A 69,859-nucleotide genomic window follows, 5' to 3' on the forward strand; every position below is an offset into this window, starting at 1 on the left:
CTTAAATAAGGTACAACATTAGCTACTCACCAGTCAGCCTGTAGCTAGGGAGGACATGAAGGTACCAGTCATGGCCACAACAATCTTGTTTCTTGCCTCCTTCAGTAACATGAGGTAAATTCCATCTTAATATTCAACAGGAGGACAACACTTTCTACTCCTTGTCCTCTAAACACCCTAATATATTCATGCACTCAGCACTGATCTCCTGGTCCTCCATATCCATTTCCTTGGTAAATACTGAAGCAAAGTACTCATTAAGTCTCTCACTCACATTCTCCGCTTCCGAGAAAATGTTCCCCGCTTCATCCTTAAGTGGTGTAACCTAGTTATCCTATTGCTCTTGATGTATGTATAGAATGCCTTGGGATTCACCTTAATCCTATTTAACAAGGACTTTTCATGGCCCCTCCTGATTTTCCTAATTCCCTTCTTTAGTTCTTTGCTGGCTTCTTTATAATCCTCAAGTGCTCCGAGTGCTCTGAGTGAAGAAGTTTCCTCTCATCTTCCCCTTAAACTTTTCACTTTCCGTCCTTAACCGTTGACCTCTAGATCAACATCCATAAGAAAATGAATCTCAGGTTTGTATTTAGTATTCTTCTGTGTTTTTTCTCAGCTCAAGCTGGCAAAACCTGAGGTGTGGACATAAGCAAGCACGCTTATTTGTCAATTGATAGGGACTTTCAGACTATTCCAGTGGTGTTTAGAGTTGTGGATGTACATAGACATTGCTGTGTAGCCCTAACTGTTCAATACTGTTGTGTAGTGAATTTGGGATGATACCATTTGTAGTTATTACTATCAGACAGTGTAAACCCTGTTCATGTGCCAAAGTCTTTCAATTTCCTCTTTTAATACAGAATATTTCTGGCGCTTTTCACTTAATTCATTTCTGTCTGCTATGTGTGCTTGGAGTGACTATATCTATTAAATAAGTTGTTTTTGCTTGTTTATCCTGTAATATTATATCCGGATGGTTATTATAGATTGTCCTACCTGTAATAACAGATCAGTCATAATATAATTTGTGGGACCCTGACTCTAAAACTGGTTTAGGCTTACATTTATAGTGAGGTCTGGTTTCTTTTACGAGTTTGTACTTTAAAGCAAGAATTTGGCGATTGATGTTTGCCACCCAGTTGTGCCTGTGTACGTAATCAGGTTGAGTTAAACTGCTGCAGGATCCTGCAATGTATTAGATTGATTTCGGTTTCCCGTGACATTTTCTGAATTTGTCAATTTGAATTTGTTGGTCTTTTATTCTGTATTTCTGATATTTTTTTTTTGCATTAACCACCTGGTCCTCTATTGCCAAAAGGAACCCTTCTCCTGATTATTATTTATTTTCTCAGCTCAAGTTGGTGAAGCGTGAGGTATGGGCATTGCCAAGCATGCTCCTTTCTCAATTTCTAGGAGCTTCTGGGTTATTCTTGTGGTGTTTGGTATTGTGAAGATTTGCTTAGATATCACTGTGTATCCGAAATTGTGTAATTTTATTGTGTAATGCCTTTGGAATGTCAGCAATTGAAAATATTGTTATTGGAACAATATTCGTATTCTTAAGGTCTTTCAATTTTCTCTTTGAAGTCAGCCTGTTTCTGGTGTTTTTCACATTGATTTCTGTCTGTTATGTGGGTTTGGAATGGCTAGATCTGTTAAATAAGTTGCTCTTGCTTGTTTTCCAGAAGGCGTTCAATAAGGTGCTGCATAAAAGACTTATCCATAAGATAAGGATGCATAGAGTTGGAGGTGATGTATTGGCACGGATAGAGGGTTGGTGACTAATAGAAAGCTGAGAGTTGGATTACATGGGCGTCACTCTGGTTGGCAATCAGTGATGAGCAGGGTGCAGCAGGGGGTCAGTGCTGGGCCCGCAACCACTCACAACATATATTAACGATCTAGAAGAAGGAACCGAGTTTAGTGCATCTAAGTTTGCTGATGATACTAAATAGAGTGGAAAAGCGAATTGTGCAGAGGATATGGAGAGTCTGCAGAGAGATATAGATAGGTTAAGTGAATGGGTAGGGGTCTGGCAGATGGAGTACAATGTGGGTAAATGTGAGGTCATCCACTTTGGAAGGAAAATTGAAAGAGCAGATTATTATTTAAATGGTAAAAGACTGCAGCATGCTGCTGTGCAGAGGGATGGGAGGGCTTGTTCATGAATCACAAAAGGCTGGTTTGCAGGGGCATTTGCCTATCAGGAAGGCAAATGGAATGTTGCCCTTCATTGCCACAGGGACTGAATTTAAGAGCAGGGAGGTTATGCTGCAACTGTACAGGGTACTGGTGGGGCTGCACCTGGAGTACTGTGTGCATGAAATTCTGGTCTCCTTACTTGAGGAAGGATTTACTGGCTTTGAAGGCGGTGCAGAGGAGGTTCACCAGGTTGATTCCAGAGATGAGGGGGTTAGACTATGAGGAGAGATTGAGTTGCCTGGGACTGTACTTGCTGGAATTCAGAATGAGACGAGGTCTCATAAAAACATATAAAGTTATTAAGGGGCTGGATAAGATCACTGCAGGAAAGTTGTTTCCACTGGTAGGTGAGACTAGAACTAGGGGACATAGCCTCAAGATTCGGGGGAGCAGATTTAGGATGGAGATGAGGAGGATCTGTTTTTCCCAGAGAGTGGTGAATCTGTGGAATTCTCTGCCCAATGAAGCAGTGGACGAATTCAATAAATATATCTAAGGCAAGGTTGGATAGATTTTTGCACAGTCGGGGAATTAAGGGTTATGGGGAAAAGGCAAGAAGGTGGAGACGAGTCCATGGTCAGATCAGCCGTGATCTTACTGAATGGCGGAGCAGGCTCGATGGGCCGGATGGTCTCCTCCTGATCCTATTTCTTATGTTCTTATCCTGTATACTTATATTATTATTATTATTATTTCTTATTTTTGTATTTGCACAGTCTGCTGTCTTTGCTCACTGATCATACGCATAGTTGGTGAGGTCTGCTATGAGTGCTGTGCTATTGAGAATGCTCACAGGAAAATGAATCTCAGGGGTGTAAATGGTGCATTATGTACTTTGATAGCGAATTTACTTTGAACTCCACCATAGCGCTCTGTGCTCTACACAGTCGTGTATCTATTCTAAAATACTGTCGGGTTCCACCACAGTCCCAAGCTGCACGTTCCACCGAAAACTCCCTTTGCAAAACAACCCACTTTAAACTGCTCCACTTCACTTTGAATACAGGCCCCCTGGCATTAGATTCTTAAACCCTGGGGAAAAGATGCCAGCTGTCTAACCCATTCATAATAGACAATAGACAATAGACAATAGGTGCAGAAGTAGACCATTCGGCCCCTTGAGTCTGCACCGCCATTCTGAGATCATGGCTGATCATTCACTATCAATACCCAGTCCCTGCCTTGTCCCCATACCCCTTGATTCCCCTATCCATCAGATATCTATCCAGCTCCTTCTTGAAAGCATCCAGAGAATTGGCCTCCACCGTCTTCCGAGGCAGTGCATTCCACACCTCCACAACTCTCTGGGAGAAGAAGCTCTTCCTCAACTCTGTTTTAAATAACTGACCTCTTATTCTCAATCCATGCCCTCTGGTACTGGACTCTCCCAACATCTGGAACATATTTCCTGCCTCAATCCTATCAAATCCTTTAATTAAACATTTCAATCAGATCCCCTCTCAATCTCCTCAATTCCAGCATGTACAAGCCCAATCTCTCCAATCTCTCTGCGTAAGACAGCCCTGCCATCCCAGGAATCAACCTAGTGAATCTACGCTGCACTTCCTCAATTGCCAGAATGTCCTTCCTTAAACCTGGAGACCAAAACTGTACACAATATTCCAGGTGTGGTCTCACCAGGGCCCTGTACAAATGCAAAAGGACATCCTTGCTCTTGTATTCAATTCCCCTTGTAACAAAGGCCAACATTCCATTTGCCCTCTTCACTGCCTGTTGCACTTGCTCATTCACCTTCATTGACTGGTGAACTAGGACTCCTAGGTCTCTTTGCATTTCTCCCTTACCTAACTCTACACCGTTCAGACAATACTCTGCCCTCTTGTTCCTGCTTCCAAAGTGGATAACTTCACATTTATTCACATTGAATGACATCTGCCAAGTATCTGTCCACTCACTCAGCCTATCCAAGTCTCCTTGTATTCTCCTAACATCCTCTTCGCATGTCACACTGCCACCCAGTTTAGTATCGTCAGCAAACTTGCTGATATAGTTTTCAATGCCCTCATCTAAATCATTGACATAAATCGTAAAGAGCTGTGGTCCCCCGCTAGTCACCTCCAGCCAGTCTGAGAAACACCCATTCACTGCTACCCTTTGCTTTCTATCTGCCAACCAGTTTTCTATCCATGTTGAAACCCTGCCCCCAATGCCATGAGCTCTGATTTTACTCACCAATCTCCTATGTGGCACCTTATCGAATGCCTTCTGAAAATCTAGGTACACAACATCCACTGGCTTACCCTCGTCTAACATCCTTGTTACACCCTCAAAAAACTCCAACAGATTAGTCTTATACATTTCTCCCCTCAGTCTCCGGCGATCCAGAGAAAATTTAAACTCCACTTGGTTCATTTCACCAGGAACTTCTCAGCCAATTCTGGTGTTGTCTAAAGAACATTCTTGACTGGCGTAGAAGGTATTTCTTCCTTCCTTTTCATTGTTTATTAAAAATATTTTGATTTAAATAAACCATTTATTTATGAGATGTATATATAATGTATTTATGGTACTTTGTTTTATATATTATACAGTATTTAAAACATACAGTATAGTACATAATGACATATCTTTCCTCTCTTGGGCAGAGGGGATTTGAACCTCTTCCTCAGAGTGTAGCGGCAGTAGAGCCCAGGGAGAGAGTAACATCTAGTGTTGAGAAGGGATTTTGCTAACCAATGGATAACAACACAGAGTGGATGCATGATTCCAGTGTGGAAGGGTCGGGGATTCGCCTTGGCTAAAGACAGGCCTAAACGTTTCAGAACTCGGCGTTTCCACAGTCCCGAACCCAGCCGGCGGGTTCCGACCAAAGTGCGGGAGGCAGCGAGTAACGTGCGTGGAGAGACCTTCAGTCCAATTAATAAGCTGCAGATAAGATTACCAAAATGCTGATAAGGCACATGTTCGCCATGAACTGGGAATGAATCACCAACCCTCGGTACAAACTCCAACTGAGTCAGCCGATGGGAGACGGGGCAGTTGTGCATGGTGGCAGCGACACAGGCGAGCCGTGGGGGGAACTCTTCTAGCCGGGTTCGGTGAACTCCGGGATCATTCCCAGCAGAAACGGGCGGGCGCAAGGGGCTGCAATATCCGTGGGATACTGACCAAGAGAGTGACCCTCTCCTGATGAAGGGTTTCGGCCCGAAACCTCGTTACTACCTCCTCCCAGAGATGCTGTCTGGCCTGCTGACTTCTGCCAGCATTTTGTGTTTTTATTGTTTCTTCCTTTATTACAAATCATGAATAAAGTAGATTTTCCAATTAAAAAAAATGAACCGGACCTTTCAGTACCCCTCTAGCCCCTGCACGCCTCCCCACCAACATAACGGGCTGGGAAAAAGACAGGAATCTCGAGACTAGTAGAGGGGGTGGCAGACCACGCGAGTACGGGTGGTGTGAGCACCCTGTGGCGGAGACCACTCCCGTAAAAGTGTCGGCAGTTCTAAGAGAGTCCGCTAGATAGTCCCAGCCTGGGTCTAAGCGGCAGAGATAAGGCGATGGTTGTGTCTCTCGGCTCTCTGGACCTTGGCCCCGTGAGTTGGAAAATTACAAGCGAATGTAAGTTCCTCGGTGCGGTTATAAAAGGTCTGCTGCCGTCCTCTCTCCCCAACACCCGCTGGCAAGGGAGAGGTAGGGGTGCACAGAGACGGAGAGGGTCGCAGGTACGGGGATGGAATGTAGGGGAAATGCGCCGCCGGTGAGGGGTTCTCAAATACCAGAAGCTTTGATTGGGGTCACGAACATTAGCACTGCTTGTTAGCACGATATACCCGCGACGCAAGTTGGGACAAGCTCCCCCCGGGGTGACTCACGTCCCGCGAACACTAGCACTGTTTGTTAGCACGATATACCCGCGACGCAAGTCGGGACAAGCTCCCTCCCCCCCCCCCCCCCCCCCCGGGGTGACTCATGTCCCGCGAACACAAGAGGGAAAATAATATTTTGCTGCTATCTTTTTATTTTTGTTGCCTGTTTCGGAATGACTTCAGATCCTCTGCCCATCAGATTCAGCGCTCTCCCCCACCTCAGCCTGGGGCTACTGTTATCTGTGGTTGAAGCGCTGGTGGGAGGGTGTTAGACCAGTGGGAGGGTTCGGGAATTGTCCCAGCCTTTATAAACGGCTGAGTCGGAACTGGTCCAATCCAGGCGGAGTGTGCGAGAGAAAGAGGTGATCAGCACATTAATTTGTGATTTCCAAAGAACTTCTGGTAAATTAGTACCCTGCCCGCGTTAACGGCAGTTGTTTCTGAATCGAACTGCTTGTATAGGATATTGCTCTTAATTTGTTCTCTCCGCATCTTACAGATACAGCAAGCATGAAACTGCTCGTCGTCGTTCTGGCCTCGGCCCTAATCGTAGGTGAGTTTTCCCCCACGCCCCGCTCCTTGCCCCGTCTGCGGTGTGGTGGCTCGCGTTATCCTAACGGAACGGGGAGAGCCCGCACGAACTCTCGCCGCGCCCGATCTAGGAATGGTGTATGGATCCGAAAGGGGTGGTGGTGGGGGGGAGGTGAGGTCACTGACGGGGAGGGATACAGAGTTACCCCGGAGGTGGTTGGCAGAGGCGTAGGGGACAGAGGGGCGACATACAGACGGGGAGAGATATAGGGTTCCGAGGGGGAGCGGTGGAGGGGAAAAAGAGGAGGAAATGTGTAGCTGCTGCAGGGCGGTTCGGTAAGAAGAGGAGGACGTAATTGTTGGGGGTGTGGGGACCGAAGGAAGATACAGTGACGGGAAGAAAGTTACAGAAACGACGATAGGTGTATGGATTGGAGGAGGCTATAGAGACGGAGGGTTGTAAGGGGTGGATGTGGGTTGCAGAGTCGAGGAGGGGAACCCTTGAGCAAAAACAGGGGGAGAGTGTAGAGTTGGTGAGATTGTACAGACAGCGAGGGATAGGAAGGGAGGGTGGGGGAGGTTGTACAGACAGCGGGGGATAGGAAGGGAGGTGGGGGAGGTTGTACAGATAGCGGGGGATAGGAAGGGAGGGTGGGGGAGGTTGTACAGATAGCGGGGGATAGGAAGGGAGGGTGGGGGAGGTTGTACAGATAGCGGGGGATAGGAAGGGAGGGTGGGGGAGGTTGTACAGATAGCGGGGGATAGGTGGGGGGGGGTGTGAATTCCATTCCCTGTTGCCACATTCCTGTTTTTCTTTGATAACATCTCAGTGGCGTCTCTGGAATCTCAGAGTCGGTTGAGAGATTCCAGGAGATAAGGTGGAAGATTGTGAGAGGGGGAAGGGCGGAAGGCTGAAGGAGGAGGGGGTGATGGTCTTGTTTCAATACTGGGACCGGTGCCTGGATTAGCGGCCTCCCAGGTCGCAAATTGTCAATCTAAATAGCAAAGATATTCAAAGTCCTAACACAGCCCGGAAACTGCAGATTCGCACAGAATGGAAAGTGGTAACACAGAATTTGGACGGTTTGACTGTTCCAATTCCCTGTCTCTGTAACCCTCTACACCCCTCCCCGTCCCAGTGATCCCCTACACCCCTCCCCATCCCTATAATCCCCTACACCCCTCCCCATCCCTATAATCCCCTACTCCCCTCCCCGTTTCTGTTACACCCTGCACCCCTCCCTGTCTCTGTGATCCCCTGCACCCCTCCCCATTTCTGTTACACCCTGCACCCCTCCCTGTCTCTGTGATCCCCTACACCCCTCCCCATCCCAGTGATCCTCTACACCCCTCCCCATCCCAGTAACCCCGACACCCCCTCCCTGTTACCTCTACACCCCTCCCCATCCCTATAATCCTCTACACCCTCCCCATCTCTGTGATCCCCTACACCCCTCCCCATCTCTATAATCCCTACACCCCTCCCCGTCTCTGTGGTCCCTACACCCCTCCCCATCCCAGTGATCCTCTACACCCCTCCCCATCCCTGTGACCTCCTACACCACTCCCCATCTCTGTGATCCCTTACACCCCTCCCCATCTCTACAATCCCCTACACCTCTCCCCATCTCTATAATCCCTACACCCCTCCCCATCTCTACAATCCCCTACACCTCTCCCCATCTCTATAATCCCTACACCCCTCCCCATCCCTGTGATCCCTTACACCCCTCCCCATCTCTACAATCCCCTACACCCCTCCCCATCTCTACGATCCCCTACACCCCTCCCCATCTCTGTGATCCCTTACACCCCTCCCCATCCCTGACCCCCTACACCCCTCCCCATCCCAGTGATCCTCTACACCCCTCCCCATCCCAGTAACCCCGACACCCCTCCCCATCCCAGTGATCCTCTACACCCCTCCCCATCCCAGTAACCCCGACACCCCCTCCCTGTTACCTCTACACCCCTCCCCATCCCTATAATCCTCTACACCCTCCCCATCTCTGTGATCCCCTACACCCCTCCCCATCTCTATAATCCCTACACCCCTCCCCATCCCTGTGACCTCCTACACCCCTCCCCATCTCTGTGATCCCTTACACCCCTCCCCATCTCTGTGACCCCTACACCCCTCCCCATCCCTGTGACCTCCTACACCCCTCCCCATCTCTGTGATCCCTTACACCCCTCCCCATCTCTGTGATCCTCTACACCCCTCCCCATCCCAGTGATCCTCTACACCCCTCCCCATCCCTGTGACCTCCTACACCCCTCCCCATCTCTACAATCCCCTACACCCCTCCCCATCTCTATAATCCCCTACACCCCTCCCCATCTCTACAATCCCCTACACCCCTCCCCATCCCTGTGACCTCCTACACCCCTCCCCATCTCTATAATCCCTTACACCCCTCCCCATCTCTATAATCCCTTACACCCCTCCCCATCCCTGTGACCTCCTAAACCCCTCCCCATCCCTGACCCCCTACACCCCTCCCCATCTCTACAATCCCCTACACCCCTCCCCATCTCTACGATCCCCTACACCCCTCCCCATCTCTGTGATCCCTTACACCCCTCCCCATCTCTACAATCCCTACACCCCTCCCCATCTCTACAATCCCCTACACCCCTCCCCATCTCTGTGATCCCTTACACCCCTCCCCATCTCTACAATCCCTACACCCCTCCCCATCTCTACAATCCCCTACACCCCTCCCCATCTCTGTGATCCCTTACACCCCTCCCCATCCCTGACCCCCTACACCCCTCCCCATCTCTACAATCCCCTATACCCCTCCCCATCTCTACGATCCCCTACACCTCTCCCCATCTCTGTGATCCCTTACACCCCTCCCCATCCCTGTGACCTCCTACACCCCTCCCCATCTCTGTGACCCCCTACACCCCTCCCCATCTCTGTGACCCCTACACCCCTCCCCATCTCTGTGACCCCCTACACCCCTCCCCATCCCTGTGACCCCCTACACCCCTCCCCATCTCTACAATCCCCTACACCTCTCCCCATCTCTGTGATCCCTTACACCCCTCCCCATCTCTGTGACCACATACACCCCTCCCCATCCCTGTGATCCCCTACACCCCTCCCCAAATCTGTGACCACCTACACCCCTCCTCAGCTCTGTGACCCCCTACACCCCTCCCCATCTCTACAATCCCCTACACCTCTCCCCATCTCTGTGATCCCTTACACCCCTCCCCATCCCTGTGACCTCCTACGCCCCTCCCCATCTCTGTGACCCCCTACACCCCTCCCCATCTCTGTGATCCCCCTACACCCCTCCCCGTCTCTGTGATCCCCCTACGCCCCTCCCCATCCCAGTGATCCCCTTCTCAACCTTTTTGCCCTGAGGGGCACTGAAATAATTTTCAGGTCTTAGGGAAGCTTGCGTAAAAGTTATTATATCTTCAGCTCACAGTACTTTTGCTTGATTGGTATATTGTAGAAATAATAATCAAAAAAATAACTGTCAATGCTTTTTGAGTAAAGAATGAATTTTAGCCGACCTTTCTTGAACAGATCGTTCAGCCTAGATTACCTTTCTGGAAATCGATACCTTTCCTCCCCTTTAATAACTTTTAAAACCTTATAAGGCAAACATGATAAATTTCTAAACTCCGGTTTGAACTTGAGATGAGCACACACAGATTTCACCTTTAACTAAAACGAGATGATTTCGATCCTTGCTTTTGATGCTTGTTAAACAAGAAAAATCTTGCTCACACATAAAAAGTTGAAAATTGCAGCAAAATGTTCATTGTTTTCCTATGAATAGCTGGACACTCTTCTTTCACAGAAATCCAGAACGTGGGGGGGGGGGCAGTAACTTTTATCCTGAGTGCATGATCAGAGTGTTTGCACATGGAATTTGCAAAGAGTTTGCACTCTTTTCCCCTTTGATGTCTTCATTTAGATAATAGCCTTCACTCTTGTTCACTTTACCAAAATGTGTTGTCGTACATTTCCCAACACTATTCTGTCTGTCTCCTTTTTGCTCATTCTTTCAATTTGTCTAAGTCCTTCTGCAAACTTCACCACAAAGACATCAATCCCATTATCTAAATCACTGACAGACAGTGTGAAAAATAGCGGTCCAAATACTGGCCCCTGACAACTAGTAACCGACAGCCAACCAGAAAAGGCCCCCTTTATTCCCATTCACTGCCTCCCTGCCTGTCAGCCATTCCTCTATCCATTCCAGTAACTTTACTGTAATGCATGGGATTTTATTTTGTTGAGCAGCCTCACATCTGGCACCTTATCAAATGCCTTCTGAAAATCCAAGTAAATGACGTCTACTGCCTCTCCTTTGTCCATCTTGCTTGTTACTTCCACCAAGAACTCTTAACAGATTTGTCAGGCAAGATTTCTCTTTACAGAAACCATGCTGTCTATGATTTATTTTATCATTAGTTTCCAAGTACCCCAAAATCTCATCCTTAATAATGGACTCCAATCACTGTTAAAGACTATCTGGCCTATAGATTCATATCTCTTGCCTTCCTCCTTTAAAGGATGGAGTGACAGCTGCAATTTCCCAGTCCTCTGAAGCCATGCCAGAATTAACGCATCTGCTACCTCTTCAGCAACCTCCTTCAGAACTCTAGGATGTAGCTCAACTGGTCCAGGTGACTTAGTCACCTTAAGACCTTTCGGTTTGCTGAGCACATTTTCCTTTGCAGCAGCAATGGCACTCACTCCTGCTCCCTGACACTCACAGACCTCTGGTACACTGCTAGTGACTTCCACAGTGAAGACAGATGCAAAGTACTCATCTCGATTTCTTTGTCCCCCATTACTACCTCACCAGCATCACCAGTTTTGAGACTTTTATGTGTAATCTGGCTGCAATTTGTACTTATGTGTCTTTTAAATTTTGCTGGAGCCATTGCTACATTGGGAATTTATTTGGAACAGACTAGGCACAAGGGAATGTAACAACTTGGATCACCAGTCCAGGTAAAACACATTGATAAGTAGCTTTCATTGCGAAGATGAACATTTTGGTGTCTGTTGTTGCACTTGTCTAGTGCAATGACTCAGAAGATTGTAATTCTTCATCACAAACCTGACCAGAATCGTCTGAAGGCCTCAGCCGAGAATCCTCCTTTTCCATCTCACGTCTCCACTTCAAAAACAGCCACACTGGACCACCTTTGGAATGAAAAGATACCTTCATTTTACTACTACACTGTTTCTTTTTTGCTCATAAGTCAGTTGACAGTGCATACAGGGAAATTTGGGGAGGAAATTCGGGAAAAGCTGAAGTTGCAGCTCAAGTTGAGCAACTCGAGTCATTGTTCAGAAAACACACTTCACACCTAACAGCCTTCCGTCCTCCCTTCCGTGTAACAGCGCGATCCTCAACAGCCCTCCGTCCTCCCGTCCGTGTAACAGAGCGATCCTCAACAGCCTTCCGTCCTCCGTTCCGTGTAAGAGAGCGATCATCAGCAGCCTTCCGTCCTCACTTCCGTGTAACAGAGCGATCCTCAGCAGCCTTCCGTCCTCCCTTCCGTGTAACAGAGCGATCCTCAGCAGCCTTCCATCCTCCCTTCCGTGTAACAGCGATCCTCAACAGCCATCCGTCCTCCCTTCCGTGTAATAGAGCGATCCTCAACAGCCTTCCGTCGTCCCTTCCGTGTAACAGGGCGATCCTCAACAGCCTTCCGTCCTCCCTTCCGTGTAACAGAGCGATCCTCAACAGCCTTCCGTCCTCCCTTCCGTGTAATAGAGCGATCCTCAACAGCCTTCCGTCCTCCCTTCCGTGTAACAGAACGATCCTCAACAGCCTTCCGTCCTCCCTTCCGTGTAACAGAGCGATCCTCAGCATCCTTCCGTCCTCCCTTCCGTGTAACAGAACGATCCTCAACAGCCTTCCGTCCTCCCTTCCGTGTAACAGAACGATCCTCAACAGCCTTCCGTCCTCCCTTCCGTGTAACAGGGCGATCCTCAACAGCCGTCCGTCCTCCCTTCCGTGTAACAGAGCGATCCTCAGCAGCCTTCCGTCCTCCCTTCCGTGTAACAGAGCGATCCTCAGCATCCTTCCGTCCTCCCTTCCGTGTAACAGAGCGATCCTCAGCATCCTTCCGTCCTCCCTTCCGTGTAACAGGGCGATCATCAGCAGCCTTCCGTCCTCCCTTCCGTGTAATAGAGCGATCCTCAACAGCCTTCCGTCCTCCCTTCCGTGTAATAGAGCGATCCTCAGCAGCCTTCCGTCCTCCCTTCCGTGTAATAGAGCGATCCTCAGCAGCCTTCCGTCCTCCCTTCCGTGTAACAGGGCGATCCGCAACAGCCTTCCGTCCTCCCTTCCGTGTAACAGGGCGATCCTCAACAGCCATCTGTCCTCCCTTCCGTGTAACAGAACGATCCTCAACAGCTATCCGTCCTCCCTTCCGTGTAACAGAACGATCCTCAACAGCCTTCCGACCTCCCTTCCGTGTAACAGAGCGATCCTCAACAGCCATCCGTCCTCCCTTCCGTGTAACAGAGCGATACTCAACAGCCATCCGTCCTCCCTTCCGTGTAACAGAGCGATCCTCAACAGCCTTCCGTCCTCCCTTCTGTGTAACAGAGCGATCCTCAACAGCCATCCGTCCTCCCTTCCGTGTAACAGAATGATCCTCAACAGCCTTCCGTCCTCCCTTCCGTGTAACAGAGCGATCCTCAACAACCTTCCGTCCTCCCTTCCGTGTAATAGAGCGATCCTCAGCAGCCTTCCGTCCTCCCTTCCGTGTAATAGAACGATCCTCAACAGCCTTCCGTCCTTCCTTTTTGTGTAACAGAGCGATCCTCAGCAGCCTTCCGTCCTCCCTTCCGTGTAATAGAACGATCCTCAACAGCCTTCCGTCCTCCCTTCCGTGTAACAGGGCGATCCTCAACAGCCTTCCGTCCTCCATTCCGTGTAACAGAGCGAACCTCAACAGCCTTCCGTCCTCCCTTCCGTGTAACAGAGCGATCCTCAACAGCCCTCTGTCCTCCCTTCCGTGTAACAGGGCGATCCTCAGCAGCCTTCCGTCCTCCCTTCCGTGTAATAGAGCGATCCGCAACAGCCTTCCGTCCTCCCTTCCGTGTAACAGGGCGATCCTCAGCAGCCCTCCGTCCTCCCTTCCGTGTAACAGGGCGATCCTCAACAGCCTTCCGTCCTCCCTTCCGTGTAACAGAACGATCCTCAGCAGCCTTCCGTCCTCCCTTCCGTGTAACAGGGCGATCATCAGCAGCCTTCCGTCCTCCCTTCCGTGTAATAGAGCGATCCGCAACAGCCTTCCGTCCTCCCTTCCGTGTAACAGGGCGATCCTCAACAGCCTTCCGTCCTCCCTTCCGTGTAACAGAACGATCCTCAGCAGCCTTCCGTCCTCCCTTCCGTGTAACAGGGCGATCATCAGCAGCCTTCCGTCCTCCCTTCCGTGTAATAGAGCGAACCGCAACAGCCTTCCGTCCTCCCTTCCGTGTAACAGGGCGATCCTCAGCAGCCTTCCGTCCTCCCTTCCGTGTAATAGAGCGATCCGCAACAGCCTTCCGTCCTCCCTTCCGTGTAACAGAGCGATCCTCAACAGCCTTCCGTCCTCCCTTCCGTGTAACAGGGCGATCCTCAGCAGCCTTCCGTCCTCCCTTCCGTGTAATAGAGCAATCCGCAACAGCCTTCCGTCCTCCCTTCCGTGTAACAGGGCGAACCTCAGCAGCCTTCCGTCCTCCCTTCCGTGTAACAGAGCGATCCTCAGCTGCCCTCCGTCCTCCCTTCCGTGTAACAGGGCGATCCTCAACAGCCTTCCGTCCTCCCTTCCGTGTAACAGAAAGATCCTCAGCAGCCTTCCGTCCTCCCTTCCGTGTAACAGGGCGATCATCAGCAGCCTTCCGTCCTCCCTTCCGTGTAACAGGGCGATCCTCAACAGCCTTCCGTCCTCCCTTCCGTGTAACAGAAAGATCCTCAGCAGCCTTCCGTCCTCCCTTCCGTGTAACAGGGCGATCCCCAACAGCCTTCCGTCCTCCCTTCCGTGTAACAGGGCGATCCTCAACAGCCCTCCGTCCTCCCTTCCGTGTAACAGGGCGATCATCAGCAGCCTTCCGTCCTCCCTTCCGTGTAATAGAGCGATCCTCAACAGCCTTCCGTCCTCCCTTCCGTGTAATAGAGCGATCCTCAGCAGCCTTCCGTCCTCCCTTCCGTGTAATAGAGCGATCCTCAGCAGCCTTCCGTCCTCCCTTCCGTGTAACAGGGCGATCCGCAACAGCCTTCCGTCCTCCCTTCCGTGTAACAGGGCGATCCTCAACAGCCATCTGTCCTCCCTTCCGTGTAACAGAACGATCCTCAACAGCTATCCGTCCTCCCTTCCGTGTAACAGAACGATCCTCAACAGCCTTCCGACCTCCCTTCCGTGTAACAGAGCGATCCTCAACAGCCATCCGTCCTCCCTTCCGTGTAACAGAGCGATACTCAACAGCCATCCGTCCTCCCTTCCGTGTAACAGAGCGATCCTCAACAGCCTTCCGTCCTCCCTTCTGTGTAACAGAGCGATCCTCAACAGCCATCCGTCCTCCCTTCCGTGTAACAGAATGATCCTCAACAGCCTTCCGTCCTCCCTTCCGTGTAACAGAGCGATCCTCAACAACCTTCCGTCCTCCCTTCCGTGTAATAGAGCGATCCTCAGCAGCCTTCCGTCCTCCCTTCCGTGTAATAGAACGATCCTCAACAGCCTTCCGTCCTTCCTTTTTGTGTAACAGAGCGATCCTCAGCAGCCTTCCGTCCTCCCTTCCGTGTAATAGAACGATCCTCAACAGCCTTCCGTCCTCCCTTCCGTGTAACAGGGCGATCCTCAACAGCCTTCCGTCCTCCATTCCGTGTAACAGAGCGAACCTCAACAGCCTTCCGTCCTCCCTTCCGTGTAACAGAGCGATCCTCAACAGCCCTCTGTCCTCCCTTCCGTGTAACAGGGCGATCCTCAGCAGCCTTCCGTCCTCCCTTCCGTGTAATAGAGCGATCCGCAACAGCCTTCCGTCCTCCCTTCCGTGTAACAGGGCGATCCTCAGCAGCCCTCCGTCCTCCCTTCCGTGTAACAGGGCGATCCTCAACAGCCTTCCGTCCTCCCTTCCGTGTAACAGAACGATCCTCAGCAGCCTTCCGTCCTCCCTTCCGTGTAACAGGGCGATCATCAGCAGCCTTCCGTCCTCCCTTCCGTGTAATAGAGCGATCCGCAACAGCCTTCCGTCCTCCCTTCCGTGTAACAGGGCGATCCTCAACAGCCTTCCGTCCTCCCTTCCGTGTAACAGAACGATCCTCAGCAGCCTTCCGTCCTCCCTTCCGTGTAACAGGGCGATCATCAGCAGCCTTCCGTCCTCCCTTCCGTGTAATAGAGCGATCCGCAACAGCCTTCCGTCCTCCCTTCCGTGTAACAGGGCGATCCTCAGCAGCCTTCCGTCCTCCCTTCCGTGTAATAGAGCGATCCGCAACAGCCTTCCGTCCTCCCTTCCGTGTAACAGAGCGATCCTCAACAGCCTTCCGTCCTCCCTTCCGTGTAACAGGGCGATCCTCAGCAGCCTTCCGTCCTCCCTTCCGTGTAATAGAGCAATCCGCAACAGCCTTCCGTCCTCCCTTCCGTGTAACAGGGCGAACCTCAGCAGCCTTCCGTCCTCCCTTCCGTGTAACAGAGCGATCCTCAGCAGCCCTCCGTCCTCCCTTCCGTGTAACAGGGCGATCCTCAACAGCCTTCCGTCCTCCCTTCCGTGTAACAGAAAGATCCTCAGCAGCCTTCCGTCCTCCCTTCCGTGTAACAGGGCGATCATCAGCAGCCTTCCGTCCTCCCTTCCGTGTAACAGGGCGATCCTCAACAGCCTTCCGTCCTCCCTTCCGTGTAACAGAAAGATCCTCAGCAGCCTTCCGTCCTCCCTTCCGTGTAACAGGGCGATCCCCAACAGCCTTCCGTCCTCCCTTCCGTGTAACAGGGCGATCCTCAACAGCCCTCCGTCCTCCCTTCCGTGTAACAGGGCGACCCTCAACAGCCTTCCATCCTCCCTTCCGTGTAATAGAGCGATCCTCAACAACCTTCCGTCCTCCCTTCCGTGTAACAGGGCGATCCTCAGCAGCCTTCCGTCCTCCCTTCCGTGTAATAGAGCGATCCGCAACAGCCTTCCGTCCTCCCTTCCGTGTAACAGGGCGATCCTCAACAGCCTTCCGTCCTCCCTTCCGTGTAACAGAACGATCCTCAACAGCCTTCTGTCCTCCCTTCCGTGTAACAGGGCGATCCTCAGCAGCCTTCTGTCCTCCCTTCCGTGTAACAGGGCGATCCTCAGCAGCCTTCCGTCCTCCCTTCCGTGTAACAGAGCGATCCTCAACTGCCTTCCGTCCTACCTTCCGTGTAATAGAGCGATCCTCAACAGCCTTCCGTCCTCCCTTCTGTGTAACAGAGCGATCCTCAGCAGCCTTCCGTCCTCCGTTCCGTGTAACAGAGCGATCCTCAACAGCCTTCCGTCCTCCCTTCCGTGTAACAGGGCGATCCTCAACAGCCTTCCGTCCTCCCTTCCGTGTAACAGTGCGATCCTCAACAGCCTTCCGTCCTCACTTCCGTGTAACAGGGCGATCCTCAACAGCCTTCCGTCCTCCCTTCTGTGTAATGCAGCGATCCTCAACAGCCTTCCGTCCTCCCTTCTGTGTAATACAGCAATCCTCAGCAGCCTTCCGTCCTCCCTTCCGTGTAACAGAACGATCCTCAACAGCCTTCCGTCCTCCCTTCCGTGTAATAGGGCGATCCTCAACAGCCTTCCGTCCTCCCTTCTGTGTAACAGAGCGATCCTCAGCAGCCTTCCGTCCTCCGTTCCGTGTAACAGGGCGATCCTCAACAGCCTTCCATCCTCACTTCCGTGTAACAGGGCGATCCTCAGCAGCCTTCCGTCCTCCCTTCCGTGTAATAGAGCGATCCGCAACAGCCTTCCGTCCTTCCTTTTTGTGTAACAGAGCGATCCTCAGCAGCCTTCCGTCCTCCGTTTCGTGTAACAGGGCGATCCTCAACAGCCTTCCATCCTCCCTTCCGTGTAACAGGGCGATCCTCAACAGCCTTCCGTCCTCCCTTCCGTGTAACAGAGCGATCCTCAGCAGCCTTCCGTCCTCCCTTCCGTGTAACAGAGCGATCCTCAACAGCCTTCCGTCCTCCCTTCTGTGTAACAGAACGATCCTCAGCAGCCTTCCGTCCTCCCTTCCGTGTAACAGGGCGATCCTCAACAGCCTTCCGTCCTCCCTTCCGTGTAACAGGGCGATCCTCAACAGCCTTCCGTCCTCCCTTCCGTGTAACAGGGCGATCCTCAACAGCCTTCCGTCCTCCCTTCCGTGTAATAGAGCGATCCGCAACAGCCTTCCGTCCTTCCTTTTTGTGTAACAGAGCGATCCTCAGCAGCCTTCCGTCCTCCGTTTCGTGTAACAGGGCGATCCTCAACAGCCGTTCGTCCTCCCTTCCGTGTAACAGGGCGATCCTCAACAGCCTTCCGTCCTCCCTTCCGTGTAACAGGGCGATCCTCAGCAGCCTTCCGTCCTCCCTTCCGTGTAACAGGGCGATCCTCAACAGCATTCCGTCCTCCCTTCCGTGTAACAGAGCGATCCTCAACAGCCTTCCGTCCTCCCTTCCGTGTAACAGGGCGATCCTCAACAGCCCTCCGTCCTCCCTTCCGTGTAACAGGGCGATCCTCAACAGCATTCCGTCCTCCCTTCCGTGTAACAGGGCGATCCTCAACAGCCCTCCGTCCTCCCTTCCGTGTAACAGTGCGATCCTCAACAGCATTCCGTCCTCCCTTCCGTGTAACAGAGCGATCCTCAACAGCCTTCCGTCCTCCCTTCCGTGTAACAGGGCGATCCTCAACAGCCCTCCGTCCTCCCTTCCGTGTAACAGGGCGATCCTCAACAGCCATCCGTCGTCCCTTCCGTGTAACAGGGCGATCCTCAACAGCCTTCCGTCCTCCCTTCCGTGTAACAGGGCGATCCTCAACAGCCCTCCGTCCTCCCTTCCGTGTAATAGAGCGATCCTCAAAAGCCCTCCGTCCTCCCTTCCGTGTAACAGGGCGAACCTCAACAGCCTTCCGTCCTCCCTTCCGTGTAACAGAACGATCCTCAGCAGCCTTCCGTCCTCCCTTCCGTGTAACAGGGCGATCCTCAACAGCCTTCTGTCCTCCCTTCTGTGTAATAGAGCGATCCTCAACAGCCTTCCGTCCTCCCTTCCGTGTAACAGGGCGATCCTCAACAGCATTCCGTCCTCCCTTCCGTGTAACAGGGCGATCCTCAACAGCCTTCCGTCCTCCCTTCCGTGTAACAGGGCGATCCTCAACAGCCTTCCGTCCTCCCTTCAGTGTAACAGGGCGAACCTCAGCAGCCTTCCGTCCTCCCTTCCGTGTAACAGGGCGATCCTCAACAGCCTTCTGTCCTCCCTTCTGTGTAATAGAGCGATCCTCAACAGCCTTCCGTCCTCCCTTCCGTGTAACAGGGCGATCCTCAGCAGCCTTCCGTCCTCCCTTCCGTGTAACAGGGCGATCCTCAGCAGCCTTCCGTCCTCCCTTCCGTGTAACAGGGCGATCCTCAACAGCATTCCGTCCTCCCTTCCGTGTAACAGAACGATCCTCAGCAGCCTTCCGTCCTCCCTTCCGTGTAATAGAGCGATCCTCAACAGCCTTCCGTCCTCCCTTCCGTGTAACAGGGCGATCCTCAACAGCATTCCGTCCTCCCTTCCGTGTAACAGAACGATCCTCAGCAGCCTTCCGTCCTCCCTTCCGTGTAATAGAGCGATCCTCAGCAGCCTTCCGTCCTCCCTTCCGTGTAACAGAGCGATCCTCAACAGCCTTCCGTCCTCCCTTCCGTGTAATGGAGCGATCCTCAACAGCCTTCTGTCCTCCCTTCCGTGTAACAGGGCGATCCTCAGCAGCCTTCCGTCCTCCCTCCCGTGTAACAGAGCGATCCTCAACAGCCTTCCGTCCTCCCTTCCGTGTAATAGAGCGATCCTCAACAGCCTTCTGTCCTCCCTTCCGTGTAACTGGGCGATCCTCAACAGCCTTCCGTCCTCCCTTCCGTGTAACAGGGCGATCCTCAACAGCCTTCCGTCCTCCCTTCCGTGTAACAGGGCGATCCTCAACAGCCTTTCTTCCTCCCTTCCGTGTAACAGAGCGAACCTCAGCAGCCTTCCGTCCTCCCTTCCGTGTAACAGAGCGATCCTCAACAGCCTTCCGTCCTCCCTTCCGTGTAACAGGGCGATCCTCAACAGCCTTCCGTCCTCCCTTCCGTGTAATAGAGCGATCCTCAACAGCCTTCTGTCCTCCCTTCCGTGTAACAGGGCGATCCTCAACAGCCTTTCTTCCTCCCTTCCGTGTAACAGAGCGAACCTCAGCAGCCTTCCGTCCTCCCTTCCGTGTAACAGGGCGATCCTCACCAGCCTTCCGTCCTCCCTTCCGTGTAACAGAGCGAACCTCAGCAGCCTTCCGTCCTCCCTTCCGTGTAACAGGGCGATACTCAGCAGCCTTCCGTCCTCCCTTCCGTGTAATAGAGCGATCCTCAACAGCCTTCCGTCCTCCCTTCCGTGTAACAGGGCGAACCTCAGCAGCCTTCCGTCCTCCCTTCCGTGTAACAGACAGAAACTCAACAGCCTTCCGTCCTCCCTTCCGTGTAACAGACAGAAACTCAACAGCCCTCCGTCCTCCCTTCCGTGTAATAGAGCGATCCTCAGCAACCTTCCGTCCTCCCTTCCGTGTAACAGGGCGATCCTCAGCAGCCTTCCGTCCTCCCTTCCGTGTAACAGAACGATCCTCAGCAGCCTTCCGTCCTCCCTTCCGTGTAATAGAACGATCCTCAACAGCCCTCCGACCTCCCTTCCGTGTAACAGGGCGATCCTCAGCAACCTTCCGTCCTCCCTTCCGTGTAACAGGGCGATCCTCAACAACCTTCCGTCCTCCCTTCCGTGTAACAGAGCGATCCTCAACAGCCCTCCGTCCTCCCTTCCGTGTCATAGAGCGAACCTCAACAGCCCTCCGACCTCCCTTCCGTGTAATAGAGCGATCCTCAACAGCCTTCCGTCCTCCCTTCCGTGTAACACAGCGATCCTCAACAGCCTTCCGTCCTCCCATCCGTGTAATAGAGCGAACCTCAGCAGCCTTCCGTCCTCCCTTCCGTGTAACAGGGCGATCCTCAACAGCCTTCCGTCCTCCCTTCCGTGTAACAGAACGATCCTCAGCAGCCTTCCGTCCTCCCTTCCGTGTAACAGGGCGATCATCAGCAGCCTTCCGTCCTCCCTTCCGTGTAATAGAGCGATCCGCAACAGCCTTCCGTCCTCCCTTCCGTGTAACAGGGCGATCCTCAACAGCCTTCCGTCCTCCCTTCCGTGTAACAGAACGATCCTCAGCAGCCTTCCGTCCTCCCTTCCGTGTAACAGGGCGATCATCAGCAGCCTTCCGTCCTCCCTTCCGTGTAATAGAGCGATCCGCAACAGCCTTCCGTCCTCCCTTCCGTGTAACAGGGCGATCCTCAGCAGCCTTCCGTCCTCCCTTCCGTGTAATAGAGCGATCCGCAACAGCCTTCCGTCCTCCCTTCCGTGTAACAGAGCGATCCTCAACAGCCTTCCGTCCTCCCTTCCGTGTAACAGGGCGATCCTCAGCAGCCTTCCGTCCTCCCTTCCGTGTAATAGAGCAATCCGCAACAGCCTTCCGTCCTCCCTTCCGTGTAACAGGGCGAACCTCAGCAGCCTTCCGTCCTCCCTTCCGTGTAACAGAGCGATCCTCAGCAGCCCTCCGTCCTCCCTTCCGTGTAACAGGGCGATCCTCAACAGCCTTCCGTCCTCCCTTCCGTGTAACAGAAAGATCCTCAGCAGCCTTCCGTCCTCCCTTCCGTGTAACAGGGCGATCATCAGCAGCCTTCCGTCCTCCCTTCCGTGTAACAGGGCGATCCTCAACAGCCTTCCGTCCTCCCTTCCGTGTAACAGAAAGATCCTCAGCAGCCTTCCGTCCTCCCTTCCGTGTAACAGGGCGATCCCCAACAGCCTTCCGTCCTCCCTTCCGTGTAACAGGGCGATCCTCAACAGCCCTCCGTCCTCCCTTCCGTGTAACAGGGCGACCCTCAACAGCCTTCCATCCTCCCTTCCGTGTAATAGAGCGATCCTCAACAACCTTCCGTCCTCCCTTCCGTGTAACAGGGCGATCCTCAGCAGCCTTCCGTCCTCCCTTCCGTGTAATAGAGCGATCCGCAACAGCCTTCCGTCCTCCCTTCCGTGTAACAGGGCGATCCTCAACAGCCTTCCGTCCTCCCTTCCGTGTAACAGAACGATCCTCAACAGCCTTCTGTCCTCCCTTCCGTGTAACAGGGCGATCCTCAGCAGCCTTCTGTCCTCCCTTCCGTGTAACAGGGCGATCCTCAGCAGCCTTCCGTCCTCCCTTCCGTGTAACAGAGCGATCCTCAACTGCCTTCCGTCCTACCTTCCGTGTAATAGAGCGATCCTCAACAGCCTTCCGTCCTCCCTTCTGTGTAACAGAGCGATCCTCAGCAGCCTTCCGTCCTCCGTTCCGTGTAACAGAGCGATCCTCAACAGCCTTCCGTCCTCCCTTCCGTGTAACAGGGCGATCCTCAACAGCCTTCCGTCCTCCCTTCCGTGTAACAGTGCGATCCTCAACAGCCTTCCGTCCTCACTTCCGTGTAACAGGGCGATCCTCAACAGCCTTCCGTCCTCCCTTCTGTGTAATGCAGCGATCCTCAACAGCCTTCCGTCCTCCCTTCTGTGTAATACAGCAATCCTCAGCAGCCTTCCGTCCTCCCTTCCGTGTAACAGAACGATCCTCAACAGCCTTCCGTCCTCCCTTCCGTGTAATAGGGCGATCCTCAACAGCCTTCCGTCCTCCCTTCTGTGTAACAGAGCGATCCTCAGCAGCCTTCCGTCCTCCGTTCCGTGTAACAGGGCGATCCTCAACAGCCTTCCATCCTCACTTCCGTGTAACAGGGCGATCCTCAGCAGCCTTCCGTCCTCCCTTCCGTGTAATAGAGCGATCCGCAACAGCCTTCCGTCCTTCCTTTTTGTGTAACAGAGCGATCCTCAGCAGCCTTCCGTCCTCCGTTTCGTGTAACAGGGCGATCCTCAACAGCCTTCCATCCTCCCTTCCGTGTAACAGGGCGATCCTCAACAGCCTTCCGTCCTCCCTTCCGTGTAACAGAGCGATCCTCAGCAGCCTTCCGTCCTCCCTTCCGTGTAACAGAGCGATCCTCAACAGCCTTCCGTCCTCCCTTCTGTGTAACAGAACGATCCTCAGCAGCCTTCCGTCCTCCCTTCCGTGTAACAGGGCGATCCTCAACAGCCTTCCGTCCTCCCTTCCGTGTAACAGGGCGATCCTCAACAGCCTTCCGTCCTCCCTTCCGTGTAACAGGGCGATCCTCAACAGCCTTCCGTCCTCCCTTCCGTGTAATAGAGCGATCCGCAACAGCCTTCCGTCCTTCCTTTTTGTGTAACAGAGCGATCCTCAGCAGCCTTCCGTCCTCCGTTTCGTGTAACAGGGCGATCCTCAACAGCCGTTCGTCCTCCCTTCCGTGTAACAGGGCGATCCTCAACAGCCTTCCGTCCTCCCTTCCGTGTAACAGGGCGATCCTCAGCAGCCTTCCGTCCTCCCTTCCGTGTAACAGGGCGATCCTCAACAGCATTCCGTCCTCCCTTCCGTGTAACAGAGCGATCCTCAACAGCCTTCCGTCCTCCCTTCCGTGTAACAGGGCGATCCTCAACAGCCCTCCGTCCTCCCTTCCGTGTAACAGGGCGATCCTCAACAGCATTCCGTCCTCCCTTCCGTGTAACAGGGCGATCCTCAACAGCCCTCCGTCCTCCCTTCCGTGTAACAGTGCGATCCTCAACAGCATTCCGTCCTCCCTTCCGTGTAACAGAGCGATCCTCAACAGCCTTCCGTCCTCCCTTCCGTGTAACAGGGCGATCCTCAACAGCCCTCCGTCCTCCCTTCCGTGTAACAGGGCGATCCTCAACAGCCATCCGTCGTCCCTTCCGTGTAACAGGGCGATCCTCAACAGCCTTCCGTCCTCCCTTCCGTGTAACAGGGCGATCCTCAACAGCCCTCCGTCCTCCCTTCCGTGTAATAGAGCGATCCTCAAAAGCCCTCCGTCCTCCCTTCCGTGTAACAGGGCGAACCTCAACAGCCTTCCGTCCTCCCTTCCGTGTAACAGAACGATCCTCAGCAGCCTTCCGTCCTCCCTTCCGTGTAACAGGGCGATCCTCAACAGCCTTCTGTCCTCCCTTCTGTGTAATAGAGCGATCCTCAACAGCCTTCCGTCCTCCCTTCCGTGTAACAGGGCGATCCTCAACAGCATTCCGTCCTCCCTTCCGTGTAACAGGGCGATCCTCAACAGCCTTCCGTCCTCCCTTCCGTGTAACAGGGCGATCCTCAACAGCCTTCCGTCCTCCCTTCAGTGTAACAGGGCGAACCTCAGCAGCCTTCCGTCCTCCCTTCCGTGTAACAGGGCGATCCTCAACAGCCTTCTGTCCTCCCTTCTGTGTAATAGAGCGATCCTCAACAGCCTTCCGTCCTCCCTTCCGTGTAACAGGGCGATCCTCAGCAGCCTTCCGTCCTCCCTTCCGTGTAACAGGGCGATCCTCAGCAGCCTTCCGTCCTCCCTTCCGTGTAACAGGGCGATCCTCAACAGCATTCCGTCCTCCCTTCCGTGTAACAGAACGATCCTCAGCAGCCTTCCGTCCTCCCTTCCGTGTAATAGAGCGATCCTCAACAGCCTTCCGTCCTCCCTTCCGTGTAACAGGGCGATCCTCAACAGCATTCCGTCCTCCCTTCCGTGTAACAGAACGATCCTCAGCAGCCTTCCGTCCTCCCTTCCGTGTAATAGAGCGATCCTCAGCAGCCTTCCGTCCTCCCTTCCGTGTAACAGAGCGATCCTCAACAGCCTTCCGTCCTCCCTTCCGTGTAATGGAGCGATCCTCAACAGCCTTCTGTCCTCCCTTCCGTGTAACAGGGCGATCCTCAGCAGCCTTCCGTCCTCCCTCCCGTGTAACAGAGCGATCCTCAACAGCCTTCCGTCCTCCCTTCCGTGTAATAGAGCGATCCTCAACAGCCTTCTGTCCTCCCTTCCGTGTAACTGGGCGATCCTCAACAGCCTTCCGTCCTCCCTTCCGTGTAACAGGGCGATCCTCAACAGCCTTCCGTCCTCCCTTCCGTGTAACAGGGCGATCCTCAACAGCCTTTCTTCCTCCCTTCCGTGTAACAGAGCGAACCTCAGCAGCCTTCCGTCCTCCCTTCCGTGTAACAGAGCGATCCTCAACAGCCTTCCGTCCTCCCTTCCGTGTAACAGGGCGATCCTCAACAGCCTTCCGTCCTCCCTTCCGTGTAATAGAGCGATCCTCAACAGCCTTCTGTCCTCCCTTCCGTGTAACAGGGCGATCCTCAACAGCCTTTCTTCCTCCCTTCCGTGTAACAGAGCGAACCTCAGCAGCCTTCCGTCCTCCCTTCCGTGTAACAGGGCGATCCTCACCAGCCTTCCGTCCTCCCTTCCGTGTAACAGAGCGAACCTCAGCAGCCTTCCGTCCTCCCTTCCGTGTAACAGGGCGATACTCAGCAGCCTTCCGTCCTCCCTTCCGTGTAATAGAGCGATCCTCAACAGCCTTCCGTCCTCCCTTCCGTGTAACAGGGCGAACCTCAGCAGCCTTCCGTCCTCCCTTCCGTGTAACAGACAGAAACTCAACAGCCTTCCGTCCTCCCTTCCGTGTAACAGACAGAAACTCAACAGCCCTCCGTCCTCCCTTCCGTGTAATAGAGCGATCCTCAGCAACCTTCCGTCCTCCCTTCCGTGTAACAGGGCGATCCTCAGCAGCCTTCCGTCCTCCCTTCCGTGTAACAGAACGATCCTCAGCAGCCTTCCGTCCTCCCTTCCGTGTAATAGAACGATCCTCAACAGCCCTCCGACCTCCCTTCCGTGTAACAGGGCGATCCTCAGCAACCTTCCGTCCTCCCTTCCGTGTAACAGGGCGATCCTCAACAACCTTCCGTCCTCCCTTCCGTGTAACAGAGCGATCCTCAACAGCCCTCCGTCCTCCCTTCCGTGTCATAGAGCGAACCTCAACAGCCCTCCGACCTCCCTTCCGTGTAATAGAGCGATCCTCAACAGCCTTCCGTCCTCCCTTCCGTGTAACACAGCGATCCTCAACAGCCTTCCGTCCTCCCATCCGTGTAATAGAGCGAACCTCAGCAGCCTTCCGTCCTCCCTTCCGTGTAATAGAGCGATCCTCAACAGCCTTCCGTCCTCCCTTCCGTGTAACAGAGCGATCCTCAACAGCCCTCCGTCCTCCCTTCCGTGTAATAGAGCCATCCTCAACAGCCTTCCGTCCTCCCTTCCGTGTAACAGCGATCCTCAACAGCCTTCCGTCCTCCCTTCCGTGTAACAGAGCGATCCTCAACAGCCTTCCGTCGTCCCTTCCGTGTAACAGAGCGATCCTCAACAGCCTTCCGTCGTCCCTTCCGTGTAACAGGGCGATCCTCAACAGCCCTCCGTCCTCCCTTCCGTGTAATACAGCGATCCTCAACAGCCTTCCGTCCTCCCTTCCGTGTAATACAGCGATCCTCAACAGCCTTCCGTCCTCCCTTCCGTGTAACAGGGCGAACCTCAGCAGCCTTCCGTCCTCCCTTCCGTGTAACAGAGCGATCCTCAGCAGCCTTCCGTCCTCCCTTCCGTGTAACAGAGCGATCCTCAACAGCCCTCCGTCCTCCCTTCCGTGTAACAGGGCGATCCTCAACAGCCTTCCGTCCTCCCTTCCGTGTAACAGAGCGATCCTCAACAGCCTTCCGTCCTCCCTTCCGTGTAACAGGGCGATCCTCAACAGCCTTCCGTCCTCCCTTCCATGTAACAGAGCGATCCTCAACAGCCTACCGTCCTCCCTTCCGTGTAACAGAGCGATCCTCAACAGCCTTCCTTCCTCCCTTCCGTGTAACAGGGCGATCCTCAACAGCCTTCCGTCCTCCCTTCCATGTAACAGAGCGATCCTCAACAGCCTACCGTCCTCCCTTCCGTGTAACAGAGCGATCCTCAACAGCCTTCCGTCCTCCCTTCCGTGTAACAGGGCGATCCTCAACAGCCTTCCGTCCTCCCTTCCGTGTAACAGAGTGATCCTCAACAGCCTTCCGTCCTCCCTTCCGTGTAACAGGGCGATACTCAACAGCCTTCCGTCCTCCCTTCTGTGTAACAGAGCGAACCTCAGCAGCCTTCCGTCCTCCCTTCCGTGTAACAGGGCGATCCTCAGCAGCCTTCCGTCCTCCCTTCCGTGTAATAGAGCGATCCGCAACAGCCTTCCGTCCTCCCTTCCGTGTAACAGAGCGATCCTCAACTGCCTTCCGTCCTCCCTTCCGTGTAACAGGGCGAACCTCAGCAGCCTTCCGTCCTCCCTTCCGTCTAACAGACAGAAACTCAACAGCCCTCCGTCCTCCCTTCCGTGTAATAGAGCGATCCTCAGCAACCTTCCGTCCTCCCTTCCGTGTAACAGGGCGATCCTCAGCAGCCTTCCGTCCTCCCTTCCGTGTAATAGAACGATCCTCAGCAGCCTTCCGTCCTCCGTTCCGTGTAACAGGGGGATCCTCAACAGCCTTCCCCCTTCCGTGTAATAGAGCGACCCTCAACAGCCTTCCGTCCTCCCTTCCGTGTAACAGAGCGATCCTCAACAGCCTTCCGTCCTCCCTTCCGTGTAACAGAGCGATCCTCAGCAGCCTTCCGTCCTCCCTTCCATGTAATAGAGCGATCCTCAACAGCCTTCCGTCCTCCCTTCTGTGTAACAGGGCGATCCTCAACAGCCTTCCGTCCTCCCTTCCGTGTAACAGGGCGAACCTCAACAGCCTTCCGTCCTCCCTTCCGTGTAACAGAGCGATCCTCAGCAGCCTTCCGTCCTCCCTTCCGTGTAACAGAGCGATCCTCAACAGCCTTCCGTCCTCCCTTCCGTGTAACAGAGCGAACCTCAGCAGCCTTCCGTCCTCCCTTCCGTGTAACAGAACGATCCTCAACAGCCTTCCGTCCTCCCTTCCGTGTAACAGAACGATCCTCAACAGCCTTCCGTCCTCCCTTCCGTGTAACAGGGCGAACCTCAGCAGCCTTCCGTCCTCCCTTCCATGTAATAGAGCGATCCTCAACAGCCTTCCGTCCTACCTTCCGTGTAACAGAGCGATCCTCAACAGCCCTCCGTCCTCCCTTCCGTGTAACAGGGCGATCCTCAGCAACCTTCCGTCCTCCCTTCCGTGTAACAGAGCGATCCTCAACAGCCCTCCGACCTCCCTTCCGTGTAACAGGGCGATCCTCAGCAACCTTCCGTCCTCCGTTCCCTGTAACATAGCGATCCTCAACAGCCCTCCGATCTCCCTTCCGTGTAACAGGGCGATCCTCAGCAACCTTCCGTCCTCCCTTCCGTGTAACAGAGCGATCCTCAACAGCCCTCCGTCCTCCCTTCCGTGTCATAGAGCGAACCTCAACAGCCCTCCGTCCTCCCTTCCGTGTAACAGAGCGATCCTCAACAGCCCTCCGTCCTCCCTTCCGTGTCATAGAGCGAACCTCAACAGCCCTCCGACGTCCCTTCCGTGTAATAGAGCGATCCTCAACAGCCTTCCGTCCTCCCTTCCGTGTAACAGAGCGACCCTCAACAGCCTTCCGTCCTCCCTTCCGTGTAATAGAGCGATCCTCAACAGCCTTCCGTCCTCCCTTCTGTGTAACAGAACGATCCTCAGCAGCCTTCCGTCCTCCCTTCCATGTAACAGGGCGAACCTCAACAGCCTTCCGTCCTCCCTTCCGTGTAATAGAGCGATCCTCAACAGCCTTCCGTCCTCCCTTCCGTGTAATAGAGCGATCCTCAACAGCCTTCCGTCCTCCCTTCCGTGTAACAGGGCGAACCTCAGCAGCCTTCCGTCCTCCCTTCCATGTAATAGAGCGATCCTCAACAGCCTTCCGTCCTACCTTCCGTGTAACAGAGCGATCCTCAACAGCCCTCCGTCCTCCCTTCCGTGTAACAGGGCGATCCTCAGCAACCTTCCGTCCTCCCTTCCGTGTAACAGAGCGATCCTCAACAGCCCTCCGACCTCCCTTCCGTGTAACAGGGCGATCCTCAGCAACCTTCCGTCCTCCCTTCCCTGTAACAGAGCGATCCTCAACAGCCCTCTGACCTCCCTTCCGTGTAACAGGGCGATCCTCAGCAACCTTCCGTCCTCCCTTCCGTGTAACAGAGCGATCCTCAACAGCCCTCCGTCCTCCCTTCCGTGTCATAGAGCGAACCTCAACAGCCCTCCGACGTCCCTTCCGTGTAATAGAGCGATCCTCAACAGCCTTCCGTCCTCCCTTCCGTGTAACAGAGCGACCCTCAACAGCCTTCCGTCCTCCCTTCCGTGTAATAGAGCGATCCTCAACAGCCCTCCGTCCTCCCTTCCGTGTCATAGAGCGAACCTCAACAGCCCTCCGACGTCCCTTCCGTGTAATAGAGCGATCCTCAACAGCCTTCCGTCCTCCCTTCCGTGTAACAGAGCGACCCTCAACAGCCTTCCGTCCTCCCTTCCGTGTAATAGAGCGATCCTCAACAGCCTTCCGTCCTCCCTTCTGTGTAACAGGGCGATCCTCAACAGCCTTCCGTCCTCCCTTCCGTGTAACAGGGCGAACCTCAACAGCCTTCCGTCCTCCCTTCCGTGTAACAGAGCGATCCTCAGCAGCCTTCCGTCCTCCCTTCCGTGTAACAGAGCGATCCTCAACAGCCTTCCGTCCTCCCTTCCGTGTAACAGAGCGAACCTCAGCAGCCTTCCGTCCTCCCTTCCGTGTAACAGAACGATCCTCAACAGCCTTCCGTCCTCCCTTCCGTGTAACAGAACGATCCTCAACAGCCTTCCGTCCTCCCTTCCGTGTAACAGGGCGAACCTCAGCAGCCTTCCGTCCTCCCTTCCATGTAATAGAGCGATCCTCAACAGCCTTCCGTCCTACCTTCCGTGTAACAGAGCGATCCTCAACAGCCCTCCGTCCTCCCTTCCGTGTAACAGGGCGATCCTCAGCAACCTTCCGTCCTCCCGTCCGTGTAACAGAGCGATCCTCAACAGCCCTCCGACCTCCCTTCCGTGTAACAGGGCGATCCTCAGCAACCTTCCGTCCTCCGTTCCCTGTAACATAGCGATCCTCAACAGCCCTCCGATCTCCCTTCCGTGTAACAGGGCGATCCTCAGCAACCTTCCGTCCTCCCTTCCGTGTAACAGAGCGATCCTCAACAGCCCTCCGTCCTCCCTTCCGTGTCATAGAGCGAACCTCAACAGCCCTCCGTCCTCCCTTCCGTGTAACAGAGCGATCCTCAACAGCCCTCCGTCCTCCCTTCCGTGTCATAGAGCGAACCTCAACAGCCCTCCGACGTCCCTTCCGTGTAATAGAGCGATCCTCAACAGCCTTCCGTCCTCCCTTCCGTGTAACAGAGCGACCCTCAACAGCCTTCCGTCCTCCCTTCCGTGTAATAGAGCGATCCTCAACAGCCTTCTGTCCTCCCTTCCGTGTAACAGAGCGATCCTCAGCAGCCCTCCGCCCTCCCTTCCGTGTAACAGAGCGATCCTCAACAGCCTTCCGTCCTCCCTTCCGTGTAATAGAGCGATCCTCAGCAGCCTTCCGTCCTCCCTTCTGTGTAACAGAACGATCCTCAGCAGCCTTCCGTCCTCCCTTCCATGTAACAGGGCGAACCTCAACAGCCTTCCGTCCTCCCTTCCGTGTAATAGAGCGATCCTCAACAGCCTTCCGTCCTCCCTTCCGTGTAATAGAGCGATCCTCAACAGCCTTCCGTCCTCCCTTCCGTGTAACAGGGCGAACCTCAGCAGCCTTCCGTCCTCCCTTCCATGTAATAGAGCGATCCTCAACAGCCTTCCGTCCTACCTTCCGTGTAACAGAGCGATCCTCAACAGCCCTCCGTCCTCCCTTCCGTGTAACAGGGCGATCCTCAGCAACCTTCCGTCCTCCCTTCCGTGTAACAGAGCGATCCTCAACAGCCCTCCGACCTCCCTTCCGTGTAACAGGGCGATCCTCAGCAACCTTCCGTCCTCCCTTCCCTGTAACAGAGCGATCCTCAACAGCCCTCTGACCTCCCTTCCGTGTAACAGGGCGATCCTCAGCAACCTTCCGTCCTCCCTTCCGTGTAACAGAGCGATCCTCAACAGCCCTCCGTCCTCCCTTCCGTGTCATAGAGCGAACCTCAACAGCCCTCCGACCTCCCTTCCGTGTAATAGAGCGATCCTCAACAGCCTTCCGTCCTCCCTTCTGTGTAATACAGCGATCCTCAACAGCCTTCCGTCCTCCCTTCCGTGTAACAGAACGATCCTCAACAGCCTTCTGTCCTCCCTTCCGTGTAACAGGGCGATCCTCAGCAGCCTTCCGTCCTCCCTTCCGTGTAATAGAGCGATCCTCAACAGCCTTCCGACCTCCCTTCCGTGTAACAGAGCGATCCTCAACAGCCTTCCGTCCTCCCTTCTGTGTAACAGAGCGAACCTCAGCAGCCTTCCGTCCTCCCTTCCGTGTAACAGAGCGATCCTCAACAGCCTTCCGTCCTCCCTTCCGTGTAACAGGGCGAACCTCAGCAGCCTTCCGTCCTCCCTTCCGTGTAACAGACAGAAACTCAACAGCCCTCCGTCCTCCCTTCCGTGTAATAGAGCGATCCTCAGCAACCTTCCGTCCTCCCTTCCCTGTAACAGGGCGATCCTCAGCAGCCTTCCGTCCTCCCTTCCGTGTAATAGAACGATCCTCAGCAGCCTTCCGTCCTCCGTTCCGTGTAACAGGGCGATCCTCAACAGCCTTCCCCCTTCCGTGTAATACAGCGATCCTCAACAGCCTTCCGTCCTCCCTTCCGTGTAACAGAGCGATCCTCAACAGCCTTCCGTCCTCCCTTCCGTGTAATACAGCGATCCTCAACAGCCTTCCGTCCTACCTTCCGTGTAACAGAGCTATCCTCAACAGCCTTTCGTCCTCCCTTCCGTGTAACAGGGCGAACCTCAGCAGCCTTCCGTCCTCCCTTCCGTGTAACAGACAGAAACTCAACAGCCCTCCGTCCTCCCTTCCGTGTCATAGAGCGAACCTCAACAGCCCTCCGACGTCCCTTCCGTGTAATAGAGCGATCCTCAACAGCCTTCCGTCCTCCCTTCCGTGTAATAGAGCGATCCTCAACAGCCTTCTGTCCTCCCTTCCGTGTAACAGAGAGATCCTCAGCAGCCCTCCGTCCTCCCTTCCGTGTAACAGAGCGATCCTCAACAGCCTTCCGTCCTCCCTTCCGTGTAATAGAGCGATCCTCAACAGCCTTCCGTCCTCCCTTCCGTGTAACAGAACGATCCTCAGCAGCCTTCCGTCCTCCCTTCCGTGTAATAGAGCGATCCTCAACAGCCTTCCGTCCTCCCTTCCGTGTAACAGGGCGAACCTCAGCAGCCTTCCGTCCTCCCTTCCATGTAATAGAGCGATCCTCAACAGCCTTCCGTCCTACCTTCCGTGTAACAGAGCGATCCTCAACAGCCCTCCGACCTCCCTTCCGTGTAACAGGGCGTTCCTCAGCAACCTTCCGTCCTCCGTTCCCTGTAACATAGCGATCCTCAACAGCCCTCCGATCTCCCTTCCGTGTAACAGGGCGATCCTCAGCAACCTTCCGTCCTCCCTTCCGTGTAACAGAGCGATCCTCAACAGCCCTCCGTCCTCCCTTCCGTGTCATAGAGCGAACCTCAACAGCCCTCCGTCCTCCCTTCCGTGTAACAGAGCGATCCTCAACAGCCCTCCGTCCTCCCTTCCGTGTCATAGAGCGAACCTCAACAGCCCTCCGACGTCCCTTCCGTGTAATAGAGCGATCCTCAACAGCCTTCCGTCCTCCCTTCCGTGTAACAGAGCGACCCTCAACAGCCTTCCGTCCTCCCTTCCGTGTAATAGAGCGATCCTCAACAGCCTTCTGTCCTCCCTTCCGTGTAACAGAGCGATCCTCAGCAGCCCTCCGCCCTCCCTTCCGTGTAACAGAGCGATCCTCAACAGCCTTCCGTCCTCCCTTCCGTGTAATAGAGCGATCCTCAGCAGCCTTCCGTCCTCCCTTCTGTGTAACAGAACGATCCTCAGCAGCCTTCCGTCCTCCCTTCCATGTAACAGGGCGAACCTCAACAGCCTTCCGTCCTCCCTTCCGTGTAATAGAGCGATCCTCAACAGCCTTCCGTCCTCCCTTCCGTGTAATAGAGCGATCCTCAACAGCCTTCCGTCCTCCCTTCCGTGTAACAGGGCGAACCTCAGCAGCCTTCCGTCCTCCCTTCCATGTAATAGAGCGATCCTCAACAGCCTTCCGTCCTACCTTCCGTGTAACAGAGCGATCCTCAACAGCCCTCCGTCCTCCCTTCCGTGTAACAGGGCGATCCTCAGCAACCTTCCGTCCTCCCTTCCGTGTAACAGAGCGATCCTCAACAGCCCTCCGACCTCCCTTCCGTGTAACAGGGCGATCCTCAGCAACCTTCCGTCCTCCCTTCCCTGTAACAGAGCGATCCTCAACAGCCCTCTGACCTCCCTTCCGTGTAACAGGGCGATCCTCAGCAACCTTCCGTCCTCCCTTCCGTGTAACAGAGCGATCCTCAACAGCCCTCCGTCCTCCCTTCCGTGTCATAGAGCGAACCTCAACAGCCCTCCGACCTCCCTTCCGTGTAATAGAGCGATCCTCAACAGCCTTCCGTCCTCCCTTCTGTGTAATACAGCGATCCTCAACAGCCTTCCGTCCTCCCTTCCGTGTAACAGAACGATCCTCAACAGCCTTCTGTCCTCCCTTCCGTGTAACAGGGCGATCCTCAGCAGCCTTCCGTCCTCCCTTCCGTGTAATAGAGCGATCCTCAACAGCCTTCCGACCTCCCTTCCGTGTAACAGAGCGATCCTCAACAGCCTTCCGTCCTCCCTTCTGTGTAACAGAGCGAACCTCAGCAGCCTTCCGTCCTCCCTTCCGTGTAACAGAGCGATCCTCAACAGCCTTCCGTCCTCCCTTCCGTGTAACAGGGCGAACCTCAGCAGCCTTCCGTCCTCCCTTCCGTGTAACAGACAGAAACTCAACAGCCCTCCGTCCTCCCTTCCGTGTAATAGAGCGATCCTCAGCAACCTTCCGTCCTCCCTTCCCTGTAACAGGGCGATCCTCAGCAGCCTTCCGTCCTCCCTTCCGTGTAATAGAACGATCCTCAGCAGCCTTCCGTCCTCCGTTCCGTGTAACAGGGCGATCCTCAACAGCCTTCCCCCTTCCGTGTAATACAGCGATCCTCAACAGCCTTCCGTCCTCCCTTCCGTGTAACAGAGCGATCCTCAACAGCCTTCCGTCCTCCCTTCCGTGTAATACAGCGATCCTCAACAGCCTTCCGTCCTACCTTCCGTGTAACAGAGCTATCCTCAACAGCCTTTCGTCCTCCCTTCCGTGTAACAGGGCGAACCTCAGCAGCCTTCCGTCCTCCCTTCCGTGTAACAGACAGAAACTCAACAGCCCTCCGTCCTCCCTTCCGTGTCATAGAGCGAACCTCAACAGCCCTCCGACGTCCCTTCCGTGTAATAGAGCGATCCTCAACAGCCTTCCGTCCTCCCTTCCGTGTAATAGAGCGATCCTCAACAGCCTTCTGTCCTCCCTTCCGTGTAACAGAGAGATCCTCAGCAGCCCTCCGTCCTCCCTTCCGTGTAACAGAGCGATCCTCAACAGCCTTCCGTCCTCCCTTCCGTGTAATAGAGCGATCCTCAACAGCCTTCCGTCCTCCCTTCCGTGTAACAGAACGATCCTCAGCAGCCTTCCGTCCTCCCTTCCGTGTAATAGAGCGATCCTCAACAGCCTTCCGTCCTCCCTTCCGTGTAACAGGGCGAACCTCAGCAGCCTTCCGTCCTCCCTTCCATGTAATAGAGCGATCCTCAACAGCCTTCCGTCCTACCTTCCGTGTAACAGAGCGATCCTCAACAGCCCTCCGTCCTCCCTTCCGTGTAACAGGGCGATCCTCAGCAACCTTCCGTCCTCCCTTCCGTGTAACAGAGCGATCCTCAACAGCCCTCCGACCTCCCTTCCGTGTAACAGGGCGATCCTCAGCAACCTTCCGTCCTCCCTTCCGTGTAACAGAGCGATCCTCAACAGCCCTCCGTCCTCCCTTCCGTGTCATAGAGCGAACCTCAACAGCCCTCCGACCTCCCTTCCGTGTAATAGAGCGATCCTCAACAGCCTTCCGTCCTCCCTTCCGTGTAACAGAGCGATGCTCAACAGCCTTCCGTCCTCCCATCCGTGTAATAGAGCGATCCTCAACAGCCTTCCGTCCTCCCTTCCGTGTAATAGAGCGATCCTCAACAGCCTTCCGTCCTCCCTTCCGTGTAACAGAGCGATCCTCAACAGCCTTCCGTCCTCCCATCCGTGTAATAGAGCGATCCTCAACAGCCTTCCGTCCTCCCTTCCGTGTAACAGAGCGATCCTCAACAGCCTTCCGTCCTCCCTTCCGTGTAATACAGCGATCCTCAACAGCCTTCCGTCCTCCCTTCCGTGTAACAGGGCGATCCTCAGCAACCTTCCGTCCTCCCTTCCGTGTAACAGAGCGATCCTCAACAGCCCTCCGACCTCCCTTCCGTGTAACAGGGCGATCCTCAGCAACCTTCCGTCCTCCCTTCCGTGTAACAGAGCGATCCTCAACAGCCCTCCGTCCTCCCTTCCGTGTCATAGAGCGAACCTCAACAGCCCTCCGACCTCCCTTCCGTGTAATAGAGCGATCCTCAACAGCCTTCCGTCCTCCCTTCCGTGTAACAGAGCGATCCTCAACAGCCTTCCGTCCTCCCATCCGTGTAATAGAGCGATCCTCAACAGCCTTCCGTCCTCCCTTCCGTGTAATACAGCGATCCTCAACAGCCTTCCGTCCTCCCTTCCGTGTAACAGAGCGATCCTCAACAGCCTTCCGTCCTCCCTTCCGTGTAATACAGCGATCCTCAACAGCCTTCCGTCCTCCCTTCCGTGTAATACAGCGATCCTCAACAGCCTTCCGTCCTCCCTTCCGTGTAACAGAGCGATCCTCAGCAGCCTTCCGTCCTCCCTTCCGTGTAACAGGGCGATCCCCAACAGCCTTCCGTCCTCCCTTCCATGTAACAGAGCGATCCTCAACAGCCTACCGTCCTCCCTTCCGTGTAACAGAGCGATCCTCAACAGCCTTCCGTCCTCCCTTCCATGTAACAGAGCGATCCTCAACAGCCTTCCGTCCTCCCTTCTGTGTAACAGAGCGATCCTCAACAGCCTTCCGTCCTCCCTTCCGTGTAACAGGGCGATCCTCAGCAGCCTTCCGTCCTCCCTTCCGTGTAACAGAGCGAAACTCAGCAGCCTTCCGTCCTCCCTTCCGTGTAACAGGGCGATCCTCAGCAGCCTTCCGTCCTCCCTTCCGTGTAATAGAGCGATCCTCAACAGCCTTCCGTCCTCCCTTCCGTGTAACAGAGCGATCCTCAACAGCCTTCCGTCCTCCCTTCCGTGTAACAGGGCGAACCTCAGCAGCCTTCCGTCCTCCCTTCCGTGTAACAGACAGAAACTCAACAGCCCTCCGTCCTCCCTTCCGTGTAATAGAGCGATCCTCAGCAACCTTCCGTCCTCCCTTCCGTGTAACAGGGCGATCCTCAGCAGCCTTCCGTCCTCCCTTCCGTGTAATAGAACGATCCTCAGCAGCCTTCCGTCCTCCGTTCCGTGTAACAGGGCGATCCTCAACAGCCTTCCCCCTTCCGTGTAACAGGGCGATCCTCAGCAGCCTTCCGTCCTCCCTTCCGTGTAACAGGGCGATCCTCAACAGCCTTCCGTCCTCCCTTCCGTGTAACAGAGCGATCCTCAGCAGCCTTCCGTCCTCCCTTCCGTGTAACAGAGCGATCCTCAACAGCCTTCCGTCCTCCCATCTGTGTAACAGAACGATCCTCAGCAGCCTTCCGTCCTCCCTTCCATGTAACAGAGCGATCCTCAACAGCCTTCCGTCCTCCCTTCCGTGTAATACAGCGATCCTCAACAGCTTTCCGTCCTCCCTTCCGTGTAACAGAGCGATCCTCAACAGACTTCCGTCCTCCCTTCCGTGTAACAGGGCGAACCTCAACAGCCTTCCGTCCTCCCTTCCGTGTAATACAGCGATCCTCAACAGCCTTCCGTCTTCCCTTCCGTGTAACAGAGCGATCCTCAACAGCCTTCCGTCCTCCCTTCCGTGTAACAGGGCGAACCTCAGCAGCCTTCCGTCCTCCCTTCCATGTAATAGAGCGATCCTCAACAGCCTTCCGTCCTCCCTTCTGTGTAACAGGGCGATCCTCAACAGCCTTCCGTCCTCCCTTCCGTGTAACAGGGCCAACCTCAACAGCCTTCCGTCCTCCCTTCCGTGTAACAGAGCGATCCTCAGCAGCCTTCCGTCCTCCCTTCCGTGTAACAGGGCGAACCTCAGCAGCCTTCCGTCCTCCCTTCCATGTAATAGAGCGATCCTCAACAGCCTTCCGTCCTACCTTCCGTGTAACAGAGCGATCCTCAACAGCCCTCCGTCCTCCCTTCCGTGTAACAGGGCGATCCTCAGCAACCTTCCGTCCTCCCTTCCGTGTAACAGAGCGATCCTCAACAGCCCTCCGACCTCCCTTCCGTGTAACAGGGCGATCCTCAGCAAACTTCCGTCCTCCGTTCCCTGTAACAGAGCGATCCTCAACAGCCTTCCGTCCTCCCTTCCGTGTAATAGAGCGATCCTCAACAGCCTTCTGTCCTCCCTTCCGTGTAACAGAGCGATCCTCAGCAGCCCTCCGTCCTCCCTTCCGTGTAACAGAGCGAACCTCAGCAGCCTTCCGTCCTCCCTTCCGTGTAACAGGGCGATCCTCAACAGCCTTCCGTCCTCCCTTCCGTGTAATAGAGCGATCCTCAACAGCCTTCCGTCCTCCCTTCCGTGTAACAGGGCGATCCTCAACAGCCTTCCCTCCTCCCTTCCGTGTAACAGAGCGATCCTCAGCAGCCTTCCGTCCTCCCTTCTGTGTAACAGAACGATCCTCAGCAGCCTTCCGTCCTCCCTTCCATGTAACAGGGCGAACCTCAACAGCCTTCCGTCCTCCCTTCCGTGTAATAGAGCGATCCTCAACAGCCTTCCGTCCTCCCTTCCGTGTAATAGAGCGATCCTCAACAGCCTTCCGTCCTCCCTTCCGTGTAACAGGGCGAACCTCAGCAGCCTTCCGTCCTCCCTTCCATGTAATAGAGCGATCCTCAACAGCCTTCCGTCCTCCCTTCCGTGTAACAGGGCGATCCTCAGCAACCTTCCGTCCTCCCTTCCGTGTAACAGAGCGAACCTCAGCAGCCTTCCGTCCTCCCTTCCGTGTAACAGGGCGATCCTCAACAGCCTTCCCTCCTCCCTTCCGTGTAACAGAGCGATCCTCAACAGCCTTCCGTCCTCCCTTCCGTGTCATAGAGCGATCCTCAACAGCCCTCCGACCTCCCTTCCGTGTAAGAGAGCGAACCTCAACAGCCTTCCGTCCTCCCTTCCGTGTAACAGAGCGATCCTCAACAACCTTCCGTCCTCCCTTCCGTGTAACAGAGCGAACCTCAGCAGCCTTCCGTCCTCCCTTCCGTGTAACAGAGCGATCCTCAACAGCCCTCCGATCTCCCTTCCGTGTAACAGAGCGAACCTCAACAGCCTTCCGTCCTCCCTTCCGTGTAACAGAGCGAACCTCAGCAGCCTTCCGTCCTCCCTTCCATGTAATAGAGCGATCCTCAACAGCCTTCCGTCCTACCTTCCGTGTAACAGAGCGATCCTCAACAGCCCTCCGTCCTCCCTTCCGTGTAACAGGGCGATCCTCAGCAACCTTCCGTCCTCCCTTCCGTGTAACAGAGCGATCCTCAACAGCCCTCCGACCTCCCTTCCGTGTAAAGGGCGATCCTCAGCAACCTTCCGTCCTCCCTTCCGTGTAACAGAGCGATCCTCAACAGCCCTCCGTCCTCCCTTCCGTGTCATAGAGCGAACCTCAACAGCCCTCCGACCTCCCTTCCGTGTAATAGAGCGATCCTCAACAGCCTTCCGTCCTCCCTTCCGTGTAACAGAGCGATCCTCAACAGCCCTCCGTCCTCCCTTCCGTGTCATAGAGCGAACCTCAACAGCCCTCCGACCTCCCTTCCGTGTAATAGAGCGATCCTCAACAGCCTTCCGTCCTACCTTCCGTGTAACAGAGCGATCCTCAACAGCCTTCCGTCCTCCCTTCCGTGTAACAGGGCGATCCTCAACAGCCTTCCCTCCTCCCTTCCGTGTAACAGAGCGATCCTCAGCAGCCTTCCGTCCTCCCTTCTGTGTAACAGAACGATCCTCAGCAGCCTTCCGTCCTCCCTTCCATGTAACAGGGCGAACCTCAACAGCCTTCCGTCCTCCCTTCCGTGTAATAGAGCGATCCTCAACAGCCTTCCGTCCTCCCTTCCGTGTAATAGAGCGATCGTCAACAGCCTTCCGTCCTCCCTTCCGTGTAATAGAGCGATCCTCAACAGCCTTCCGTCCTCCCTTCCGTGTAACAGGGCGAACCTCAGCAGCCTTCCGTCCTCCCTTCCATGTAATAGAGCGATCCTCAACAGCCCTCCGACCTCCCTTCCGTGTAATAGAGCGATCCTCAACAGCCTTCCGTCCTCCCTTCCGTGTAACAGAGCGATCCTCAACAGCCCTCCGTCCTCCCTTCCGTGTCATAGAGCGAACCTCAACAGCCCTCCGACCTCCCTTCCGTGTAATAGAGCGATCCTCAACAGCCTTCCGTCCTACCTTCCGTGTAACAGAGCGATCCTCAACAGCCTTCCGTCCTCCCTTCCGTGTAACAGGGCGATCCTCAACAGCCTTCCCTCCTCCCTTCCGTGTAACAGAGCGATCCTCAGCAGCCTTCCGTCCTCCCTTCTGTGTAACAGAACGATCCTCAGCAGCCTTCCGTCCTCCCTTCCATGTAACAGGGCGAACCTCAACAGCCTTCCGTCCTCCCTTCCGTGTAATAGAGCGATCCTCAACAGCCTTCCGTCCTCCCTTCCGTGTAATAGAGCGATCCTCAACAGCCTTCCGTCCTCCCTTCCGTGTAACAGGGCGAACCTCAGCAGCCTTCCGTCCTCCCTTCCATGTAATAGAGCGATCCTCAACAGCCTTCCGTCCTCCCTTCCGTGTAACAGGGCGATCCTCAGCAACCTTCCGTCCTCCCTTCCGTGTAACAGAGCGAACCTCAGCAGCCTTCCGTCCTCCCTTCCGTGTAACAGGGCGATCCTCAGCAACCTTCCGTCCTCCCTTCCCTGTAACAGAGCGATCCTCAACAGCCCTCCGACCTCCCTTCCGTGTAAGAGAGCGAACCTCAACAGCCTTCCGTCCTCCCTTCCGTGTAACAGAGCGATCCTCAACAACCTTCCGTCCTCCCTTCCGTGTAACAGAGCGAACCTCAGCAGCCTTCCGTCCTCCCTTCCGTGTAACAGAGCGAACCTCAGCAGCCTTCCGTCCTCCCTTCCGTGTAACAGAGCGATCCTCAGCAGCCTTCCGTCCTCCCTTCCGTGTAACAGAGGGATCCTCAACAGCCCTCCGTCCTCCCTTCCGTGTAACAGAGGGATCCTCAACAGCCCTCCGTCCTCCGTTCCGTGTAACAGAGCGATCCTCAGCAGCCTTCCGTCCTCCCTTCCGTGTAACAGAGGGATCCTCAACAGCCTTCCGTCCTCCCTTCCGTGTAACAGAGCGATCCTCAGCAGCCTTCCGTCCTCCCTTCCGTGTAACAGAGGGATCCTCAACAGCCCTCCGTCCTCCGTTCCGTGTAACAGAACGATCCTCAACAGCCCTCCGATCTCCCTTCCGTGTAACAGAGCGAACCTCAACAGCCTTCCGTCCTCCCTTCCGTGTAACAGAGCGAACCTCAGCAGCCTTCCGTCCTCCCTTCCATGTAATAGAGCGATCCTCAACAGCCTTCCGTCCTACCTTCCGTGTAACAGAGCGATCCTCAACAGCCCTCCGTCCTCCCTTCCGTGTAACAGGGCGATCCTCAGCAACCTTCCGTCCTCCCTTCCGTGTAACAGAGCGATCCTCAACAGCCCTCCGACCTCCCTTCCGTGTAAAGGGCGATCCTCAGCAACCTTCCGTCCTCCCTTCCGTGTAACAGAGCGATCCTCAACAGCCCTCCGTCCTCCCTTCCGTGTCATAGAGCGAACCTCAATAGCCCTCCGACCTCCCTTCCGTGTAATAGAGCGATCCTCAACAGCCTTCCGTCCTCCCTTCCGTGTAACAGAGCGATCCTCAACAGCCCTCCGTCCTCCCTTCCGTGTCATAGAGCGAACCTCAACAGCCCTCCGACCTCCCTTCCGTGTAATAGAGCGATCCTCAACAGCCTTCCGTCCTACCTTCCGTGTAACAGAGCGATCCTCAACAGCCTTCCGTCCTCCCTTCCGTGTAACAGGGCGATCCTCAACAGCCTTCCCTCCTCCCTTCCGTGTAACAGAGCGATCCTCAGCAGCCTTCCGTCCTCCCTTCTGTGTAACAGAACGATCCTCAGCAGCCTTCCGTCCTCCCTTCCATGTAACAGGGCGAACCTCAACAGCCTTCCGTCCTCCCTTCCGTGTAATAGAGCGATCCTCAACAGCCTTCCGTCCTCCCTTCCGTGTAACAGGGCGAACCTCAGCAGCCTTCCGTCCTCCCTTCCATGTAATAGAGCGATCCTCAACAGCCCTCCGACCTCCCTTCCGTGTAATAGAGCGATCCTCAACAGCCTTCCGTCCTCCCTTCCGTGTAACAGAGCGATCCTCAACAGCCCTCCGTCCTCCCTTCCGTGTCATAGAGCGAACCTCAACAGCCCTCCGACCTCCCTTCCATGTAATAGAGCGATCCTCAACAGCCTTCCGTCCTACCTTCCGTGTAACAGAGCGATCCTCAACAGCCTTCCGTCCTCCCTTCCGTGTAACAGGGCGATCCTCAACAGCCTTCCCTCCTCCCTTCCGTGTAACAGAGCGATCCTCAGCAGCCTTCCGTCCTCCCTTCTGTGTAACAGAACGATCCTCAGCAGCCTTCCGTCCTCCCTTCCATGTAACAGGGCGAACCTCAACAGCCTTCCGTCCTCCCTTCCGTGTAATAGAGCGATCCTCAACAGCCTTCCGTCCTCCCTTCCGTGTAATAGAGCGATCCTCAACAGCCTTCCGTCCTCCCTTCCGTGTAACAGGGCGAACCTCAGCAGCCTTCCGTCCTCCCTTCCATGTAATAGAGCGATCCTCAACAGCCTTCCGTCCTCCCTTCCGTGTAACAGGGCGATCCTCAGCAACCTTCCGTCCTCCCTTCCGTGTAACAGAGCGAACCTCAGCAGCCTTCCGTCCTCCCTTCCGTGTAACAGGGCGATCCTCAGCAACCTTCCGTCCTCCCTTCCCTGTAACAGAGCGATCCTCAACAGCCCTCCGACCTCCCTTCCGTGTAACAGAGCGAACCTCAACAGCCTTCCGTCCTCCCTTCCGTGTAACAGAGCGATCCTCAACAACCTTCCGTCCTCCCTTCCGTGTAACAGAGCGAACCTCAGCAGCCTTCCGTCCTCCCTTCCGTGTAACAGAGCGATCCTCAACAGCCCTCCGATCTCCCTTCCGTGTAACAGAGCGAACCTCAACAGCCTTCCGTCCTCCCTTCCGTGTAACAGAGCGAATCTCAGCAGCCTTCCGTCCTCCCTTCCATGTAATAGAGCGATCCTCAACAGCCTTCCGTCCTACCTTCCGTGTAACAGAGCGATCCTCAACAGCCCTCCGTCCTCCCTTCCGTGTAACAGGGCGATCCTCAGCAACCTTCCGTCCTCCCTTCCGTGTAACAGAGCGATCCTCAACAGCCCTCCGACCTCCCTTCCGTGTAAAGGGCGATCCTCAGCAACCTTCCGTCCTCCCTTCCGTGTAACAGAGCGATCCTCAACAGCCCTCCGTCCTCCCTTCCGTGTCATAGAGCGAACCTCAACAGCCCTCCGACCTCCCTTCCGTGTAATAGAGCGATCCTCAACAGCCTTCCGTCCTCCCTTCCGTGTAACAGAGCGATCCTCAACAGCCCTCCCTCCTCCCTTCCGTGTCATAGAGCGAACCTCAACAGCCCTCCGACCTCCCTTCCGTGTAATAGAGCGATCCTCAACAGCCTTCCGTCCTCCCTTCCGTGTAACAGAGCGATCCTCAACAGCCTTCCGTCCTCCCTTCCGTGTAATAGAGCGATCCTCAACAGCCTTCCGTCCTCCCTTCCGTGTAACAGAACGATCCTCAGCAGCCTTCCGTCCTCCGTTCCATGTAACAGGGCGATCCTCAACAGCCTTCCCCCTTCCGTGTAATAGAGCGACCCTCAACAGCCTTCCGTCCTCCCTTCCGTGTAACAGAACGATCCTCAACAGCCTTCCGTCCTCCCTTCCGTACAATACAGCGATCCTCAACAGCCTTCCGTCCTCCCTTCCGTACAATACAGCGATCCTCAACAGCCTTCCGTCCTCCCTTCCGTGTAACAGAGCGATCCTCAACAGCCTCCCGTCCTCCCTTCCGTGTAATACAGCGATCCTCAACAGCCTTCCGTCCTCCCTTCCGTGTAACAGGGCGAACCTCAGCAGCCTTCCGTCCTCCCTTCCATGTAATAGAGCGATCCTCAACAGCCTTCCGTCCTCCCTTCCGTGTAACAGGGCGATCCTCAACAGCCTTCCGTCCTCCCTTCCGTGTAACAGGGCGAACCTCAACAGCCTTCCGTCCTCCCTTCCGTGTAACAGAGCGATCCTCAGCAGCCTTCCGTCCTCCCTTCCGTGTAACAGAGGGATCCTCAACAGCCTTCCGTCCTCCCTTCCGTGTAACAGAGCGATCCTCAACAGCCTTCCGACCTCCCTTCCATGTAATAGAGCGATCCTCAACAGCCTTCCGTCCTCCCTTCCATGTAACAGGGCGATCCTCAACAGCCTTCCGTCCTCCCTTCCGTGTAACAGGGCGAACCTGAACAGCCTTCCGTCCTCCCTTCCGTGTAACAGAGCGATCCTCAGCAGCCTTCCGTCCTCCCTTCCGTGTAACAGAGGGATCCTCAACAGCCTTCCGTCCTCCCATCCGTGTAACAGAGCGATCCTCAACAGCCTTCTGTCCTCCCTTCCGTGTAACAGAGCGAACCTCAGCAGCCTTCCGTCCTCCCTTCCGTGTAACAGAACGATTCTCAACAGCCTTCCGTCCTCCCTTCCGTGTAACAGAACGATCCTCAACAGCCTTCCGTCCTCCCTTCCGTGTAACAGAACGATTCTCAACAGCCTTCCGTCCTCCCTTCCGTGTAACAGGGCGAACCTCAGCAGCCTTCCGTCCTCCCTTCCATGTAATAGAGCGATCCTCAACAGCCTTCCGTCCTACCTTCCGTGTAACAGAGCGATCCTCAACAGCCTTCCGTCCTCCCTTCCGTGTAATAGAGCGATCCTCAACAGCCTTCCGTCCTCCCTTCCGTGTAACAGGGCGATCCTCAACAGCCTTCCGTCCTCCCTTCCGTGTAACAGAGCGATCCTCAACAGCCTTCCGTCCTCCCTTCCGTGTAATAGAGCGATCCTCAACAGCCCTCCGTCCTCCCTTCTGTGTAACAGAGCGATCCTCAACAGCCTTCCGTCCTCCCTTCCGTGTAACAGGGCGATCCTCAACAGCCTTCCGTCCTCCCTTCCGTGTAACAGAGCGATCCTCAACAGCCTTCCGTCCTCCCTTCCGTGTAACAGGGCGATCCTCAACAGCCCTCCGACCTCCCATCCGTGTAATAGAGCGATCCTCAACAGCCTTCCGTCCTCCCTTCCGTGTAACAGAGCGATCCTCAACAGCCTTCCGTCCTCCCTTCCGTGTAATAGAGCGATCCTCAACAGCCTTCCGTCCTCCCTTCCGTGTAACAGAACGATCCTCAGCAGCCTTCCGTCCTCCCTTCCATGTAACAGGGCGAACCTCAACAGCCTTCCGTCCTCCCTTCCGTGTAATAGAACGATCCTCAGCAGCCTTCCGTCCTCCGTTCCATGTAACAGGGCGATCCTCAACAGCCTTCCCCCTTCCGTGTAATAGAGCGACCCTCAACAGCCTTCCGTCCTCCCTTCCGTGTAACAGAACGATCCTCAACAGCCTTCCGTCCTCCCTTCCGTACAATACAGCGATCCTCAACAGCCTTCCGTCCTCCCTTCCGTACAATACAGCGATCCTCAACAGCCTTCCGTCCTCCCTTCCGTGTAACAGAGCGATCCTCAACAGCCTCCCGTCCTCCCTTCCGTGTAATACAGCGATCCTCAACAGCCTTCCGTCCTCCCTTCCGTGTAACAGGGCGAACCTCAGCAGCCTTCCGTCCTCCCTTCCATGTAATAGAGCGATCCTCAACAGCCTTCCGTCCTCCCTTCCGTGTAACAGGGCGATCCTCAACAGCCTTCCGTCCTCCCTTCCGTGTAACAGGGCGAACCTCAACAGCCTTCCGTCCTCCCTTCCGTGTAACAGAGCGATCCTCAGCAGCCTTCCGTCCTCCCTTCCGTGTAACAGAGGGACCCTCAACAGCCTTCCGTCCTCCCTTCCGTGTAACAGAGCGATCCTCAACAGCCTTCCGTCCTCCCTTCCGTGTAACAGGGCGAACCTCAGCAGCCTTCCGTCCTCCCTTCCATGTAATAGAGCGATCCTCAACAGCCTTCCGTCCTCCCTTCCGTGTAACAGGGCGATCCTCAACAGCCTTCCGTCCTCCCTTCCGTGTAACAGAGCGAACCTCAGCAGCCTTCCGTCCTCCCTTCCGTGTAACAGGGCGATCCTCAGCAACCTTCCGTCCTCCCTTCCCTGTAACAGAGCGATCCTCAACAGCCTTCCGTCCTCCCTTCCGTGTAACAGAGCGATCCTCAGCAGCCTTCCGTCCTCCCTTCCGTGTAACAGAGCGATCCTCAACAGCCTTCCGTCCTCCCTTCCGTGTAATAGAGCGATCCTCAACAGCCTTCCGTCCTCCCTTCCGTGTAACAGAGCGATCCTCAGCAGCCTTCCGTCCTCCCTTCCGTGTAACAGAGGGATCCTCAACAGCCTTCCGTCCTCCCATCCGTGTAACAGAGCGATCCTCAACAGCCTTCTGTCCTCCCTTCCGTGTAACAGAGCGAACCTCAGCAGCCTTCCGTCCTCCCTTCCGTGTAACAGAACGATTCTCAACAGCCTTCCGTCCTCCCTTCCGTGTAACAGAACGATCCTCAACAGCCTTCCGTCCTCCCTTCCGTGTAACAGGGCGAACCTCAGCAGCCTTCCGTCCTCCCTTCCATGTAATAGAGCGATCCTCAACAGCCTTCCGTCCTACCTTCCGTGTAACAGAGCGATCCTCAACAGCCTTCCGTCCTCCCTTCCGTGTAATAGAGCGATCCTCAACAGCCTTCCGTCCTCCCTTCCGTGTAACAGGGCGATCCTCAACAGCCTTCCGTCCTCCCTTCCGTGTAACAGAGCGATCCTCAACAGCCTTCCGTCCTCCCTTCCGTGTAATAGAGCGATCCTCAACAGCCTTCCGTCCTCCCTTCCGTGTAACAGAGCGATCCTCAACAGCCTTCCGTCCTCCCTTCCGTGTAACAGAGCGATCCTCAACAGCCCTCCGTCCTCCCTTCCGTGTCATAGAGCGAACCTCAACAGCCCTCCGACCTCCCTTCCGTGTAATAGAGCGATCCTCAACAGCCTTCCGTCCTACCTTCCGTGTAACAGAGCGATCCTCAACAGCCTTCCGTCCTCCCTTCCGTGTAACAGGGCGATCCTCAACAGCCTTCCCTCCTCCCTTCCGTGTAACAGAGCGATCCTCAGCAGCCTTCCGTCCTCCCTTCTGTGTAACAGAACGATCCTCAGCAGCCTTCCGTCCTCCCTTCCATGTAACAGGGCGAACCTCAACATCCTTCCGTCCTCCCTTCCGTGTAATAGAGCGATCCTCAACAGCCTTCCGTCCTCCCTTCCGTGTAATAGAGCGATCCTCAACAGCCTTCCGTCCTCCCTTCCGTGTAACAGGGCGAACCTCAGCAGCCTTCCGTCCTCCCTTCCGTGTAATAGAGCGATCCTCAACAGCCTTCCGTCCTCCCTTCCGTGTAACAGGGCGATCCTCAGCAACCTTCCGTCCTCCCTTCCGTGTAACAGAGCGAACCTCAGCAGCCTTCCGTCCTCCCTTCCGTGTAACAGGGCGATCCTCAGCAACCTTCCGTCCTCCCTTCCCTGTAACAGAGCGATCCTCAACAGCCCTCCGACCTCCCTTCCGTGTAACAGAGCGAACCTCAACAGCCTTCCGTCCTCCCTTCCGTGTAACAGAGCGATCCTCAACAACCTTCCGTCCTCCCTTCCGTGTAACAGAGCGAACCTCAGCAGCCTTCCGTCCTCCCTTCCGTGTAACAGAGCGATCCTCAACAGCCCTCCGATCTCCCTTCCGTGTAACAGAGCGAACCTCAACAGCCTTCCGTCCTCCCTTCCGTGTAACAGAGCGAATCTCAGCAGCCTTCCGTCCTCCCTTCCATGTAATAGAGCGATCCTCAACAGCCTTCCGTCCTACCTTCCGTGTAACAGAGCGATCCTCAACAGCCCTCCGTCCTCCCTTCCGTGTAACAGGGCGATCCTCAGCAACCTTCCGTCCTCCCTTCCGTGTAACAGAGCGATCCTCAACAGCCCTCCGACCTCCCTTCCGTGTAAAGGGCGATCCTCAGCAACCTTCCGTCCTCCCTTCCGTGTAACAGAGCGATCCTCAACAGCCCTCCGTCCTCCCTTCCGTGTCATAGAGCGAACCTCAACAGCCCTCCGACCTCCCTTCCGTGTAATAGAGCGATCCTCAACAGCCTTCCGTCCTCCCTTCCGTGTAACAGAGCGATCCTCAACAGCCCTCCCTCCTCCCTTCCGTGTCATAGAGCGAACCTCAACAGCCCTCCGACCTCCCTTCCGTGTAATAGAGCGATCCTCAACAGCCTTCCGTCCTCCCTTCCGTGTAACAGAGCGATCCTCAACAGCCTTCCGTCCTCCCTTCCGTGTAACAGGGCGATCCTCAACAGCCTTCCGTCCTCCCTTCCGTGTAATAGAGCGATCCTCAACAGCCCTCCGTCCTCCCTTCTGTGTAACAGAGCGATCCTCAACAGCCTTCCGTCCTCCCTTCCGTGTAACAGGGCGATCCTCAACAGCCTTCCGTCCTCCCTTCCGTGTAACAGAGCGATCCTCAACAGCCTTCCGTCCTCCCTTCCGTGTAACAGGGCGATCCTCAACAGCCCTCCGACCTCCCATCCGTGTAATAGAGCGATCCTCAACAGCCTTCCGTCCTCCCTTCCGTGTAACAGAGCGATCCTCAACAGCCTTCCGTCCTCCCTTCCGTGTAATAGAGCGATCCTCAACAGCCTTCCGTCCTCCCTTCCGTGTAACAGAACGATCCTCAGCAGCCTTCCGTCCTCCCTTCCATGTAACAGGGCGAACCTCAACAGCCTTCCGTCCTCCCTTCCGTGTAATAGAACGATCCTCAGCAGCCTTCCGTCCTCCGTTCCATGTAACAGGGCGATCCTCAACAGCCTTCCCCCTTCCGTGTAATAGAGCGACCCTCAACAGCCTTCCGTCCTCCCTTCCGTGTAACAGAACGATCCTCAACAGCCTTCCGTCCTCCCTTCCGTACAATACAGCGATCCTCAACAGCCTTCCGTCCTCCCTTCCGTACAATACAGCGATCCTCAACAGCCTTCCGTCCTCCCTTCCGTGTAACAGAGCGATCCTCAACAGCCTCCCGTCCTCCCTTCCGTGAAATACAGCGATCCTCAACAGCCTTCCGTCCTCCCTTCCGTGTAACAGGGCGAACCTCAGCAGCCTTCCGTCCTCCCTTCCATGTAATAGAGCGATCCTCAACAGCCTTCCGTCCTCCCTTCCGTGTAACAGGGCGATCCTCAACAGCCTTCCGTCCTCCCTTCCGTGTAACAGGGCGAACCTCAACAGCCTTCCGTCCTCCCTTCCGTGTAACAGAGCGATCCTCAGCAGCCTTCCGTCCTCCCTTCCGTGTAACAGAGGGATCCTCAACAGCCTTCCGTCCTCCCTTCCGTGTAACAGAGCGATCCTCAACAGCCTTCCGTCCTCCCTTCCGTGTAACAGGGCGATCCTCAACAGCCTTCCGTCCTCCCTTCCGTGTAACAGGGCGATCCTCAGCAGCCTTCCGTCCTCCCTTCCGTGTAACAGAGGGATCCTCAACAGCCTTCCGTCCTCCCATCCGTGTAACAGAGCGATCCTCAACAGCCTTCTGTCCTCCCTTCCGTGTAACAGAGCGAACCTCAGCAGCCTTCCGTCCTCCCTTCCGTGTAACAGAACGATTCTCAACAGCCTTCCGTCCTCCCTTCCGTGTAACAGAACGATCCTCAACAGCCTTCCGTCCTCCCTTCCGTGTAACAGGGCGAACCTCAGCAGCCTTCCGTCCTCCCTTCCATGTAATAGAGCGATCCTCAACAGCCTTCCGTCCTACCTTCCGTGTAACAGAGCGATCCTCAACAGCCTTCCGTCCTCCCTTCCGTGTAATAGAGCGATCCTCAACAGCCTTCCGTCCTCCCTTCCGTGTAACAGGGCGATCCTCAACAGCCTTCCGTCCTCCCTTCCGTGTAACAGAGCGATCCTCAACAGCCTTCCGTCGTCCCTTCCGTGTAATAGAGCGATCGTCAACAGCCTTCCGTCCTCCCTTCCGTGTAACAGAGCGATCGTCAACAGCCTTCCGTCCTCCCTTCCGTGTAATAGAGCGATCCTCAACAGCCTTCCGTCCTCCCTTCCGTGTAACAGGGCGAACCTCAGCAGCCTTCCGTCTCCCTTCCGTGTAACAGGGCGAACCTCAGCAGCCTTCCGTCCTCCCTTCCGTGTAACAGGGCGATCCTCAGCAGCCCTCCGTCCTCCCTTCCGTGTAACAGAGCGATCCTCAACAGCCTTCCGTCCTCCCTTCCGTGTAACAGGGCGAACCTCAGCAGCCTTCCGTCCTCCCTTCCGTGTAATAGAGCGATCCTCAACATCCTTCCGTCCTCCCTTCTGTGTAATAGAGCGAACCTCAGCAGCCTTCCGTCCTCCCTTCCGTGTAATAGAGCGATCCTCAACAGCCCTCCGTCCTCCCTTCCGTGTAACAGGGCGATCCTCAACAGCCTTCCGTCCTCCCTTCCGTGTAACAGAGCGATCCTCAACAGCCTTCCGTCCTCCCTTCCGTGTAACAGGGCGATCCTCAACAGCCTTCCGTCCTCCCTTCCGTGTAACAGGGCGATCCTCAACAGCCTTCCGTCCTCCCTTCCGTGTAACAGGGCGATCCTCAACAGCCTTCCGTCCTCCCTTCCGTGTAACAGAGCGATCCTCAGCAGCCTTCCGTCCTCCCTTCCGTGTAACAGAGGGATCCTTAACAGCCTTCCGTCCTCCCTTCCGTGTAATAGAGCGATCCTCAACATCCTTCCGTCCTCCCTTCCATGTAACAGAGGGATCCTCAACAGCCTTCCGTCCTCCCATCCGTGTAACAGAGCGATCCTCAACAGCCTTCTGTCCTCCCTTCCGTGTAACAGAGCGAACCTCAGCAGCCTTCCGTCCTCCCTTCCGTGTAACAGAACGATTCTCAACAGCCTTCCGTCCTCCCTTCCGTGTAACAGAACGATCCTCAACAGCCTTCCGTCCTCCCTTCCGTGTAACAGGGCGAACCTCAGCAGCCTTCCGTCCTCCCTTCCATGTAATAGAGCGATCCTCAACAGCCTTCCGTCCTACCTTCCGTGTAACAGAGCGATCCTCAACAGCCTTCCGTCCTCCCTTCCGTGTAATAGAGCGATCCTCAACAGCCTTCCGTCCTCCCTTCCGTGTAACAGGGCGATCCTCAACAGCCTTCCGTCCTCCCTTCCGTGTAACAGAGCGATCCTCAACAGCCTTCCGTCCTCCCTTCCGTGTAATAGAGCGATCCTCAACAGCCTTCCGTCCTCCCTTCCGTGTAACAGAGCGATCCTCAACAGCCTTCCGTCGTCCCTTCCGTGTAATAGAGCGATCGTCAACAGCCTTCCGTCCTCCCTTCCGTGTAATAGAGCGATCCTCAACAGCCTTCCGTCCTCCCTTCCGTGTAACAGGGCGAACCTCAGCAGCCTTCCGTCCTCCCTTCCGTGTAACAGGGCGATCCTCAGCAGCCCTCCGTCCTCCCTTCCGTGTAACAGGGCGATCCTCAGCAGCCCTCCGTCCTCCCTTCCGTGTAACAGAGCGATCCTCAACAGCCTTCCGTCCTCCCTTCCGTGTAACAGGGCGAACCTCAGCAGCCTTCCGTCCTCCCTTCCGTGTAATAGAGCGATCCTCAACATCCTTCCGTCCTCCCTTCTGTGTAATAGAGCGAACCTCAGCAGCCTTCCGTCCTCCCTTCCGTGTAATATAGCGATCCTCAACAGCCCTCCGTCCTCCCTTCCGTGTAACAGGGCGATCCTCAACAGCCTTCCGTCCTCCCTTCCGTGTAACAGAGCGATCCTCAACAGCCTTCCGTCCTCCCTTCCGTGTAACAGGGCGATCCTCAACAGCCTTCCGTCCTCCCTTCCGTGTAACAGGGCGATCCTCAACAGCCTTCCGTCCTCCCTTCCGTGTAACAGGGCGATCCTCAACAGCCTTCCGTCCTCCCTTCCGTGTAACAGAGCGATCCTCAGCAGCCTTCCGTCCTCCCTTCCGTGTAACAGAGGGATCCTTAACAGCCTTCCGTCCTCCCTTCCGTGTAATAGAGCGATCCTCAGCAGCCTTCCGTCCTCCCTTCCGTGTAATAGAGCGATCCTCAACAGCCTTCCGTCCTCCCTTCTGTGTAATAGAGCGATCCTCAACAGCCTTCCGTCCTCCCTTCCGTGTAACAGGGCGATCCTCAACAGCCTTCCGTCCTCCCTTCCGTGTAACAGGGCGAACCTCAGCAGCCTTCCGTCCTCCCTTCCGTGTAACAGAGGGATCCTTAACAGCCTTCCGTCCTCCCTTCCGTGTAACAGAACGATCCTCAGCAGCCTTCCGTCCTCCCTTCCATGTAATAGAGCGATCCTCAACAGCCCTCCGTCCTCCCTTCCATGTAATAGAGCGATCCTCAACAGCCCTCCGTCCTCCCTTCCATGTAATAGAGCGATCCTCAACAGCCCTCCGTCCTCCCTTCCGTGTAATAGAGCGATCCTCAACAGCCCTCCGTCCTCCCTTCCGTGTAACAGGGCGATCCTCAGCAGCCTTCCGTCGTCCCTTCCGTGTAACAGGGCGATCCTCAACAGCCTTCCGTCCTACCTTCCGTGTAACAGAGCGATCCTCAACAGCCCTCCGTCCTCCCTTCCGTGTAACAGGGCGATCCTCAGCAACCTTCCGTCCTCCCTTCCGTGTAACAGAGCGATCCTCAACAGCCCTCCGACCTCCCTTCCGTGTAACAGGGCGATCCTCAGCAACCTTCCGTCCTCCCTTCCGTGTAACAGAGCGATCCTCAACAGCCCTCCGACCTCCCTTCCGTGTAACAGGGCGATCCTCAGCAACCTTCCGTCCTCCCTTCCGTGTAACAGAGCGATCCTCAACAGCCCTCCGTCCTCCCTTCCGTGTCATAGAGCGAACCTCAACAGCCCTCCGACCTCCCTTCCGTGTAATAGAGCGATCCTCAACAGCCTTCCGTCCTCCCTTCCGTGTAACAGAGCGACCCTCAACAGCCTTCCGTCCTCCCTTCCGTGTAATAGAGCGATCCTCAACAGCCTTCTGTCCTCCCTTCCGTGTAACAGATCGATCCTCAGCAGCCCTCCGTCCTCCCTTCCGTGTAATAGAGCGATCCTCAACAGCCTTCTGTCCTCCCTTCCGTGTAACAGAGCGATCCTCAGCAGCCCTCCGTCCTCCCTTCCGTGTAATAGAGCGATCCTCAACAGCCTTCCGTCCTCCCTTCCGTGTAACAGAACGATCCTCAGCAGCCTTCCGTCCTCCCTTCCGTGTAACAGGGCGAACCTCAACAGCCTTCCGTCCTCCCGTCTGTGTAATACAGCGATCCTCAACAGCCTTCCGTCCTCCCTTCCGTGTAACAGAACGATCCTCAACAGCCTTCCGTCCTCCCTTCCGTGTAACAGGGCGATCCTCAGCAGCCTTCCGTCCTCCCTTCCGTGTAATAGAGCGATCCTCAACAGCCTTCCGTCCTCCCTTCCGTGTAACAGAGCGATCCTCAACAGCCTTCCGTCCTCCCTTCCATGTAATAGAGCGATCCTCAACAGCCCTCCGTCCTCCCTTCCATGTAATAGAACGATCCTCAACAGCCTTCCGTCCTCCGTTCCGTGTAACAGAGCGATCCTCAACAGCCTTCCATCCTCCCTTCCTGTACAATGCAGCACTGTCGAACTATTAATGGCTCCTGCTGTCTTGTGTTAAATACTGAGAATTGACTCCTGCTGCACACTGCCATATTTTGCTGAGGTTGCTAATGGGGCTGTCAAGTTCCTGCCCAGCACTGTGACCGCTAGCATGGAGCAAATTTCAAGACAAGTTTTTGTTTTATCTTGATCTCTCATGGAGTTCCTGGTGACCTCACATGGAACCCCGTGATTCTTCTGAACCCGGCTGAGAAATCCTACCGTGCACCCATCACTGTCTCCCCTTCTGTAAACCCCTCCATTCCTCCCCATCTCTGTGATTCCAACATCCCTCTCTGTGCCCGTGACTCCCTGAACCCCTTCCCGTCTCTGTGACCCCATCCATCCTTCCTTCTCTGACACCTCCAAGAAAACGCACTATGTTCCCTCGCACTCATCCATTCCACTGGAGGAGTGGCCTCCAGCTCTCCCCCTCACTATGCCCACAGGCTCTGATGCTTGGGGAGTTATTGTGGGGGCAGTCCCCCCATGTTGGGGGACAGCAGGTAAGATTTGGGGTGACTCCAGCCCTAACATCAGCATAGTAAGCACGCCGCACTGTACTGTACACTTTTTAGAAAGGCTTAACCATGTCTCTTTCCATCTATCCCCCTCCCTTCCAAACCCCTTACCTCCCCCAACTCACAGCCTCCAGCGCTTCCCAGGAACCACCCTCCGAACTGCAGACTAAATGGGAGGAGGTTGTGGAGAAGGTGTGGAGCCTCGCCAGTCAAGTCTACCATTCGACTGAGGCGATCCTGTCCGACACTCAGCTCGAGAGTCAGTTCCGGTGAGAGTGCAGCCTGGTGGGAGGGCTGGTGAGGAGGGAGTACGATGGGAGTGGCGGTGAGGACAGGACACTGGGTGAGGGATGGTGAGGAGGGAGTATGATGGGAGTGGCGGTGAGGACAGGACACTGGGTGAGGGATGGTGAGGAGGGAGTATGATGGGAGTGGCGGTGAGGATGGGGCACTGGGGGAGGGATGGTGAGGAGGGTCACTGTGGGAGGGATGGTGAGGAGGGTCACTGGGGGAGGGATGGTGAGGAGGGTCACTGGGGGAGGGATGGTGAGGTGGGTCACTGGGGGAGGGATGGTGAGGAGGGTCACTGGGGGAGGGATGGTGAGGAGGGTCACTGGGGGAGGGATGGTGAGGTGGGTCACTGGGGGAGGGATGGTGAGAAGGGGCGATGAGGGAACACTGAGGGGCGGCACGGTAAAGTGGGAGTGCTGTGCTTCTTTTCTCTTCATCTAACGTACTGCGTCTCCTTCACCCACCCCCTCGCCCTCCCTTCCTCTCTGCCCTTCATCCCCTTCCCCATCTCTCTCTACCCCAACCTGGCCCTCCCTCACCCTTTCCCCCACCTCTCTACGATCCTCATGCTCTCCTCTTCGCCACTGTAGGGAGCTGATCACGGAGACCCTCACCCAGCTGAACGCCAGCGTTGAGGACCTGCGCTCCCGCCTGGGGCCCAAATCGGAGGAGTTCCGCTTGGACATGGAGCGGCTGCAGGAACGCCTGGAGAGGGACCTGAGCGCACTGCAGAGCAAGGTCCAGGTGTACCAGCACGAGGGTCAGCTCCTGGCCGAGCAGGGTCTCAGTGACACCCGCCGCATGCTGGGCATCTACCTGCGCAAGTACCGCAAGCGGCTGACCCGCGAACAGGACGAGATCCACCGCAAGTTCCAGGAGTACCAGGAGCTCCTGGAGAGCCAGGGCCAGCGGGTGGCCGATGGGTTGCACCAGGCGCTGGAGCCCGTGGCCACAGAAACTGCCAACCTGCTGCAGGAGAAGCTGGAGTCCCTGCGGCAGGGCTTCCAGGAGAAGCTGGCAGAGGTACAACGGCAGGCGCAGAGCCTGCAGGAGCAGGCTGGCCAGGATGCTCAGAGCCTGCGCAGCACCCTGGAGGAAGGAATGGCCTCTCTCCGCAGCTGGTTCCAGACCGAGGCTGAAAACCTGACCAGCCGCTTCCAGGGTCTGTTTGATGGTCTAAGGGAGCAGCCAGCTGAGGAGGAGGTCAACTGAAGGCCAGACTGGGTCTGGTGCCCACCCTCATCGTTACCACCTTCCCCAGGTCTCTGCAACAGCCCTTCCTGAGCCTCCCATCCCCTCTGTCCCTCCCTATGTGGTCTCACTTCCCCCTCTGGGTTTTTTCCCCCTCCATCTCAGCCTCACCCTAATTTTCAACCCCCCCCACTTCTCCAGCCCCCTTCAACCTCTGCTGCAATGACAATGACTTCTGTCGATTCCTCCCCTCTCTGACCTGGATGCCTCGGATTGGATGGAGTGAACTCGGTCGGGGTGCTTGTTATCCCCACTAACTGCCTCACTGACTAACAAATAAATATTCATTCAACTCTGCTGTGTTTGCCTTTTGTATCAAAACTGGCTCGGTGTGGTGGGAGGGGAATGGTAGTAGGCAGGATGGGGGCGGAGGGTGCATAGGTGGGGAAGAGCCTGCTTGAGCCTAACCCGTGCATAAGACTCTGTGGAGTTGTCTCTGCTCCCTTCCCTCCCAATTACTTCCCGTCTAAGCAGCTGCCACTCTGGGAGGGGGCGGTGAAGTGGGAGCACTATGAAGAAGTGGTGAGGAGCAAGCTGGGGAGGTTTTGTGAAGACCAAGCACTGTGTGGGGGCTATGAGGAGGCAGAGTCAGCTTTAATATCACTGACATTTGTAGTGAAATTTGTTGTCTTTGTGGCAGCACTAAAATGCAATACTTACTAATAGTATGTGAATTATATGTTTATATTCAGAGTTAGTTTATTGTCATTTAGAAACCACAAATGCAATGCAGTTAAAATGAGACAACGTTCCTCCAGAATGATATCACAAAAGCATGACAAAATAGACTACACCAGAAAATCCACATAATGTTTGGCAATCCCAAATCCAGAATCCGGAGAGGCTGCTGTATATTAATATCACGCTACCGTCTAGCGCTTTCCCCGGAAAGGAACCCCAAATCCACCGGACAAACAAGACCAAAAACTAAAGCTACAAGACCTGCACAAAACCACATCGTTACAACTGTGCAAATAATAGCATAGTTGATAAAAAAAACAGACCATGGGCACAATAAAAATAGTCCAGAAATGTTAAAGGACTGTAAGTTCAAAATAAATTATATTTGTTAAATGAGTAATAAAAAATGTAATGAGGTATGTTCATGGATTCAGAAATCACATGGTGGGAGGAAGAAAGATTGTGCGCCTTCGGGCTTCTGCACCTCCTCTCTGATGGTAGCAATGAGAACAAGGCGTGACCTGGGTGATTGGAGGTCTTTAATGATGGACGCTGCCTTTTTGAGGCATCATTCCTTGAAGATGTCCTGGTGCTCATGATGGAGCTAAATTTACAACTTCCTGCAGTTTCTTTCAATCCCACGTAGTAGCACCACACCCCCTCCCTCACCTTACTGGGCGGTGATGCCATATACTTTCAAATGAGACCCAGTCTGTTGGAGACAAAGCTTCCATAGACACAATTGGAGAGGGTGGCTCTTTGCCTGGGGCTCAAACACCTCACCCAACATCACTCCAAACTCGGTTGAGGTGGATTTCTCCCAGTGGGATCTTATGTGTGTAAATTTTAAGGCACCATCTAGCGGAGTGGTGCCACAGCAACAACCTAGCATTCGTCAGTAAGATGAAAGAGCTGATTGTGGACTTGAAGAAAGGTAAGACGATCGAACACATACCAATCCTCGGAGAGGGATCAGAAGTGGAGAGAGTGAGCAGTTTCAGGTTCCTGTGTGTCCAGATCTCTGAGGATCTAACCTGGTCCCAACATATCAATGCAGTTTAATGAAGACAGTGTCAGTACATTAGGAATTTGAAGAGATTTGACACATCAACAAATACACTCAAAAACTTCTATAGATGTACTGTGGAGAGCACTCTTGACAGGCTGCATCACTGTCTGGTATGGAGGGGCTACTGTACATGACCGAAAGTAACTGCAGAAGGTTGTAAATCTAGTCAGCTCCATCTTGGGTACTAGCCTACAAAGTACCCAGGACATCTTCAAGGAGCGGTGTCTCAGAAAGGCAGCATCCATCCTCCAGCACCCAGGGCATGTCCTTTTCTCACTGTTACAATCAGGTAGGAGGTACAGAAGCCTGAAGGCACACACTCGGTGATTAAGGAACAGCTTCTTCCCCTCTTGTCATCCGATTCCTAAATGGACAGGACCTCATTTTTTAAAAATATGCAGTATTCCTGTTTTTGTATGTTTTTAAAAATCTATTCAATATATGTATATTGTAATTGATTTATTTATTATTTTTACTTTGTTTATTTCTCTCTCTGCTAGATTATGCATTGCAAGGAACTGCAGCTGCTAAGTTAACAAATTTCACATCACATGCTGGTGATAATAAACCTGATTCTGGGATCACAGCACTTTAGGTGTGGATGGAGTTGGGCACTATGTTAACGCAGAAGGCTGCAGCTCTGACACATTGTCTTTCCAAGTATGTTCGCATTGGAGACGCTGGCATCTCTCTACCTTGGGACAAACACGGGAGTGGTGCGGAGTGATGGTTATCCCTACCTAGTGTTTAGGTATCGGGAATAGAGGCGGGCAGGGAAGGAGATGGTGACCGAGTGAATGGTAGAAGAGAGATAGGCAGAAGAGTGGGAGGAGGGAAAGAACAAAGTGTGAAATGACATACAGGGGGAGAGTGTGAATGTGAAAGAAAGAAAAAGAGAGGGAGTGGGGAGAAAATGCAGAGAAGTACCCCTACAGAAACAGGACACATTGGACCATGACACGGGTGACGGGACAGGGAGGGCTGTGAGCACCCAGCTTCAACAGGCCCCCTGGCCACTGACTCTAAAACCAAAGGTCTCAGAATGAGGAGTTAGAAGCTCAGGAGGGAGAGTTTCTTCACTCATAAAGTCGGGTGATGCTGGGAATTCTCACCCAACTCTTGGTAGGCCTGAGAGAGTTTTGAATATTGAGGTGAGTGCGGAGAATGTGGGACTGAGGGAGGTGGTGATATCAAAAGCGTAGGAAGCGAACCCAAGTGCAGGACACACATGGAGATTGGGTTTAGATGCTTACACGGGCATAAACACAACAGCAAACAGGAGGGATCTTGACACAGAACCCTGACTCAGAGAGACAGAGTCTCATAGATAAACCTTGAAACAGGAGCTAATCTTAGAACAAAGTAGTCGGGGAATGTAGTCATCTCACAGAAAAAAAGGCCAACGAACTGGCAACTAGCAGTTGTGATGCAGAGGTTCTTATACCGAGTCTTTGATGGAAACCAGGTGCGCCATCATTAAAGAGAATTGGAAGGAATTAGGGAAATTAACAATTGGGACCATGGCACAATCAAAGAAAATTAGGAGCAAGATAGGGAATGAACAATCGGGACCAAGACAGGATGAATGCCGATCCGTCACGAAATCACTGGAACAGCCACCTCGGCCATTGGCCCACTTCTACGACAGTCCCACAAACAAAGGAACGGCAGTCAGCGTCCATGGAGAGTCAGCAGAAATGTCTCTTCAGGAGGGACAGAGTCTGATCGATCCGGGGGTGGCAGGTGAAATGAGACGTGTGCCCCCACTGGGGAACCTGAGATCGAATGGAATCGGGCACAAAGAGGCGATTGGATGGTCTGTTGGGCCTCTTTGACTGTGGCCTTGATCTCCCAGGTGAGGGCAGCCACTACACAGGATGGTCTCCGCGGAAATGAATTGACAGGAGAGGGCATTGGGCTTCCCAATCTCGGACCCCGGATGATAGGTGAGTGTAAACCTGAACCTGCCAATAAATAATACCCAACGGGCCTGGCAGGAATTCAGGTGTTTGGCGGTCTGGATATATGCGAGGTTCTTGTGATCGGTCCACACAATAAACAGATGTTCTGCTCCCTCCAGCCAGTGCCTCCACTCCTCCAAAGCAAGTTTGACCGCCAGTAACCCCCGGTTCCTTACGTTGTAATTTCGTTCGGCGGTGGTGGGGGGGGGGGGGGGGTGCGGCCGGTGAGAAAAGAGGGAACAGGGATGAAGTTTTCGGACAGGGCCTGAAAGTTGGGAGAGGACTGCTCCCACCCCAGAGATGGAGGCAACGACCTCACAATGAATTGACAAGAGGGGTCTGGTTGGACCAGGATGGGAGCGGAGGTAAAATGCCTCTTCAGCTCCGAGAAGGCAGCGTCCGCCTCGGAGTCCCGGTGAAAGGGGTCTTTGGAGAGGTAAGGGGTGCTGCTACCCGCTGTAATCCCTGATGAAACGATGATAAAAGTTTGTGAACCCCAGAAATCGCCGGAGTTGTAGGAGGGAGTGTTGTAGCTGTTTGTCACTCCGCTGCCGCCCGGATCTTTTCGGGATCGGTCCTCACTTGTCCACTCTCGATGACGTCTCCTACGAAACTGACTAAAGGAACATGAAATTCGCACTTCTCAGCTCCTACAAACACTCTGTTCTCCCAAAGCCTCGGCAGGGCCTGACGGACATGTTGGGTGTGTTCCTGAGGATTGCTGGAGAAGATGAAAATCTCATCCAAATAAACAAACATGAATCAATTAATGAAAGCTCCAAGGACATTGATTATCGGAGCTTGGAAAACGCCAGAGGCATTGATGAGCCCGAATGGCATGACCAGGTATTGGAAGTGACCAAGAGGGGTGTGGAAACGTGGTTTTCCATTCATCCCCCTCCCTTATGTAACAGGAACTATGTCCCAGACCATGTAACAGTTTCTTCCCCCAAGCTATCTGACTCCTCAATACCCGGAGCCTGAACTGACACCTTGCCCTACTGTCCTGTTTATTATTTATTGTAATGCCTGCCCTGTTTTTGTGCACTTTACACAGTCCTGTGTAGGTCTGTATTCCAGTGTAGTTTTCTGTCTGTGTTTTTTTAACGTAGTTCAGTCTAGTTTTTTGTACTGTGTCATGTAACACCATGGTCCTGAAAAATGTTGTCTCATTTTTACTGTGCACTGTACCAGTAGTTATGGTCGAAAGGACAATAAAAGTGACTTGACTTGACTTGTTCTGACCAGATGTTAGGCACTTCATAACTTGGAGAAGATGGAGGCTCGGTGAAGTGGTTCGAAAGCAGAGTTGAGAAGGGGCAGTGGATATTTGTTCTTTACCGTTATGCTACTCAGACCCCTGTAGTCAACGCAGGGGCGCAGTGAGCCGTCCTTCTTCCCCACAAAGAAGAAACCTGCGCCTGCAGTGGAGGATGAGGGTCGGATAATGCCGGCCGCGAGAGAATCATTTAGCCAAGCCTCCATTGCTTTCCTTTCTGGCCGGGACAGGTTATACAGCCGACTGGTGGGTAGAGGGGCTCCGGGGAGAATAGCACTATGGTGTGGAGGCAGGGAAAGGGCCTGTTGTTTGCCGAACACCCCCAGATCGTGGTACTCTGCTGGAGCCTTGGAGAGGTCGGGGGTCTCAACGGCAGACGGGGTCATGGTGACTTTCACAAGGGAAAGAGCCGATTTAAGACTAGCGGAGTGACGGAACGGGCTCCAACTGGCTCTCTTCCCGGTGGCCCAGTCAATGTGGGGATCATGGCGGACCAACCAGGGATGCCCAAGAACTATAGGAGCTTAAGGGGAGGAAATTAAGTTAAATTGTACTTGCTCTCGATGGTTCCCAGAGGTAATTAGAGACGGGGGTGGTATGCAGTGTGTGACCCGGGCCAGAAGTCTGCCGTCCAGTGCCCGGGCTTCCACAGGGGCACTCAACGGCTCCAGAGGAATTCCGGCCCGGGAGGCCATGTCTTCATCCAGGAGATTGCCCTCAGAACCGGAGTGCACTGGAGCTGACAGAGGCAGGGATTGTTGTAACATAAGTTTGCCGGCACCTGGGAACGGAAGGGAATGTTGTCTGGCTCACCGGGGTCCCCGTTTCTACAGGTGAGCCTTCCTTCTTCGGCCGAAGGGCACGGGTAGCACGGAAGCGGCCGGACGGACTGCGATATAGACACTCACCGGCTCTCAATCTCCGGAGTCGCTCAGCGGGAGGGAGGCGGTTCCGTCCCAGCTGCATGAGTTCCTCTCCCGGGGCCGCGGAATGGCCGGGCTGGGAGCAGGAGGGAGGGACTTGTTCTTGCGGGAGGCGGAACCGAGTGCCGTGGAGTGGCCAACAGTGGTGGGCGACCAAATCTTTTCCAATGGCGTTCTCGGAGGCGATTGTCCAACCTGGTGGCTCGGGAGATCAATGAATCCAGGCTGTCGGTGTCGTCTCTTGCCGCCAACTCGTCCTTCACCTTGTCGCTGAGGCCATTCCGGAAATCCCCTTGGAGCGCCTCATCGGCCGCTAACGTCCGGAACTCCACGGAACATTCAGCGACACGACGGGAGCCCTGACGGAGAGCGAGCAGACGCTTCGCGGCATCTTTACCACGGACGGGGTGGTCGGAGATCTTCCTCATTTCCGTGGGGAATGAAGAGCAGATCTCCGGTTGATTATCCCAGACAGCTGTAGCCCACGCTAAGGCACTTCCCCGCAACAACCCCATGATATCAGCTATCTTTGATTTATCCGTGGATGACTGCTGATTGAACATCGAGGAGCATTGTAGAAGGAAGGCCCGGCACATCGAGGAGCATTGTAGAAGGAAGGCCCGGCACATCGAGGAGCATTGTAGAAGGAAGGCCCGGCACTTCCCCAAATCCCCAGCGTAGTGATCTGGTTCAGTTGGCGGGGGTGTTGCTGACACGTAGGGGGTTGCCACCACAGACTGTCCGGACTGGTTTGACAGAGTCCCAGCAGTGGGATTAGTGGATACACGGTCCACCTGGTCACCGATCTTCGGACAGAGAACGGAGGTTCTCCGCGGCAGCCCGGCGGAGTTGATCGTGCAGACCCAGTAGGGAGCCCTGTCTGGCGAGGAATTGTTGCAGGGTCCGGTGTCCGCTGGGTCCGTAGTGGCCAGTTCGTTCTGTTACAAGAGCGTAGGAAGCAGGCACGGAGATTGCGTACACGGGCGTAACAGCAAACAGGAGGAATCTGGACACGGAGCCCTGGTATGAGTGGCATAATCAAAGAAAATTAGGAGTAAGATAGGGAATGAACGATCGGGACCACGACAGGTGACCAGACGGAATGAATGCCGATCCGTCACGAAATCACTGGAACAGCCACCTCGGCCGTGAGTTTCTGCTGATCCACTTCTACGACAGTCCCTCCAACTATTCATCACCCACACAGACTGGGGGCGGGGGCGATTCACCCAACCCTCCCACCTCATTGTGATTCCCATGGGGAAACCCCACACTGTCTCAGAGACGGGTGGACGAGGCCTCACGGCAGGGTAGCATTAGCGCCACGCAAGTACAACCCGGGGCGATTTGGGGTTCAGTTCAGACGCCATTCTGTAGTCATCCCCGCCTTTACTCCCACAGTCCAAAGATGGACCCTAATTGATCACTGTCAATCGACCCGTGATTAGATTAGGATTAACCGGACTTGTGCAGGGGGACCGTGCAAACCCCGCCCAGACATCGTGATCAATCTCGTCTCTCGGGATCGAGGAGGCACCGAATTTACCTACTGCGCCACGAACAAATACCACAGCAACGGAGGAAGAGGACCAACGTCTCCTGCCTAAATCATTGCCAACCCGAGACTCAGAGGCGGCAGACGGTTGCGGCTGAGGCCAAACAGCCCCAGGTGCAGGAGCGCTCTCGCCTCGGCTCTTATGCAAGCGCAGACTGCGGGGAGACCGACAAACCGCAAGGCAGACCCACCCCGCGGGGCAGAGCCACGACCACGACCCGTGAGTCACCCGGTGAGGTGGGTCCCGATAAAAGGAGAGGAGTTGTTCGTACAGACAACAGTTGCAAAGGTACAGCCTCCCCTCCTTCCGGTAAGTGCAGGCGGCTGAGGGCGAGGGAATCTTTCGATGGGATCTTCTACCTCCAAACGTAGGATACGTAGAGTGGTCAGCGTGATGTCGTCTGGTCTCCATACCCCTCCCCGTCTCTGTGACCCCATTGGACCCGTACGATCCTCCTGTCTCTGTGACGCCCTCCAACCCCTATACCACTCCCCGCCTCTGTGATTTCCCTCTGTTCCCCATACTTTCCCAGTCTCTGTGATCCCCTCCCCCTCTCTGTTATTTCTCTCTGGCCCAACACCCTCCCAGACTCTGTGATTCCCTCCAGCCCCTTACCTCTCCCCGCCTCCGTGACCCCATTGGACCCGTACAGTCCTCCTGTCTCCGTAATCCCCTCCAGCCCCTATACCCCTTTCCATTTCTGTTACCCCCACACTCCCCAACAACTCTCCCATTCTCTGTGACCCCATCCAGCTCCTACGCTGCTCCCCATCTCTGTAGCTCTCACCTGTGCGTGGGGGGGGGGAGTAGTTGGGTGGTTTCAGTGGGAATGTTTATGGGGAGGGGTGGAAATTTCTGAGCTTTCTCTGTTCTGTCCCTCCTCATCCCAGCTGAAGAGACCCTCTGAGAAAGATGCGTCTCTCTCTGATCGTTCTGGTGGCCTGGTGGCTGGGCCTGACCCTACTGGCAGGTACGTATCCCAGCACTCCGGGAAAGGGTAACTGGCTCTCTGGTGAACAGGGTCCCAGTGAAGGGCAGTTTTCACTGAGGGGGAGTGTGAACGGTGGTGGGTGGGCAGAAGGAAGAAAGCAGAGGGGTGTGAATGAGGGACTGGAATCAGAGGGGGAAATGGGGTAAGCAGGGATGGTGAGGGGCACAATGATGATGGAGGGGAAGAGAGCGAGAATAGGGTGGGATGTGGAGAGAAAACGAGGGAAGAGGAGGAGGAGGAAGTTTAAAAATGGAGGGGAAGGGAGATTGAGTAGAAGGTGAAGGAGGGCGAGAGGGAGCATATGGGAAGGGGAGGAAGGGGGTGATATTTAGGGAGGAAGAGGGGGAATAGGTAGGAATGTTGAGGGAGAATGGGAGGGAGATTGAAGGAGGGAAAGGAAGATTGAAGGAGAGTAAGGGAGAGAGGGTAGAATGCTGAGGAAGGGGTGTAGGGGAAGAGAACAGGGATGTGACTGAGGGATGGTGAGGGGGACAGAACAGGTGAGGCTGAGGGGGGTGAGCCAAGGCAAGTACTGGGTCCTCCTCTGGGCTGTGTTAACCCTTCCTTCTCCCTGCAGCTCCCGTCTTGACCTACCGGCAACGAGGTGACCAACAAACAGAGTTTCGCCCAGACATTCTCCACAGAAGAGCTCAGGACCTGATCACTCAGGTCAAAGAATTCATCTTCTCCTTCTTCAATGACCCAAAGTTCCTGCAAGACATGACGTATGTATCAGAGTGTGGGGTGTGGAGGGAGATTCACTCTGTGTCTGACCCCGGGAGTGTGTGATGGGCCGGTGTGGAGGGAGATTCACTCTGTGTCTGACCCCGGGGGTGTGTGATGGGACAGTGTGGAGGGAGATTCACTCTGTGTCTGACCCCGGGAGTGTGTGCGATGGGAGCTTCATTCTGTGTCTGACCCCGGGAGTGTGTGCGATGGGAGCTTCATTCTGTGTCTGACCCCGGGAAGGTGTGCGATGGGAGCTTCATTCAGTGTCTGACCCCGGAAGTGTGTGCGATGGGAGCTTCATTCTGTGTCTGACCCCGGCAGTGTGTGCGATGGTAGCTTCATTCTGTGTCTGACCCCGGGACTGTGTGCGATGGGAGCTTCATTCTGTGTCTGACCCCGGGACTGTGTGATGGGACAGTGTGGAGGGAGATTCACTCTGTATCTGACCCTGGGAGTGTGTGATGGGACGGTGAGGAGGGAGATTCACTCTGTGTCTGACCCCGGGAGTGTGTGATGGGCCGGTGTGGAGGGAGATTCACTCTGTGTCTGACCCCGGGGGTGTGTGATGGGACAGTGTGGAGGGAGATTCACTCTGTGTCTGACCCCGGGAGTGTGTGCGATGGGAGCTTCATTCTGTGTCTGACCCCGGGAGTGTGTGCGATGGGAGCTTCATTCTGTGTCTGACCCCGGGAAGGTGTGCGATGGGAGCTTCATTCAGTGTCTGACCCCGGAAGTGTGTGCGATGGGAGCTTCATTCTGTGTCTGACCCCGGCAGTGTGTGCGATGGTAGCTTCATTCTGTGTCTGACCCCGGGACTGTGTGCGATGGGAGCTTCATTCTGTGTCTGACCCCGGGAGTGTGTGCGATGGGAGCTTCATTCTGTGTCTGACCCCGGGAAGGTGTGCGATGGGAGCTTCATTCAGTGTCTGACCCCGGAAGTGTGTGCGATGGGAGCTTCATTCTGTGTCTGACCCCGGCAGTGTGTGCGATGGTAGCTTCATTCTGTGTCTGACCCCGGGACTGTGTGCGATGGGAGCTTCATTCTGTGTCTGACCCCGGGAGTGTGTGATGGGACAGTGTGGAGGGAGATTCACTCTGTATCTGACCCTGGGAGTGTGTGATGGGACGGTGAGGAGGGAGATTCACTCTGTGTCTGACCCCGGGAGTGTGTGATGGGCCGGTGTGGAGGGAGATTCACTCTGTGTCTGACCCCGGGGGTGTGTGATGGGACAGTGTGGAGGGAGATTCACTCTGTGTCTGACCCCGGGAGTGTGTGCGATGGGAGCTTCATTCTGTGTCTGACCCCGGGAGTGTGTGCGATGGGAGCTTCATTCTGTGTCTGACCCCGGGAAGGTGTGCGATGGGAGCTTCATTCAGTGTCTGACCCCGGAAGTGTGTGCGATGGGAGCTTCATTCTGTGTCTGACCCCGGCAGTGTGTGCGATGGTAGCTTCATTCTGTGTCTGACCCCGGGACTGTGTGCGATGGGAGCTTCATTCTGTGTCTGACCCCGGGACTGTGTGCGATGGGAGCTTCATTCTGTGTCTGACCCCGGGAGGGTGTGCGATGGGAGCTTCATTCTGTGTCTGACCCCGGGACTGTGTGCGATGGGAGCTTCATTCTGTGTCTGACCCCGGGACTGTGTCCGATGGGAGCTTCATTCTGTGTCTGACCCCGGGAGTGTGTCCGATGGGAGCTTCATTCTCTGTCTGACCCCGGCAGTGGGTGCGATGGGAGCTTCATTCTGTGTCTGACCCCGGCAGTGTGAGCGATGGGAGCTTCATTCTGTGTCTGACCCCGGGACTGTGTCCGATGGGAGCTTCATTCTGTGTCTGACCCCGGGAGTGTGTGCGATGGGAGCTTCATTCTGTGTCTGACCCCGGGAGTGTGTGCGATGGGAGCTTCATTCTGTGTCTGACCCCGGGAGTGTGTGCGATGGGAGCTTCATTCTGTGTCTGACCCCGGGAGTGTGTCCGATGGGAGCTTCATTCTGTGTCTGACCCCGGGACTGTGTCCAATGGGAGCTTCATTCTGTGTCTGACCCCGGGACTGTGTCCGATGGGAGCTTCATTCTGTGTCTGACCCCGGGAGTGTGTGCGATGGGAGCTTCATTCTGTGTCTGACCCCGGGAGTGTGTCCGATGGGAGCTTCATTCTGTGTCTGACCCCGGGACTGTGTCCAATGGGAGCTTCATTCTGTGTCTGACCCCGGGACTGTGTCCGATGGGAGCTTCATTCTGTGTCTGACCCCGGCAGTGTGTGCGATGGGAGCTTCATTCTGTGTCTGACCCCGGGAGTGTGTGCGATGGGTGCTTCATTCTGTGTCTGACCCCGGGAGTGTGTGCGATGGGAGCTTCATTCTGTGTCTGACCCCGGGACTGTGTCCGATGGGAGCTTCATTCTGTGTCTGACCCCGGGAGGGTGTGCGATGGGAGCTTCATTCTGTGTCTGACCCCGGGACTGTGTCCAATGGGAGCTTCATTCTGTGTCTGACCCCGGGACTGTGTCCGATGGGAGCTTCATTCTGTGTCTGACCCCGGCAGTGTGTGCGATGGGAGCTTCATTCTGTGTCTGACCCCGGGAGTGTGTGCGATGGGTGCTTCATTCTGTGTCTGACCCCGGGAGTGTGTGCGATGGGAGCTTCATTCTGTGTCTGACCCCGGGACTGTGTCCAATGGGAGCTTCATTCTGTGTCTGACCCCGGGACTGTGTCCGATGGGAGCTTCATTCTGTGTCTGACCCCGGCAGTGTGTGCGATGGGAGCTTCATTCTGTGTCTGACCCCGGGAGTGTGTGCGATGGGTGCTTCATTCTGTGTCTGACCCCGGGAGTGTGTGCGATGGGAGCTTCATTCTGTGTCTGACCCCGGGACTGTGTCCGATGGGAGCTTCATTCTGTGTCTGACCCCGGGAAGGTGTGCGATGGGAGCTTCATTCAGTGTCTGACCCCGGAAGTGTGTGCGATGGGAGCTTCATTCTGTGTCTGACCCCGGCAGTGTGTGCGATGGTAGCTTCATTCTGTGTCTGACCCCGGGACTGTGTGCGATGGGAGCTTCATTCTGTGTCTGACCCCGGGACTGTGTGATGGGACAGTGTGGAGGGAGATTCACTCTGTATCTGACCCTGGGAGTGTGTGATGGGACGGTGAGGAGGGAGATTCACTCTGTGTCTGACCCCGGGAGTGTGTGATGGGCCGGTGTGGAGGGAGATTCACTCTGTGTCTGACCCCGGGGGTGTGTGATGGGACAGTGTGGAGGGAGATTCACTCTGTGTCTGACCCCGGGAGTGTGTGCGATGGGAGCTTCATTCTGTGTCTGACCCCGGGAGTGTGTGCGATGGGAGCTTCATTCTGTGTCTGACCCCGGGAAGGTGTGCGATGGGAGCTTCATTCAGTGTCTGACCCCGGAAGTGTGTGCGATGGGAGCTTCATTCTGTGTCTGACCCCGGGAGTGTGTGCGATGGGAGCTTCATTCTGTGTCTGACCCCGGGAAGGTGTGCGATGGGAGCTTCATTCAGTGTCTGACCCCGGAAGTGTGTGCGATGGGAGCTTCATTCTGTGTCTGACCCCGGCAGTGTGTGCGATGGTAGCTTCATTCTGTGTCTGACCCCGGGACTGTGTGCGATGGGAGCTTCATTCTGTGTCTGACCCCGGGACTGTGTGAGATGGGAGCTTCATTCTGTGTCTGACCCCGGGAGGGTGTGCGATCGGAGCTTCATTCTGTGTCTGACCCCGGGACTGTGTGCGATGGGAGCTTCATTCTGTGTCTGACCCCGGGACTGTGTCCGATGGGAGCTTCATTCTGTGTCTGACCCCGGGAGTGTGTCCGATGGGAGCTTCATTCTCTGTCTGACCCCGGCAGTGGGTGCGATGGGAGCTTCATTCTGTGTCTGACCCCGGCAGTGTGAGCGATGGGAGCTTCATTCTGTGTCTGACCCCGGGACTGTGTCCGATGGGAGCTTCATTCTGTGTCTGACCCCGGGAGTGTGTGCGATGGGAGCTTCATTCTGTGTCTGACCCCGGGAGTGTGTGCGATGGGAGCTTCATTCTGTGTCTGACCCCGGGAGTGTGTGCGATGGGAGCTTCATTCTGTGTCTGACCCCGGGAGTGTGTCCGATGGGAGCTTCATTCTGTGTCTGACCCCGGGACTGTGTCCAATGGGAGCTTCATTCTGTGTCTGACCCCGGGACTGTGTCCGATGGGAGCTTCATTCTGTGTCTGACCCCGGGAGTGTGTGCGATGGGAGCTTCATTCTGTGTCTGACCCCGGGAGTGTGTCCGATGGGAGCTTCATTCTGTGTCTGACCCCGGGACTGTGTCCAATGGGAGCTTCATTCTGTGTCTGACCCCGGGACTGTGTCCGATGGGAGCTTCATTCTGTGTCTGACCCCGGCAGTGTGTGCGATGGGAGCTTCATTCTGTGTCTGACCCCGGGAGTGTGTGCGATGGGTGCTTCATTCTGTGTCTGACCCCGGGAGTGTGTGCGATGGGAGCTTCATTCTGTGTCTGACCCCGGGACTGTGTCCGATGGGAGCTTCATTCTGTGTCTGACCCCGGGAAGGTGTGCGATGGGAGCTTCATTCAGTGTCTGACCCCGGAAGTGTGTGCGATGGGAGCTTCATTCTGTGTCTGACCCCGGCAGTGTGTGCGATGGTAGCTTCATTCTGTGTCTGACCCCGGGACTGTGTGCGATGGGAGCTTCATTCTGTGTCTGACCCCGGGACTGTGTGATGGGACAGTGTGGAGGGAGATTCACTCTGTATCTGACCCTGGGAGTGTGTGATGGGACGGTGAGGAGGGAGATTCACTCTGTGTCTGACCCCGGGAGTGTGTGATGGGCCGGTGTGGAGGGAGATTCACTCTGTGTCTGACCCCGGGGGTGTGTGATGGGACAGTGTGGAGGGAGATTCACTCTGTGTCTGACCCCGGGAGTGTGTGCGATGGGAGCTTCATTCTGTGTCTGACCCCGGGAGTGTGTGCGATGGGAGCTTCATTCTGTGTCTGACCCCGGGAAGGTGTGCGATGGGAGCTTCATTCAGTGTCTGACCCCGGAAGTGTGTGCGATGGGAGCTTCATTCTGTGTCTGACCCCGGCAGTGTGTGCGATGGTAGCTTCATTCTGTGTCTGACCCCGGGAGTGTGTGCGATGGGAGCTTCATTCTGTGTCTGACCCCGGGAGTGTGTGCGATGGGAGCTTCATTCTGTGTCTGACCCCGGGAAGGTGTGCGATGGGAGCTTCATTCAGTGTCTGACCCCGGAAGTGTGTGCGATGGGAGCTTCATTCTGTGTCTGACCCCGGCAGTGTGTGCGATGGTAGCTTCATTCTGTGTCTGACCCCGGGACTGTGTGCGATGGGAGCTTCATTCTGTGTCTGACCCCGGGAGTGTGTGATGGGACAGTGTGGAGGGAGATTCACTCTGTATCTGACCCTGGGAGTGTGTGATGGGACGGTGAGGAGTGAGATTCACTCTGTGTCTGACCCCGGGAGTGTGTGATGGGCCGGTGTGGAGGGAGATTCACTCTGTGTCTGACCCCGGGGGTGTGTGATGGGACAGTGTGGAGGGAGATTCACTCTGTGTCTGACCCCGGGAGTGTGTGCGATGGGAGCTTCATTCTGTGTCTGACCCCGGGAGTGTGTGCGATGGGAGCTTCATTCTGTGTCTGACCCCGGGAAGGTGTGCGATGGGAGCTTCATTCAGTGTCTGACCCCGGAAGTGTGTGCGATGGGAGCTTCATTCTGTGTCTGACCCCGGCAGTGTGTGCGATGGTAGCTTCATTCTGTGTCTGACCCCGGGACTGTGTGCGATGGGAGCTTCA

The 69,859-nt window shown here is 55.2% G+C and overlaps 1 protein-coding gene across 4 annotated transcripts; it reads left to right on the plus strand.

The window, feature by feature from the left end:
• The first annotated feature begins 5,708 nt into the window (after positions 1-5,708).
• Positions 5,709-55,158, plus strand: LOC132389326 (apolipoprotein E-like). Of its 4 annotated transcripts, none has more exons than XM_059961843.1 (4): positions 5,709-5,784; positions 6,532-6,585; positions 53,447-53,588; positions 54,201-55,158. In XM_059961843.1, exons 1-4 carry the CDS (start codon positions 5,724-5,726, stop codon positions 54,820-54,822), a joined length of 879 nt encoding a protein of 292 aa, XP_059817826.1. In that variant the 5' UTR covers positions 5,709-5,723; the 3' UTR covers positions 54,823-55,158. The 4 variants fall into 4 exon arrangements, with proteins under 4 accessions (XP_059817826.1, XP_059817829.1, XP_059817828.1 ...); XM_059961846.1 differs by lacking the exon at positions 5,709-5,784 and adding an exon at positions 5,805-5,888; XM_059961845.1 differs by lacking the exon at positions 5,709-5,784 and adding an exon at positions 6,310-6,394.
• The last annotated feature ends 14,701 nt before the right edge of the window (positions 55,159-69,859 follow it).

Source organism: Hypanus sabinus, unplaced genomic scaffold (genome assembly GCF_030144855.1).
Source record: "Hypanus sabinus isolate sHypSab1 unplaced genomic scaffold, sHypSab1.hap1 scaffold_531, whole genome shotgun sequence".
In the NCBI taxonomy this organism is placed as follows: domain Eukaryota; kingdom Metazoa; phylum Chordata; class Chondrichthyes; order Myliobatiformes; family Dasyatidae; genus Hypanus; species Hypanus sabinus.

Bases quoted from the DNA above. Each gene is read 5' to 3' on its own strand.
- LOC132389326 (XM_059961843.1), top strand. From the start codon at position 5,724: ATGGTTGTGTCTCTCGGCTCTCTGGACCTTGGCCCCGTGAGTTGGAAA. The intron at 5,785-6,531 runs GTAAGTTCCTCG...CGCATCTTACAG, and splicing joins TTGGAAAATTACAAGCGAAT to ATACAGCAAGCATGAAACTG. The intron at 6,586-53,446 runs GTGAGTTTTCCC...CCCAACTCACAG, and splicing joins GGCCTCGGCCCTAATCGTAG to CCTCCAGCGCTTCCCAGGAA.